The sequence below is a fragment of the Patagioenas fasciata genome, chromosome 5 (assembly GCF_037038585.1).
Source record: "Patagioenas fasciata isolate bPatFas1 chromosome 5, bPatFas1.hap1, whole genome shotgun sequence".
In the NCBI taxonomy this organism is placed as follows: Eukaryota; Metazoa; Chordata; class Aves; order Columbiformes; family Columbidae; genus Patagioenas; species Patagioenas fasciata.
Window position 1 is genome coordinate 866,279 of NC_092524.1, and position 61,488 is coordinate 927,766.

The 61,488-nt window shown below is 56.1% G+C and overlaps 2 protein-coding genes across 2 annotated transcripts; both read right to left on the minus strand.

Moving 5' to 3' along the window:
• Nucleotides 1-4,454: 4,454 nt before the first annotated feature.
• On the minus strand, nucleotides 4,455-7,087 carry CHST14 (carbohydrate sulfotransferase 14). The gene has a single exon (XM_065838982.2). The coding sequence runs from the start codon at nucleotides 7,070-7,072 to the stop codon at nucleotides 5,438-5,440; it is 1,635 nt and encodes a 544-aa protein (XP_065695054.2). The 5' UTR covers nucleotides 7,073-7,087; the 3' UTR covers nucleotides 4,455-5,437.
• Nucleotides 7,088-18,250: 11,163 nt separating this feature from the next.
• Nucleotides 18,251-50,151, minus strand: BAHD1 (bromo adjacent homology domain containing 1). The gene is made up of 7 exons (XM_065838935.2): nucleotides 49,831-50,151; nucleotides 28,205-29,857; nucleotides 24,783-25,144; nucleotides 23,568-23,727; nucleotides 22,843-22,919; nucleotides 20,524-20,615; nucleotides 18,251-19,257 (listed from the first exon to the last, which is right to left on the minus strand). The coding sequence occupies exons 2-7, from the start codon at nucleotides 29,838-29,840 to the stop codon at nucleotides 19,068-19,070; spliced, it is 2,517 nt and encodes an 838-aa protein (XP_065695007.1). The 5' UTR covers nucleotides 29,841-29,857; nucleotides 49,831-50,151; the 3' UTR covers nucleotides 18,251-19,067.
• Nucleotides 50,152-61,488: the final 11,337 nt, after the last annotated feature.

A 61,488-nucleotide genomic window follows, 5' to 3' on the forward strand; every position in this document is an offset into this window, starting at 1 on the left:
ACGCCTTGCACGTCCATCAGAACAGCAGCAAAGCTGGGTTTACGCCTTGCACGTCCATCAGAGCAGCAGCAAAGCTGGGTTTACGCCTTGCACGTCCATCAGAACAGCAGCAAAGCTGGGTTTACGCCTTGCACGTCCATCAGAGCAGCAGCAAAGCTGGGTTTACGCCTTGCACGTCCATCAGAGCAGCAGCAAGGCTGGGATTACGCCTTGCACGTCCACCAGAGCAGCCGAGCGCGGTGCCGCGGTGCCCGGGAAGCTCGGCTCCGCCAGCGCTGGGCCGTGGCGAGCAGCCAGCGGGGCCGCTGCCAGCGCTCATGCAGCTACTGCAGCGGCGGGGCCTGCCAGGGAAGGCGGTTCTTTCTGCAGAAGCAGTGGGAAAAAGCCCACAGGAAAGAGGAAAAGCCTGACACTCGTGCTGGAGCTCGGCCTGGGGACCGGAGGGGTCGGGACTGCAATAAAAGGCTTTTCTCTGTGCGAGGGGCCGACGGCGCTGAGCCTGGGTCAGGAATGCAGACACCGGTCACAGGCGCCCAGTTCCAGCTCGGCGGGCGCTGCTCGTCGCCAGAGCGGGTTCTGCGGCCGGGAGCTGCCGGCATCTCCCACATCATCCCAGTTAAACCCATTTCTTGTGCGTCTGTGGAACCACTGAGCCTCAACACCCATTCCCAGCACTGCAAACACCCACCTCCCTGGGTTCCAGATATGCTGAATGGAGGCTTTTCAGGCAAAATAACACTGGAGTTGGTAAACAAGGCGACACGGTAAATGAGCTCTTTGAAATACCAAGCGATGGTGACCTGTGCGAAGGGGAATACCAAACCGGCAGCTCTGAATGCCAAAACCAGAGCGGTTCTTCTCCTCTCCCCTGTTACAGACCAAGCACGATGCTGAGAGTGCTGAACACGCTGCCTGCAATCAGTTCATTTCACTTCACGGCAGGATCACCTTCGCCAGACCTTCCCACCAGCAAGGAAACTGATCACAAGTACAACAGATGAGCCACGAGAAACCACCCCGGAAACAAACTGAAAAAAACAAGTTCAACAGGTTGCAATTGGCTAATTTTAGTTCTCTGTGCAGGGCAAGAATACCCTTTTGTTTGTTTGTATGTAGATAAACCATCTTGATCAAATAAAGCTTCTAGAAGCAGAGAGACATCACAGAAATGAGCACAGCATAAATGCATGCTTGTGTAAATAAGGAATTCGTTGCCATTTCATCCTGAAACAGTGAGTTACAACAATGTAGGGAGCTGGTAACTGGCTGCGGAAGATGCTGCTGGGACCTTCTCCTTTTGGCAAAGTGAGATGTGGGGGGACAGGAGGGACAGGGGGACGAGGCGCCGCACAGCGATGGACGGTCACTGGTGCTGGGTCATTACAGCCCCGAGGGAAAGGATTTAATGCCCCTGTCCTCTCTCCAGCACAAACCCACGCATTGTTAGGCAGATGTGCCGCTCATAATCCGTGACACAACACAATAAACCACAGCGATGCGTTCCTGCCCGTCGGCAGCAGCCGGGACGGACCCTGCGCAGCTCTCACCTGCAGATCAGCCACATCACCCGGCCTTTGCCAGCACTAAATCGGGGAACTTGAGCCCACCAGAGACTTTGCACCGCCAGATTCATCACACCTTGCCTTCCTAAACAAGAGATTAAAGCATCTGTATAACACCTTGGAGGTTTCCTCGCAATTAGCAGCTGATTAGCGGCTCTGGGTGTCTTGGCGCTGATTGACAGACAGAGGAGCCGTCAGTCCCAGCTCGTTGCCGTCAGTCCCAGCTCGTTGCCGTCAGTCCCAGCTCGTTGCCGTCAGTCCCAGCTCGTTGCCAGCGCTCACAAAGCGCTGATTCCCCCCTGCAGCACCACGTTAAAGCCACGGAGCCGGAGCAATGGGAGGATGCGGGAAAAGAAAGGATCCTCTCAGCTTTGGTGGAAGGGATTGGCAGGTCCAGGAGTCACCGGGGACAAGGAATAACACCCCCCCCCCCCCCCCCAATTACAAAATTAATGAATATATAAAATGCTTCTTTTTGTTTGTTTTGAGGTAAGAAGACTAAGAAGGGACTAATGGCAAATTAAAATAAAATAACATTGTGGTAATTTAGAGGGAATCAGGAGTTGTCCACCTAACGAGGTGGAATTCGACTCCCCGCACCCTGTTGTGCTTCTGTAGGGATTTATCCACACCAAACCAGAAAAAACAAATGGAAGAAATGCAGTGACAAAACCTCACATTGGTTATTTGGGAGAGTTTGGAGCATTCAAGGGATAAAATGTAATAATTAAAAAGTTAAAAGATCACCTTTTTATCCTGCTGGGTGACTGGGACGGAGAGGCGGAGAAAGGAGCTGCCGAGCTGGAACAGACCAGAGAGCAGAAACGTGCAGCGGTTTGGTTAAACTGCACAGCTGAGAACTCCGTGTTTGCTCCCCGGTTTGTCCTCGGGCTGCCCCGACCCACGGGGACCCGCTGCCAGCCCCGAAATTCGCTCCCCATTTATCCCACGACAGAGAAACACCCGACGAAAGGAAGAGCCGACCCAGCTGCCGAGGGACGCGGCTCCCTTCCCTTCCCTTCCCTTCCCTTCCCTTCCCTTCCCTTCCCAGGAATCCTTTTTGGCCACGGCTGAAATGAAGAACCGCTAATGGAAACCTGATGGATTTTTTCCTATTTGCTGACATGTAGAGTCCTGCATCTGGGCAGGAACAACCCCAGGTTCCAGTATAGGTTGGGAAATTACATATTAGGGAGCAGTGTAGGGGAAAGGGACCTGGGGGTCCTGGTGGACAACAAGGTGACCATGAGCCAGCACTGTGCCCTTGTGGCCAGGAAGCTCAATGGCATCCTCGGGTGTATTACAAGGGGGGTGGTCAGTAGGTCAGAGAGGTTCTCCTTCCCCTCTACTCCGCCCTGGTGAGACCCCATCTGGAATATTGTGTCCAGTTCTGGGCCCCTCAGTTCCAGAAGGACAGGGAACTGCTGGAGAGGGTCCAGCGTAGGGCAACAAAGATGCTGAAGGGAGTGGAGCACCTCCCTTATGAAGAAAGGCTGAGGGAGCTGAGGCTCTTTAGTTTGGAGAAGAGGAGACTGAGGGGTGACCTTATTAATGTTTATAAATATATAAAGGGTGAGTGCCATGAGGATGGAGCCAGGCTCTTCTCAGTGGCAAACAATGATAGGACAAGGGGCAATGGGATCAAGCTGGAACACAAGAGGTTCCACTTAAATTTGAGAAAGAACTTCTTCTCAGTGAGGGTGTCAGAGCCTGGCCCAGGCTGCCCAGGGAGGTTGTGGAGTCTCCTTCCCTGGAAACATTCAAACCCGCCTGGACATGTTCCTGTGCGACCTCTCCTAGGCGTTCCTGCTCCAGCAGGGGGATTGCACTGGGTGAGCTTTCGAGGTCCCTTCCAATCCCAAACACACTGTGATACCGTGATGCAGCAATGAGAACCAAAGGCAGCCCGTAGCCTCGACACAAGGGTTAGAGGTACGAGACACAACGCCCCTCGTTTCAGCTTTTGGGGGGCTTTGCCACACTTGCACATTTTTGCCAAGTATGGGACAAACTTCTGCCCCAGCGAAAAGGTTTTGCAGGTTCTTCCTGCATTAAAGCCTCCTTACGGGAGGGTCTGAGCAGCTGGGAGGCTCTCTGCCTGTGTTTAAAGAGAAAAAGGTGATCCGCGCTATCCAGTAAAGGAGGAAGAGACAGCCAAAGAAAAGCAAAATCCTTCTGTGTGCAATAAACCGGGTTAAAGGGACTAGAGACAGAAGATTTAATAGAGAGAACAGAAGCTGCGGCAGATAAACAAGCGGCACAAACCTTTAAAACTACTGCGAAATAAACATGTAATTAAAAACCCAGCCACTAAACAAGCAGGAGCCGTTCCCTCAGCCTCGCAGCAGCAAAGGCAGGAGAACCGAACCAGCTACAGAGACCTGAAGGTCAGGATTAATTAAAGCTCAGCCCACCCACCATCGGCATCTGTTTTGCAGAATCAAATCAGATTCCCAGCTGGCGTCTGGTGCCTTTGCTGGGAGCAGCACCATCCCCAGCCCCTCCGGCGCCGGGCACCAACCGCTGCAGACAGACGGAACCCGGGCCGCTTTCAGACGGGGCGCGAGGACAGCAAAGCCACATCTGAACCCGTTTTGTGCAGCGCAGGTGGCCGCGGAGGTGAGGACACAGCCCGGAGCTGCCTTGTACCAATTCCCCAGGAATTCGGCACCTGTTTTGCTGCCAAATCCTATTGCCCGCGTTGCGTAATCGTCTGGAACACATTGTGTTCTCCATTTGCTACCGCTGCTCCAGCACCTAAATCACAAATGATCCGGGGCAGGAGCTGCCTGTTAGTCCCAGATTTATGGCAGGACTTGGCAGCAGGGCAGAAGGCCCGTCCGGGAACACAAACAGACACTAATAGCAAAGGAAGAGCACTAAGCAACAGACTCATTCCTATAAAAACTTTATTAGAAAAGAGGGCGCAGCCTCCCAGGAACGACATTATACATCATCTCCCCAGCTTCTGCCGTTGAACAGTCACAATTAAATACGAGCAGCTACAAAAACAGTGTGTACATCTATAAAAGGAGGAGTAATCCTCCCATGGCCGTGGTGTTTCCCACGGCGGTTTGTGGGGTCACCCCCAGGCTGTGAGCTTAGCTCTCTGCTTTCTGCCCTAGGGAGCTCAGCTCTCCATCTCAGCAGAACTCCGCGCTGCTTTAATGCAGAGAGACAGAAAAGAGCAAGTTGTTATGGCTTGATATTGCATCTGATACGTAATGCTGGTGCTTTCAAATCTTAACATCACACAGAAGTATTTTCGCTAGTGTTATTTCAATGGTAAATAATAATAATTCGTAATAATAGAATAATAAAAACCCAGAGGTACTAACACTGTCACAGAAAAGAGACCAGCCTCATCTAACTAGCACCTACAGATGAGAAAATAGAGGATAAATAGGGCCTAGGATATAAAAGCCTTTTCTCTACTCATACCTGAAAAACTACCCTGTCTAATCTAGGACCGGTTTTAACGGTGCTAATATTTAGCACCTCAGCCTCTACATGGAATCATAATTGCGATTCAGCCGCATACTGTGTAGTGCAAAACACACAAAAAAAGCAGGAAAAGTATTTAAAATATACCCACTTCTCAATTTCCTTACAGATGTTTTCCACACCGTGCCATAAAAAAGCATTTAAAGCAAAATAGATATACAAAAGCTCTTGTGCTGAAGTCAGCGGCGTATGTACACGTTAAAATCGGGACTACAAAAAGTATCCTAGTGGCTAAGGCAATATATAATACTTTTTTATATAAAGAGTGTTCGACGAGTATAAAATTCTGAGCTAACGCATAGCCGAGCGTGTCCCACGGGCCGGGCGGCAGCGACGGCCGCGCTGGCAAACCTGACCCCGGCACCAGCAGCTCACTGCCGGCAGAACTCGCTGGTGATGTTGGGGAGCGGGTAGGCGAAGAGGGAGAAATCCAGGATGTACTTGAGCAGCAGCTCCTTGATGAGGCGGCGCTGGGTGTTGCACAGGTAGTAGTGCAGCGTCTCGGCCGTCACCGGGTGGTACCAGGGCTGGCGCGCGGGGAAGCGGACGAAGGGCGGCGAGCGCACCCGCTCCAGGACGTAGTTGGCGTCGGCGTTGAGGCGCTCGTAGGAGCCGATGAAGTCGTAGCGGACGGCGCAGGGCTGGCACAGGTTGTAGATGGGCATCCAGTGCTCGTTCATCCTCTCCACCTCCTCGTCCAGCAGGTACCGCAGGAACTCGGAGAAGGTCACGTCGTCGCCGGCCGAATTGCCCCCGTTCTTGCGGTAGCGCCTGACGATCTCCACGCCGTACCTCTGCTGGTACTCCTTGATCTCCCCAAATTTATTCCTGTAGGCCGACAGCAGCCTCTCCATGGGGTTCCGCACGAAGATGAACTTGTAGTAGTTCTTCAGGCGGTAGCTGATCTCCTCCGGCTTCATGTCCCCCAGGAACACCAAGTCGCTCTTGTGGTCCATCTTCAGCTTGACGTCCACGCTCTCCAGCGCCCCGTCCAGCACCTTGAGGATGCGTTTCCAGTTGGAGCAGGCCACCTTGGGCACGTAGCAGTACAAGAAGCGGTGCTTGTCGCTCACCAGGAGGTGCCGCAGCACCGTGCGCCGCTGCCCGGCCGGCAGCTCCCAGACGCTGCGGGGCATGGCCGGCTGCCCGCACAGCCCCCGCAGCGTCCGGTTGCGGACGTCCCGCAGCACCTCGGCCTCCAGCTCCCCGGGGGGCTCCGCGCCCCCGCCCCGCCGCGCCGCCTCCCCCGCCGCGGGCTGCAGCGGCTTCACCTCGGCCAGGATGCCCTTCTCGATCATGAGCAGCAGCCCGCTGGAGGCCAGGATCACGGCGAACATCAGCATGGAGGGCAGCAGCGCCGCCCCGCCGCCCCGCGCCCGGGCCCGCCGGCGCCCACCGGCGGCCGCTCGGCGAGACTCGTCCCGCCGGGGCTCGGCGGGGAGCGGCGCCCGGGGGAACATGGCCGGGGGCGGCTCAGCCGCCGCGCCGCACGCCCCGGGGAGCTCGGCGGCTCCCGGCGCCGGGCGGCGGCCACGGAGGCGGAAGGGAGGCGGAGCGGCCGCCGGTAGTGACGGGAGCGGCGGCGGCACCGCCCCGCAGCCGGGTCCCTGCCGGGATGGGGCCGGTGGAGCTTCCCCCGCCCCGCAGCCGGGTCCCTGCCGGGATGGGGCCGGTGGAACCACCCCGCAGCCGGATCCCTGCCGGGATGGAGCCGGTGGAGCTTCCCCCGCCCCGCAGCCGGGTCCCTGCCGGGATGGAGCCGGTGGAGCTTCCCCCGCCCCGCAGCTGGGTCCCTGCCGGGATGGGGCCGGTGGAACCGTCCTACAGCCGGTTCCCTGCCGGGATGGAGCTGGTGGAGCTTCCCCCGCCCCACAGCCGGCTCCCTGCCGGGATGGGCCGGTGGAGCTTCCCTCGCCCCGCAGCTGGGTCCCTGCTGGGATGGGCCGGTGGAGCCGCCCCCGCCCCATCCCGCGCTGCGGTACCGGGGGTCGGTACCCGCCCGGCATCCCGCCCGTAACGGGGCCGAGTAACACAACGCGCTTCCCTTTCCCCGAAATACTTCTAAACTGTAAGTTAAAATCAAACCCTCCGGCGCTTACCCGGAGTCACAGCAGCACAGCTTGTAGCCCGGTGCTTCCCAGCTTGGCTTCAGCCCTTCGGTGGCTCTGTGTAGTAGCACAGCCTTTAATTAGGTGGCTGTAGCGGGTTTTGTAATATGAGGCCAAACTGGCCTTAATTAGCAGCTGTGCCACACTTAATTATTGCACTGCATAAAGGAGAAGGAGACGGGATTACCTGGTGAGCCCTGCATAGAGCCTGTGCCACCGCCTGACAGCCAAGGGACACGATTAACTAAAACTTTGTAGGTATTTCCCCCAATCTGACGCTCTCCTGACACTAGGGAGCCGCTTAACCCCAAGGCTTTGTCCAAAGCAGCACAAAGCTGTGACCAACAGCTCATCATCCAGGCAGCCTGGGAGCCAGAGCACCCAGCCAGCCCTAAGGATGCTGTTTGCACATCCAGCGCACTCCGCGGCACGAATCATTTCATACTGGCATTGCTCTGCATGTTTGCCTTCAGCGCGCTCTCAGAACACACCACAGGGCCTGTGTGTCTTAACTAGTCTTGCAGGGACTCTCTGTCAAAAGCTTGCTTAACATCAAGAGAAAAAACAGCTCCCACTTAGTTTTGTTTGATCAAAAGCCAAGAGCGTTTTGTCAGCCAAGGCAGACAAAGCATTTGTAGTGAAGTGCGAGAGCCTGGAGCTAGATTCTTTTACATTTTACCGGTTTATTTTGATGTAAATATAGCGTTAGCTCTAGGAAGAGGTGGTATGTTGTACCCTGGTCCAAGGATCTGCTCTTGATCTCAACACCAGCATAAACTGTGGCTGCACCAACGCAGGTTGTACCCGTGGCATGGAGAGGGGAATATATCGAATCATGGCCTGCACTTAAGCTGCACATTTCGTCCATAGGAGTCCTGAGGTCCCTATAAATGGTGCAGAAGAGACCCCCCCACCATTCACAACCCCAAATGACAATACATTGCAGCCGTGGGTGTCCACAGCTCCCGGGACAAGCCCTGTCCGTGGAGGTGCTTTCCACACCTCCATCTCCCTGGGCTGGAGCAGCCCCCTCCCCACAGTTCCTTCTCACAGGTATACATGGGGGATTTTGTAACTCGCAGCACTTTTAAAGACACTTTGAAACCCCAGCGTTTGCACTGAGAGCACCAGAGCAGCAGCAAACCTCCATCCCCAGGTAACCACCAGCTGGTGCCGAACGACCCTCCAGCCATTTTCCTCACTGCTAATTCGCACGAGCAGAAAAATGACATCAAAATGTGTAACTATTATATGCATTATAATATTATGTGCGTTACCTTGAGCTGGTCTCCCAGCATCATTTATGCAGGGCATACCTGGGTTTAAAGCAGGCTGCAGAATTCAGCCCTGGCTGTCAGAAATGGTGGCTTAATGGGGAAAGTGGGGCTGGAAAGCCAGAGGGACAGCCCTGTCCTTGCAGCTGGGAGCAAGGCTGGACGTCGATGGCCACCACAAGCACCGCCACGTGCCCTGCCAAGGCTCTGCCGGCCCTTCGGGTGGGATCAGATATTCATTCTGGTCTGAGAAACTGCAAAAACAGCTGAATGCGTGAGGCCCCTTGAAAAACTCAGTGAAAGAAAGGAGGTTTCTGAGAAGAACAACAGTTTGGGCTGACGCCAACTTCCAAACAAGCAGCACGGAGCGACAAGACTGTGACTCCTGCAGCGCAAACGAGCCCCTTGGAGGGGCCCGGGGGGCTCCAGATCCAACAGCAAAGCAAGCGAAGGAAGAAGAGACCTGATGTCAGGGCTGCGTGTCCAGAGATTGTCCAGGAGTTACTATAACGGCCTCTTAACCAAGGGAGTAAGCACAGGAGCCGTTTGGTGAAACCAAACTCACTATGTAAGTCAGACTTTCTTATATCTCATTAAAAAAGTCTATCAGAACAAGTCAAACGTGCTGAGTGAGTATGCTAAATAATTCAGAGATTGTCATGATAGGCTCAGTCTATCGCCCTCATAACAAAAATCGCTATTTTCAAGGAAAATGTGGTGCTGAAAGATCTGCTTATCTTACAAGTGCAAATTAACTGATACGCAGCTGGCTGAACTTGCAAAGACCTTACGCCGAGCTTAGTGCCGATTTTCCCCACTCCACTGCGCACAACTATGAAATCGCTTTTCTTCTGAGCCGCTTCGGGAGCTTCGGTTCCTCCGTGCAAGGAGAACGGCTACACCACCGTGGGTCAGCAGCAGCCGTACCAGCTCGTCCTGCCCCGGCCGAGGATGCTGGGGCGGGAGGAGAGGAGCCGGTTCATCCCCGAGGGCCGTGGGGCCGGCGGGTCCGTGGCAGAGCCGTGGGGCTGTACATCCCCGGGACACACCCTACAGGGGCCGGCGCTGCACGCTCAGACGCGCTGCAGCTGGCGGGGGTCAGAGACAGGGCAGAAATGCTGCGGGCGCTGGAGCTCGGGAAACCGTGTCCGTCGGCAGAGCCTCCCCGGTGCTGCACAGGCAGCTGCTCCGGCGCTCCCCAAGGAGAGCGGGCTAACGTGGTGAGCATGGCCCATTCCAAGAGCCAGCAACAGCCACCACTCCCGTTTTCCACCCGTTATCCCCCACAAGCCGCTGGCCAGTCTCTAATCCCCTTCGGATCAGGGCTGCCAGATTCACACACATCAAACATCTGTGCGGGCAGCCAGCTGTGGTTTTGCCATCGGTTTTCCATACGAGCACACATTAAATCCAACGCAGTATAGAAGCTGTGTTGCGAGAGAGTCCCCAAGTCTCTGCACTCATTCGAGGTGTAGCTGCTGCTCTTTACAACAAGCCTGAGGCTCTCGAACAGCTCTTGCTGGAGCTGTGATGGAGTTGCGAGTCCCGCGGGTCCTGTTCGGGGATCAGCACCAGCCTCGCCGTCCCCTCGCACGCTCACACGGCCAGAACGCGCGGGGCGGTGCGGGGATCGTGGCGGGGACGCTGCAGGGCCAGGACCCAGTGCGGAAATGGGAATTGCTGCAGGGTCGGTGCTCCCCCGAACCCTACGGGGTGAACTGGGCTGGGTTAGCGACTCAGTGTGAGCGTGCTGGGCGAGACGTTGTTTCCTGCAGGAGAACAATTTCAGAAGGGCCAACCATCTCCTGAAAAGACGTTGTTCTCACTGAGCCAAGCACGATAGACGCTTCGACATAACCCATTGTGAGCATTTCTCCTACACCTCAACGCAGAGGCAGAAATGTCTGTTACAGCCCCACGCGTGAGTGCAGGGCTGCTGTCCCCGGCCTCAAAGCATCTCCCGTGTTCCCAAGACAGGGACATCCCTGGGGAAATCGATTCCCACGGGGTGTCCCAGCTTTCATCTCATGGGGAGGCGAGAACAAAACCCGACCGTGCCCGTCTGCGTGCATGAAAACGGCTGATGCGGTAAAACAAATGGCACTAATATGCCATATAATTCCCTTTTTATAGGCTGTAATTATACAACGTGGCATTAATTCAACCTGACTCTTTCACTGCGCTGGGGCTGTGATCTGGAGGGAGCTGTGCTTGGTAATGGAGAAACAGCCCCCAGACACACATTGAATTGCCACATGAGCCTTGCTCTGGGCAGTTTGGAGTCCCCCGCCTTGAGCAATCAGTATCCTCGGCCCCGCGGGCGGCAGAGGACGCTGGGTCCCCTGCCTGGGGGGTCACACGGGCACATCCAAGGAAAAAGAGGACAAAAAAAGACCCTAAGAAAAGGCCAGGGGACACCGAGCTCTGCTTCCCAAATCAGGGTTCAGGGGCTGCCAAAAAGCTGTTTGGTGCTTCTCACAGAGGAGCCTCCACAGCCGGGTTTGTGCTGCTCCATCTCTACAGATTCAAAGCAGAACTAAACCCAGCGTGTTCGGGGGACAGAGAGCTTGCCCTGGTGGCCCCGCCGCGGCACTCAGGGAGAGGGAGAACTGCCCTTCTGGAGTCTGTCACCGCTCTTCCCAGAGCACACGGTGCTCCCGAAACCGCGACATTCCCAGCGTGTGGATCTGGGAAGAGGCACAAACCGGGAAACGCTGCTGACTTGCTGGAAATTCTCAGTTTCCGAGTGCCAAAGGCTGGCGGGGGCCATCAGCGCATCCCGCAGAGCCCATCGCCACATCCAGCAGAGCCCATCGCCGCATCCCGCAGAGCCCATCGCCGCATCCCGCAGAGCCCATCGCCGCATCCAGCAGAGCCCATCGCCGCATCCCGCAGAGCCCATCGCCGCATCCCGCAGAGCCCATCGCCACATCCCGCAGAGCCCATCGCCGCATCCCGCAGAGCCCATCGCCGCATCCCGCAGAGCCCATCGCCGCATCCCGCAGAGCCCATCGCCGCATCCCGCAGAGCCCATCGCCACATCCCGCAGAGCCCATCGCCGCATCCCGCAGAGCCCATCGCCGCATCCCGCAGAGCCCATCGCCGCATCCAGCAGAGCCCATCGCCGCATCCCGCAGAGCCCATCGCCTCATCCCGCAGAACCCATCGCCACATCCCGCAGAACCCATCGCCACATCCAGCAGAGCCCATCGCCTCATCCCGCAGAACCCATCGCCGCATCCCGCAGAGCCCATCGCCGCACCCCTTCTCCAACAGCGCCGCCACCACAACAGCTGCATTATTGATGAGCTGCTTGTGTTACAAACCGTATGATCTACCGGTGCAGAGAAAACTCTTGCCAACGGAGAAAACTCCTCCTAACGTCCTGGCCGGCGTTCGATGGGTGTTTGCACAGGGTGTCCTGTTTGCTCCACCAGCTCGGAGCGAAGGCTCCGCAGGACCGCGCAGCATCCCCTGTGCTGGGGGCTGTGACACGTACCTGACCTCCAGAAAACCACATTAATTTAACGGGAGAGTCGGCTGGAACGCGGATCACAGCTGCTCCACCGGTGTTCTCGGCTTGCTGACCCAGCACCGCTTCCCCTGCAGGGTAAACGTGAATCAGGATGCAAACCAAACCAAGAGCACGGAACGGTGCCTCCCGCCCCGCCGGGAAGGGTTTGGAGGGGAGCGTGCGCAGCTCTGTGCCTGAGCCCCGGCGGCTGTGGGGACGGGGAAGCCCTTTGGGGGTTTGCAGGGACTCGGGGCACAGCCGGGGTGCAAAGCATCAGCTCGTTTGCCGCCGCGCTTCGTAGCGAACCTCCGGAATCCTGCAGGAGGGAGGGCGCGGTTTGCGGGGCCGGAGGCAGCGGCGCCGCTGGAAGCGGGCACCCCCGCCCTGTTCTGCTCAGCTTTTGCTCGATATCCCTTCAAAACCACCTCTGCGTTGGACAGTCTGTCTGTTTGCTAACACGCGTATTCCAGCACTCCCGACGCCACGGGGAGCGGAAAAAACCTCCATCGAGACGCAGCCTTTTTTCAGCGTCGTTAAATTGATTCGCTTTTAAGAATTATTGGGTGGTCGAACCTGCTCCAACTGCATCTTGTTTCTGCAGAACACTCCGGAGAGGTTTATAGCGATATTAAAATTAAATACGAAGCCACAGAATAAATGGTGCTTCCATCCAGCGTATCTTGTAAATCCCATTTAAATTGTTTCCTTTATTAAATATCCTTTCCTCTTAAAAACGGATTAACTGCTCTCACTGGAGGCTCTGATGGAGAAGCCATCGCATCTCTATAGCAACAAGTGGCACAAACGCACCCCTGGCTTCCACACCGGTACTCGCCTCTGTGATCCGCCACATCGCCCCACTGCACACAACACCCTTACAGCATTTCCCGTTATTAATTACCTCCTGTTATTAATTATCTCCTGTTATTAATTACCTCCCTGAGGCCACGACTTTGCATCACACCGGAGGCTCCTTTGCAAAGCCGTGTGGGTCCCGTCCCATGTGGAACGTATGGATGGGGATGTACACATTTCCCAGCGAGGCAGGGAACACCAACCTCGTTTCTCCTGCGTTCCCATGATTTTGGGCTCTTTGCTTCCCTTTTTCCCAACAACCATCCTCGGTGTTCTGGCGCTGCCCTGGGCCGCTGAGCTGGACCTGGGCTGGGTTTAGAGCCCTGCAGAGCTCTTGACCAGGTTTCAGGCCGGTGTTTGAAGAGTTTCCCTGCAGCCCTGTGGATACCCACCCTCATGGCCTCACAGAAAGGGCTGATTCAGATCTGTTTCGGGAGTTTGCACGGTCCTGGTCCCCCCCGCACCAGCTCCAGCACAGCCTGTTCCGGGCCAGATGGGAATTACCTTTCTGCTGAAGCTTTTATTGCCTCTGGGAACACCTATCTGGACATTTCTGGGCAAACGGTGCCACACAGGGTGACCTGCGCTGGGCAGGGTGACCCGCGGCAAAGCAGGGTGACCCATGGCAGGGCAGGGTGACCCACAGGGCAGGGTGACCCGCGGCAAAGCAGGGTGACCCATGGCAGAGCAGGGTGACCCACAGGACAGGGTGACCCACGGCAAAGCAGGGTGACCCATGGCAGGGCAGGGTGACCCGCAGCAGGGCAGGGTGACCCACGGCAAAGCAGGGTGACCCGTGGCAGAGCAGGGTGACCCACAGGGCAGGGTGACCCACGGCAGTGCAGGGTGACCCGCGGCAGGGCAGGGTGACCCACGGCAGGACAGGGTGACCCACAGGACAGGGTGACCCGCGGCAGGGCAGGGTGACCCGCGGCAGGGGCAGGGTGACCCGCGGCAGGGCAGGGTGATGCACAGGGCAGGGCAGGGTGACCCACAGGGCAGGGCAGGGTGACCCGCGGCAGGGCAGGGTGACCCGCGGCAGGGGCAGGGTGACCCGCGGCAGGGCAGGGTGACCCGCGGCAGGGCAGGGTGACCCGCGGCAGGGGCAGGGTGACCCACGGCAGGGGCAGGGTGACCCACGGCAGGGGGAGGGTGACCCACGGCAGGGCAGGGTCCAGCCCGGTCCCGCAGCGCAGACACGGGGATGCAGTGGCCGGCAGAAGGCGCAGCTCGCGGTGCACGTTAAGAGCTTCACCTCGTTTTTATTCAGCTTCCGATGAAACAGCCGGTGCGGGAGCAACGCAAAAGGGGCTCTGGGAGGCTGTGGGTGCTTCCCCATCAGACAGCGCCTGCTCCGAGAGGCCGGTGCCTCGTTTTGCTGCAGGGACACAGCTGAAGCGGGGACACTCACCCTGTGGTGGCACAGCCACCATCACCGCGTGGGGACCAGGGAGTGTTTGCTCCATTATCGTGTCCCAGATGCCCCAGCTCGGCGGGCCGAGCCTTTTCCCTGCAGCCATGGGGTGAGAAGGGCAGAGTAAAGCTGGGGAATCCCTAGGCGGCAGGTCCCTGGGACAGCAGGTGGCTGTGGGGACGTGTGTCCCCTCCCGGGTGGCACCAGCTCTGCCAGGGGCTGACCCACCCCGCTGTGACAAACCTCTCACGCTGTTCCTCCGGCACAGCCCATTTATCAGCGGCCGCTTTAACGCGACCGAGCGCTCCGTCACGTTAACACGACAGCCCAAATCGCTCCCCTCTCTCGGCTGGGATGAATTCTGGCGTAATTACAGTCAATCATAATTAGCGGCATTAAAGCAGCAGTTAAATGTAAACAGGAGCTTGCGGCTTTTGCTCCGGGTGGGAGGACATTTCGGCAGGCGGGGCGAGTCCCGGATGCCGCTGCGGTTCGCCTGGCCGGGAGCCGCGGGCGAGGGGCGCGGTGGGACCGCCCCGGCTGAGGGGCTGCTCCGAAACGGGGCGTGAGCCACGGACAGAGCAGCCGCGCCAGCACCCCCGGCCCCGCGGGAAACGGCAGCGGTAACACGGCAAACCAGCCCCTGCTTCCCGAGCGCCGGAGTCCCAAAGCTCAGGAGGAGCTGTCGAACATCTCCCACCCATCCCGTGTGCCCGACCCCGCACCTCGTCCCAAAGGCCCTGCAGCCCCCCTGCCCCTGCCCAGCACCCCGAGTGCCACCTTCACCCGCATCTCCTGCAAGGCTGGCGATGCTGTCACCTCCGGGTGTTGTGTGCAGAACGAGGAGCTCCACCAGTGACCGTGATCACCGCCAGGTCACTGAAACCAGCCGTGGAGCCACCACGAGACCCTCAGCTGGCCCAAGCGGTGGGGTTTGGGTGACAACTCACCTCTCTGTGTCACAGCCGGGTGAGGTCACCTCTGTCCCCCCCAGGCCAGCAGGACCCCGGTGTGGCAGCAGAAAGTCCCCGGCAGCACCAGACGTGGCCCGAGAGCTGGAGTCCGTCAAACGTGGGACGCGGGAGAGCCGGATCCAGCTCAGCGCGGCTCCCGCGGGGAGCAGATTTCAGCAGCAAATCCAATTTTGTTTGACGTTAATCCCAACTTCTCAGTCCGCCACGGATGATCCTTTTGAGGAGGGCTCGGCGCGCGGGAGGAGCTGCGGCACAAAAGCTTTCTCTGGGGTTTGGTTTGAATTAAACCCCTAAGCCAGGCTGGCCCGGCCTGGCGTGGCGCTGGAGCTGGCGCTGGAGCTGGCCGGGCCGTGGGTACGCACGGGCGCAGGTTTCTGCTCCACTCCTGGTACCCACGTCACCGATGCCTTGGGGCAGCTGAGTTTGCCTTAAATACAACTGGAAGTTTTCAAATTGGCTCCTCAGCAAAAACCCAAAGCTTGGGGGTCAGGAGTATCATGCCCGCTGACCCCACACCAGCTCGCACATTCAAACGTCACACGACGAGCTCCTCGCTCCCTGTGGGACGATAATTCAGTTTCATACACTTCGTTATCCAGGGGGTTTCCGTTCTCAGCCTGGATTCTCTCATTTTTATCCACTTCTCCAGGTCCATGCCTGACCCACCCGCAGTTTGGGCTGCGCTCAGCAAGGCCCCTCGGGACTGCGATGGGCGCAGGAAGCGACAGGCGGGGAACCACCAAAAACCCCAGTTCCACCCATGAGTCCAGCCAGGAATGTCCTGAGGTCCCCAATGCCCCAGCGAGGTCCCCAATGCCCCAGCGCGGTCCCCATGGCCCCAGCGCGGTCCCCGCGGTGAACTCTGAGCGGAACGGGCAGGCAGGGGGAGGAGAACACCACAGCACCCGCTTGTTTTCTAAATCAATACGATTTTGCAAATTTATTTTTTAAGAATTACTTCTAATATATCTTTCTCACAGAAGGAGGGTATAGGGAATGTTCTCATTCCATCTGTAAACACTGAAATACAGATCTGGGAAACCAGAGAAGAGACACAAAAAAAGTGCATTTTACAAAATTATCAACTAAAATATATTTTACATGTATTACGTTTCAATTTAAATTCTACCGGCTGCATTTTCAGTTTCAAAAAATATTTCCATATCTAATAGATTAAAAAAGCATGAAATATTTGTCATTATGGATAAGACATTTCAATTCATTTACATGCTGTTCGCACAACAGCATCAGCAACCACGGGAATCTCCAACAACGTTCTTGGCCTGAAGCGGATTCTAACGCGAGAGGATTGGGGATTTGTCCCCTCCCGACGCGGAGCGGAGCCCCTTGGGGACCAGGGAAGGACAACTGCTCTTCTGCCTGGACAAAGGCGGGAGCGGGGTGGCAGGAGGAGTCTGGGTGAGCCGCTGTGGTTTCCAAGGCTGGCTGTGGGTCTGGAACCCTCCCTGACGGGGATGCTCGGGGTCCTGCGGCTGGTGGCACTTGGGGCAGGTCTGGTGGCCGCGGGCAGCTCACCGCTCAGGCTGGGGTCGGAGGGGTCCCTGCACGGGCCACGTGGGCATTTAGGGCTCCCCAGCCCCTTCTGCGGCCCCGGGGAGCTGCTCTGCTCCCCCAGCGTCCGCCCGTGTCCCCTCGGGCTGCCACTCCGCTGCCACCTCCCTGCCCTTTCGCCCCAAAGCGCCCCCGACTGCCACCCCGACACGGCCCCACCGCATCAGCAGCCCGACCGCCCTGTGCCAGGAGACCACCAGTGCCCAAGCTCATCATTAAGGAGAAATCTGAGCAATTCCTTTGACAGTAACAGTATCTTGAGGTATAAATGAGATAAGATGCTTCACCCGCAAATCCTTGCTTGCGTAGCGAGGACTGAACCTGCCGGAGCTGGGGGTACCCAGGCAAGAATCAACGGGGCTTTGCCAGCCTCCTCTGCACGGCTGAGCAGGAACCACCCACCAACACCAGGGACACGCGTGCCCTGTGCCCAGATCTCGTCATCTCCTCTCAAGTCATCTTCCAGACACGCTCCCCTCTTTGGTATGTAGAGCAAGTCTCCGGAGAACTCCCGCATTAACAAGCTGTTTCCAGGAGCGGGGCTGACGCTGTGCAGTTTCCCGGCCGGGCCAGGCAGGCGCGCACGCAGCCGGCAGAGCGGCCACCGAGCCCCCCGGCCCACCGCCAGAGCAGGATGAACACCGCCACCGGTTGGCACGGGCTCAGAAGCCCCAAAAGACGGGAAAAACACAGATCCCTAGTTTCGCTGAGCGGCTCCAGCCAGCAGGAACAGGGCCGAGACGGCGCCGATTCTCCCTCTCTACGTTAGTGCAATCTAGAAACGGACTCCCAGCTTGGCGTGAGCGACTCGACGGACTGTTACGCTGTCCTTTGGTTTGCTTTAGAATTAATTCAAACAGTTGGCGTTAAGATAAACGAACGTCTATCTAGGATCTATACACGTAAGGCAAGAGGCAACAATATCTGTGGGGCTCGGGTCGCATGTGTCGACACGAACCTTTCCCAATGCTCAGTTCCTTTCAGGAGGAGAAAGCCACTTTGGTGAGCTTGCTCGGGCCGGGCTGGGAGAGGTGAGGCTGCGAGGCAGCACGGCCGGGGTCGGGACACATCGGGGGAGGGTGGTTACATTTTCAAAAGCCAAGAACACTCAAGGGTTTGCCATTTCACCCTCCAGCCTCTAGCTTCTTCACACTGAAGACGTATGGGGTTCAACGGGAGCTGTAAACGACATCAAAGGAAAACAAGCCGGGAAGAAAGAGTAAACTCGCTTCTATCGCGAGGGCCCCCCAAGCTGTTGGGGAAGAGCGATCCTTGGACGAGCACACACAGATCTGACCCAGGGAGCCCGCTCTGTGCGCTCCCAGCTCCGGAGCGGCACGGCTGCCGGCAGCGCTGCAGGGCCGTGCCGGGCACACACGGCTCTCCATGCTGTGGCGCACACAGCTCTTCGCACCGCGGCACCGCGACACAGCTCTCCGCACCACAGCACAGCTCTCCGCACCACAGCACAGCTCTCCGCACCACAGCACAGCTCTCCGCACCACTGCACCGCTGCAGGGCTGCGCTGTGGCACACACAGCTCCCCGTGCCGTGGCACCGCGACGCTGAGCCCGCGGTCCTGCCGGTCCCTCCCTGCTCCGCGCTGGAGCCCGTTCCCCAGCCCTAGTGCAGGTGGCAATGGGCAGAACAGCAAGGGGAGGGGAAGAGAAAGAGGAGGGGAAAATCAGCGCCGCTTCTTCCCCCGCTGGAGCGAAAGCTGCTCAAGCACAAGCCAAGGCCACTCTGCACCCAGGTGGCTCCCAAAGGAACGGTTGTGTTCTGCAGAAGCTCTCGCCCGCCGGGAATCCTCCCAGGCTGTCCCACGGGACACGGGAGCCTCCTGCGCTCTGCCCGGGGCAGGGTCTGGGGCTGCGCACTGCACCCCGGGGCACGAAAAGCACCGAGCCGGCACAGCGCCCCAGCATCCCCCTGCACCCTTCCGCCTCTCCACCCAGCGATGGCTCTGCATTCAGCTTACTGGCTTTTATCCCCTTGTGAACCCCTCCTAGTATTTGCATCTCTAGATACATATATAGATATAGATTTACATATGCAAGTACCTATATCTATATACATATATTTATTTTATATGTATATATTTTCATTTATGCTTTTCATGAAGTGCTGTGCTTTCAACCGCTGCCTTCATCCGCAGGGCTCTGCTCCCGCGCACGCTTTTCAGTCCGAGGAAAGAGCGCTGGGCACCCTGGTCCGCGAGCGGCACCGGGAGCTCGTCGAGAGCGCAGAGATGAGCCGCCCGTCCTCGCCGCCGTCCCACCGCACAACGCCGCTACTGCGGGTTCTTCAAGATGCGCCCGTGCCTGAAGTCGTAGACGTGACGACAGAGGAAAACCAGCTCGGGGTCCGTGTCCTCGGGCACCTTGCGGTGCAGCGGGGTGGAGTACTCCTCCGAGGGAGGAACCATGATGGTTTTCCTGCCTGGGATCCCTTCGACTCGACGCTTTGCCAAGGCACAAAATCTGCAAGGCAATGACATGAGCAGTTAGCGTGGGCTCGGTTCACCTTCCGCATCAGAAGCCTGGCTGTGGGGCGGCAGGGCAAGGAGAATTAAGCTTTGCTCAAGAGGAGGACGCGAAGTAGCGATCGCTTTTGATCCCAGCCTGAGCTGCAGGAAGCAGCACGACGGTTTCTATTTGCATACTGGTGGATGCCACACAGTACAAAAGGTGTCTGCAATTAAACCAACTTGCTTTTAGGACTGCAGCCTCATTTTTGTTAATTAGCCCCAGAAAAGGCTTATGCATCAGGCTGTTGTTTAAGCAAGTGAAGAACTCAGGATGCCTTCAGCGAACCTCTCTCCCAGGTGACCTTACCCACGGCAGCACAGGAAACACTCCTGCCAGCAGCTGCTCCGGAGGGCTGGGCTGTCAGCAAGGACATGAGCTGTTCGGAGCCAAAGCTTAGGGCTTGGGTTTTGGTTTGCTGTTTCGTTCGTTTGGTTGTTTTTTAGTTTTCAGAACAACAAACAAGATTCAGCTTACGAAGAGCTTGTAAAACAATTTGTCTTTAGAAGTTCTAACAGCAGAGCACTGGGCCAGGAGCAGGAGGACCAAGAGTGCACGAGCGCCTAAACATCCCCGCTGCGCTGAGACTGCACAGTCAACAACCTGCACCAAGCACAGCCAAAGGGATTTCAAGCACTATTTTGCATTATGGATGTGTGTCCATTCAGCCCCCAATTCCATTCCACCCTGCACACCCACCCAAAGGACGGCAGCCTTGAGTGGGGTTGCTCGGAAGTTCTTAGTGACAAAGTTTCGATTGGATCAGCAAGAGCTGAACGGTAAGAGCCTGAGTGGCTGCTCCCAGTGATGCTGCTGCCAAAGCACCCGGATCCGTGGGCACAGACACTCGTGTCTCGTAGCCACACTGACAGGAGTGACAAACGGGCTGCGTGGGGAGCTCTGGCACCCCATGTCCCATAGGGGATGGATGTACAGGATCATCTCCTGCTTTCCTTCGGTTTGAGATCCAAGTGATGGGTTCTCCTGCACTGAAGACCTCAAGCTGTAGTACCGAGGTCATACAAGTGCAAGCACCTGTGAGCCTCTTACAGCCCCTATATTACACAAAACAGACCCGTAAGGAATCTCACGTGGAAGAAGCACTCACAGGCGGCCGGACCAAACCGGTACGTGGTGAGCAAAGTCTGGAGGGCTGGCACAGTTCTGCTTGGAACGGCAAGAGTGCCGGGGGCCCAGCAGCAGGTGAAGAGCACCACCTACCTGCAGTACTCTGCAAAGGTCAGCACGTAGCACTTCTCCTCGATGCAGGCAACGCTGTTTTCGTCCTGATGCCGAGATGCAAAGATCTCATTCTGCAAGAGAAGGAAGGAGGAGGTCACCCAGCTGGCCAGGAGCCGCGGGGAGGTGGGACCAGCTCCACACCCTCCCCCAGCGCCTTCAAGGGTGTCTATCAAAGCCTGCTCATTGCAGATACTCTTTACAGGTAACATTTCACATAATCCAGGCGCCTCCCAGGTGTTTTGTGACCTATTTGTAGTGCGCACCAGATAAATCTCCCATCATTTGGCACTGCCCGGCACACTGTGAGGCCAAGTGTCCAAGTCCCACATGTGCAGCCGGTGTTCCAAAAGCAGTGGCGCGGCTCCAGCGCCCAGCCTCCCTCCTCCGCGGTGACAGCCGGCTCGCGGCACCGCTCACAGGCCTCCCGGGAGACGAGCTTCGCAACGCTGCGCTGCGAGAAATAAACGCAGCGTTCTGAAAGGCGTGGTGGTGCCTGCGGATGGCAGGGACAGAGGCGAGAGGAGGAAGGCTGAGTCCATCAGGGGCTCTGCAGGGGCTCACAAAGAAAAGCCCCTGCAGGAGGCACCAGCGGCTGCCACCGCTGACGGTGCAGACCCAGCCAGCAAACCCCAGGAGCCCGAGCGCTGCCGGCCCCGCAGGGATGTTCTGCAGCCCGGTCCCCCTTCCTGGGCTGCAAATTCAGCTGTACAGCTGGGAGCTGACACGGAGGTTGAAAAGCACTGTGCTGCCTTTACTGTGACACACGACCAGTCTTTCTAATCCATCTCTACAGCAACGCCAGAGGAATCCCTCCTTTTCCAACCCGCTCCTCATCCCAACTCAATTAGAAAGGGAAGCAGCAACAGCCTTTTTCCCCCCAGGTAACTGATGAAACTTGGCTGTGCAGCAGGCAGGACAGGTGAGATATGGGGCAACCCAGAGCCATCTGAAAGAATTTCGGGTGTGGTTAGATCGGCAAAGACGATCTCTGGGAACACGGATGCGCTGCACAAGGCTGGAAGCAATCCCTGCGGGTTTGTCTCTGCTCGCAGCCCTGAGGAAGCGGGCTGGACGGAAAGGCACCGAAAAGGGTCAGCGTTTGGGGACGTGCTGCATCAGAGAACCCAAAACGCCACACCTTGCTCCTGCACCTTGAGCTTTTGGTCGACTCCTTAAATCAAAACTATCTGAGTCACCTCTGGCAAGCCCGTCCCAGCTACTCAGCCCAAACAGCACACTCTCGTTTGAAGTCTTGTGCAATTAAGCAGGTGTGCAAAAAACTGGCTTAATGCCTCCTGGCCAGATTACTGGTACGCTCTCTACAGTCAAATGCAACTGGATACAGTCACGCTTCACTTACGGACTGGAGAACGATAAAAGTACCACATGCCAGGTTAGGAAGTCACCTGTGCCCTGCACATCAGGCAGGTACAAGTCTCCATCACCCCCAGTCCTGCTCTCGCCCCTTCCCACCCCTTTGGTTTAAAAATGTCAGGGGGAAAAACAGGAAAAAGGCACCAAGCATTTAGGTGGGTTGAAAAGAGCACTAAATTCTCCATTCCCAGTTTAAAACCAGCTTATTCTGTCACCCAACACAAGCCCATGCAAAGCAGAGCAAGGCACGAAGTCGTAACGATTCACACATTTTTCCTTTTAAAAAGCGAACTCTATTACACTGGCACAATGCCCCAAGTCAAGCTCTAATTCTGGTCATAGAGCTATCCAGGGGGAGGATGACGGATCCACATTTCCTCACAAATTTCTGGAGTTTCGGCAGCAAATAAAGGGATGTAGGAGGAGACGGCAGCACAGGACAGAGGTCCCCGACGCCCTGCACAACCGCAGCAGGCTTTGCACGAGCGGCGCGTTGCTGGGTGAATCAGAAGGCCCTTTTTGGAAAAGCGCCCGACCTCCGGTCAGTCTAAACTCGCTCCTCCTCCCTCCTGAGGCAGCAGCCGAAACAACTTCTCACTTCGTGTGCAGGATTTTTTCAGATTAAAGGGCGAAACACTAAAACTTAACAGAAGTGGCCACGTAAAGAATGCAGCAGCTTCTGTTACAGCCCCGAGTTTCTCCACATGACAGTAAACTGGGGAAAAGCCCATCTGTAGGACACCACCACATCTGGCAACAGCTGCAGCACAGCCCAGAGACAGCTCTGTTAGACTCAAAACGTGCTCAGCCCCCAGAGCCTGAGGCCGCCCAGGAACGTGGGGAGACGCTCAGGTGAATCCCCCCTCCTGCGGAAACAGCGAGGCGCCAGGACGCCCCCGGCCCCGCTCCACGCCACGGCTTTACCTGGTGCATGCTGGGGTTGCGGCCGCCCTGAGTGTGCTCGGGTCTGTAGTACCACAGCAGGCTCATCATCAGCTCCCCTGCAGGAACGGTTGGTAAAATACGTCAAGCCTGTTTTCTTGTGCTTTCCCCCCAGCATCCAGCCTCATCCCTCCCGCTCCCACAGCGCTCGCGCACGGGCAGCTGTGCTGTGATCAATATTTCATGCTGAACTAGGTGTCCTTTTGTTACAGCAAGAAGCTGTATGAAGTCAGTCACGCTGCTATTCTATTACACCCTCACCCCCTTCTACTTGTGTTACACTACCACAAAGAGGCCACTTAGGCGCAAAAAACAACAAAAAAAACCCCAAATCAAACATTTCCATCTGAAAAAAATATCCATCCAAACCACAAGCTGAAAAAGATGCTCATCCAAGCTTGGTACCCACAGCATTAATGCCCAGGTCAATGCCAGAACGGCTGTTGCAGGATGACGTGGTCAAGATGGGCCTCACCACAGGTTGACCACTCCTTTTACACACAGCTGGCTTTTGTTGTTTGGTTTTTCCCCCTCCTCAGTCTGCCAGCAGCCGAACGCCCCGACGGAGCCGCAGCCGAACGCCCCGACGGAGCCGCAGCCGAACGCCCCGACGGAGCCGCAGCTCCCCCAGACCCACCACCTCCTGGCTCCCAGCTCACCCTCACCTGCTTAAGCAGAAAGAAGAACATTCTCTTTTGGCACGGTACCTGTTTTGGGGTCTTCCCACAGCGCCGATATCTTGGCAACATACGGCATCGATTTCTTGCGGGGTCCCGATTTCAAGAGGACGGTGTCTCGTACCCGGATAATCTCTCCATCTCTCTCCACAGCCTGATAGCTCTTGCGAACGGCCGGCTCCGGTTCGTTCTATAGCATTGAACACACACATACAAATACAGCAGCCTGAGCGTAAAGGCAAAGAGCGAGTTTATTGCTTGCTGCCCCAACTTGAGGCTCCTTTGGTCTTGCTGCGTGTTTAAAACCTGCCCGAGCCTTCTCAGAGCTCCGTGCTTCCACGGCCAGAGCTCTCCGAGGGACACCAAACAGCGTGAGACCACTTGCGGCGTTCCTACCGCCACCAGGCTGGTTTATAACCGCAAAGATCGGGTCAAATGAATTAACTTTTCTATGGGTGGGGTGTTCATAGGTGAACAAAGTTCACTGAGGAGCAGCATCCAAGTGCTCGCAGGTCACACGTGGCTGTGACATTCAAATCAAGCAGAATACAACTATCTCAGCTGTGCCTCCCATTCGCAGAAGCCAGTCTCTGCCCCCAAACACACCAAATCGAAAGCACAGACGAGAAATCCCTGAAGGAGTGAGTGGCCGTGCTACCCTCTAAGTGCCAAGGAGGAGGATATTGGGTGCTAGAAGAATTCCAGGATGCTGTCTCAGTCCTCTGTGCTCTCTGGGAGATCCCTGTTGATGAACCACCTTAGGAGAGCTGCCTTAGGGACAGCCGCTCCTTAGAAGGAGGCTAAAACACCCCTCATTTTCTCCAACAGGTTTCCCTAACCCCGGAGGAAGGAGCCAGGAGTTCTCTCCGTAGGATGGGCTCACACGTGGAGCAGGTGCCACCTCTGCAAATGCCGGAGCCGGGAGGATCCGTCAGCACGGCATTTCAGCTGACGCTAGCAGGGGAGCGGCAGGTCCTCCTTCCTTTCCAAACAGCCTCTGCAACATCACAGCAGAGCGCAGGAGTAAAACCAGCCACCAGCAGCTCGGCCCCCAAGCCCAGCCAAAGGCACTGCTTGCCGCTTCGATTCACAACGTGCCCAAGGGCTTCTAGAGGGCACCTAGTGGTCATCTCCACCTCGAAGCGAGACCCAAAACGCTCTCAAGCCTTCACGATCTCAGTCCCCTGAAGATGCATCAATGGCTACAGCCGCACACACCCCAAAGCCGGTTCCGCAGACACCTACCACAACGTAGACGGCCTTCTCGCAGGCCGTGCCCACGGGCATCCAGCCGTTGGTCGCCCTCCTCCTGCTGATGCGCTGCTGCTTGGGGTGGGCATGGCCCCCGGCCGCTTTGCTGTCGGAGGCGTGCAGGCAGCCCGTGGTGTTGCGGAGCCCGGACTTGGAGCCGCTGGGAGGCTTGGAGCTCTGGGGACACTCGCGGGCCATGGTCTGAGGGTCAGAGTTGGGCGTCTGCAGGTGCGGGACGGGCTCGGCAGCCGGCGGCACGCTGGGCACGGGGCATCCTGAGAGCGGGTGGGCAGGGGACGCGGGGTGTCCTGCCACGGGGAGCGTGAGGTTCAGCTGCTCCAGGGACTTGCAGCCTTCTGACGGAAAGGGAGAGAAGAGACATGTATCTCATCCGAAATACAACTCCACGGTCGAGACCGCCCCAAACTACCACCGCTTTCCCCTGAAATTCCCTTTCTTACATTACGGCAGTAAAGACTCGTCACGCTGTAATTCCGTTTTGCACTGTCACTGGAGTCTAAAAGCAGAGCTATTTCTACGCCTGCGATGCTCCAATGTGCTGCTGCCGCCGACTCCACACCACAACAAACCCGCCTGAAATCCCCAAGTAACGCCAGCCAGTACCACACAGAAGGCTGGCCAGTGTCCAAAGCAGTTCCAGCCTGTCAATGCGCATAAAAGAAATCAAAGGCTTATCGAAGCGATGGGAAGGATTAAACCACGCTAGCAGAAGCGGCCAGCTTCCTTCGAAAAGCCGAATTCTACTCATCAGGGAAAACTGAGAAGATTCTCCAAATTAACTGCAGCAACATGAAACAACACGGAACAGAACTCTGTAAGATGATGCACGCTGCTGCCTTCAGCAAAACCCTGTCCCCACAGCAACACCTTAACCACAACAGGTTAGGAAATGGGCTGACGCTGCCTCCAAAAGCATCCCCGAACAGCTCCGGGAGTCACAAAACAAGCCCTCAGCCCCGCCGATGTGTCCGGCAGAGCAGGTCGGGTTTGAACCGCCCCCGTCAGCAGGAACGAGCTCCCTCAGCCACGCACAAGGCAGCGCAAAGCGCGAGTTGGGGTGAGCGCAGGGGCAGCTCCGGGCAGCCTCCCGAGCGTGTGCTGGCACATCTGCAGAGCTGCTAAAAACAAACCTACAAGTGAAAAAACACCAGAATAACTGCCGCGATCCCCTCGCCGTAACAGGAACTTTTGCCTCCTGGCTCCCACTTGACCCTCCCTAAGAGACGCGGCAAAGCTGCTGCTGAGCTGCAAGCGCGAGGGCTGGGACGGACCATCGCCACCTTGACCTTGAGCAGCCGGGCCGCCCGGACGCAGCTCAGGGATCCTGCCCGGCCTCGGCAGGCACGGGACCCGTGGAGCAGTGAATCGCCTCTGCAGCATCTCGCCTGCAGAAGCAGTTTTGAGGTCCGAGTGGAGGGGATGAAGCTGCACGCAGAGCCGTGCTGCAGGCTGGGCGGCGGGGCAGAGCTGGCCCTGCTGGGACCCTCCCGCGGTGGCCTCCGCTGCCATAAATCATCCCCGCAGCGCTCCCGTCTCACCCCGCCACCCGCTCCCGCTCCGCAAACACCGCGGGACGGGGAAGCAAAGCCCCGCTCCCGAGAGCAGCACACCCGGCTGTTCGGGACAGCCTCGCCCTGCTTGTACCCGACACCCACAGCTCCACATGGACGACTCAAATAACACAGGGCAGGCGACATGCCGAGCGGGATGCCCTCGCACCCCTGCGCTCAGATGGGAGCCTGCTGCTTCCAGCCAAAGCTCTCCTTTAGTCCACTAAAACAACCCACCCATGCGAAGGATGAGGGTTCAGAGGCACACATATATATTAAAAAAAAATAAATCAACTCCTAAGCATAAGTCTCCGTTAATATTCTAGGAGACCTCCTCATACACTTCAATCCACACTACAAAGTCTAAATGATTCCAACGTTGTAGGCTTTTAAAGCCAAGCTGCCCAGAGGAGGGAAATCAGGATCAGCGAAACGTTTACAGAATGCACCACATCCAAAAAACGTGCTAGAGAAAGAAATGATCTTGCCACTTGCAGACCCACACTGAGAAGGATCTTGGCAGCGGGGTGCCACATCGCCAGTAAAGACGCGTCCCTGGGAGCAAACCTGCCCGGCCAGCACCCGAGAATCGCTGCGACAAACGCTGTCTGCGCCGCCCGCGCCACGGCGGCGGCACCGGCACCTCAGAGAGCCCGACGCGGGCTGGGGGCAGCAGGCGGAGCACTGCCGGGCAGGAGCGTGGCTGTCCCGCCAGCAGCCGGCACACGCCGCCGAGTCGCTGCCGCAGGAACAGTGGGGATATTCAGCAAAAACGGAAATTATACTTCAACCAAACGCTCCCGAGTTTCAGCAGCCTCCCACAGCGGGAGAGGCCGAAGCCTCGCTCAGACGGAGTGCCGAACCGCAGCGTACCCACCAGCCGAAGCTCTGTTTGAAGCGGGTAAGTGCTGCCTCCTTTCGAGTGGGACGCGTGGTTAACGGGAAGCCCGATATTTACACTAACAACAGCTGAAGCAGCGGCCTCCTGTTTGCTCTTGTACCAAGTACTGGGGTCTGATAACCCCCACACAACCGGTTTAAATAGTTCAAAAGATATTTTTGAATAGCAAAGGCTATTCCAAGATAAAGCACATTGGAGGGAGAGTCTGAACAACTGACAGAAGAGAGCCAGGCAAATAACTACATCACTTACACCATCATCTGGTCCCGTTTCAACACGTCGTTTTCAGACACCGTTTAAGAGCAAAGACGGGAACACTACCCACCAAACTAACAGTGCACCCTGGACGCCGATCACTGCAGGGAAATCGAAGCATCGGCCCCAAAAGCATACGCAAACTGAATTGCTACGCAGCCCTGCCAGGTCAGATCTAGCAAACTCATAAAAGTTTGCATCCCCCATGCAGCTCGCACGGGTGAGGGTCCGGTAACCGCGGCGCTGCGCTCGGCAAGGGCGCTCAGCGCCACGAGGAGCCCTGGGGAAGGGGTAACGCGGCCCAGCGCGCTCAGACACCGCGGCGCAGCGGGAGCGCGCACAGCACTGGGGAACTAAAAGCCACTGGTTTCACGCAGCTCAAAGCTAAGCCGTCAGCTCCAGCATGACGAGTCCTGAGTCACCTCCTCACTGCCCAAATCCTCTCACCCATTCTATGCTTTCCACACCAGTAAGACCTTGCAGTGGGAAAAGCCCTCAGGGCTAAAAATGGGGGAAGGGGAGGCGAAACATGGATTCTTTCTGATGTGCATTTCGGCTGCCGAGCCAGACGAGCCCGGCACGAGGGAGTTTGCCTCCTGGCAACGAGACACCTTCGCTGGCCACTGCGCCGAACCAGCCCTCTTCTCCTAGGAACGCCCAGCGAGGTTCGCTCGCACTTTGCACCTTACCTGCTGCAAAAGGCATTTTGTAGGGGTAGCTGTTCCGCCCGGCGTGCACGCTGCTCAGCCGGCCCTCCGGCACGTGCACGACGCCGCAGACGCTGTAGCTGTTGACGGCGGCTCCTTCTCCACAGCAGTACGGGGAGTTACACCAGTGGAGCGGCTGGAAATGGGCACCCGACGGCAAGGACCCGGGCGAGACCAGGAGCCCCTCGCAGGCAGCGGATTGCGAAAGCTCGTCCTTGGGGTAAACGGAGCAGTGAGAGTAGCCACTGTATCCACTTTGGCCATAATAAACGTAAAACCCGTTCAAGGGAGTCAGATCCGAGGACTCATAGAGACACCCGCAATCCGCGTGGTTCCCAGGCACGGGCAGGGGCGGGAACTGCTGCACGGGGAAGGAAGGCTGATGGAACTCCTGCTTGGGGGTCGGGGACTTCTCTCCAGGCCTTCCATACTCCGGCTTCATGGAAGCTTGGCCGCCCATGAGCAAAGGCAGTCTGTGGTAGAACCCCTCCGTGCTGGCGTAGGAGCTCGACAGCGACTCGTACGGGACGGGCTCCGCCGTCCCATAGAGCCTGGCCGAGTCCCGCTGCTCTCCTTTCCCAAAAGCACCCAGAGCAAGTCCTCGCCAGCCGGGCTGAGCCTCCATTTTTAAGCCAGCCAGCTCCTTCTTGGATTTGACGCAGTTCTTCCGGCCGGCTTTGGCCCATTTGAGCGTAGCTTTTGAGCAGTGGTTCTCGGACATGCCCTCTCCGTCCGACTTGCTCCTCTGCTTGAGGGGCTGCTCTTTCTCGTGGGTCAGCTTCAGGAAGGCCACGGCGTTCAGGCTGGCCAGTCTCTTTGGGGTGGGGTGATAGGGGACGGCACCGTCCTCCCTCTTCGTCCCATCATCAAACACCTCGTCCAGTGAATGGTCACAGCTATTGCATTTCTGACTGGGCTGATGCCGGGTTTTGCCTTTGCCTGTTTTCACAGCTGTTTTTTCCAGCGCGGGCCAGTTGTCCCCGGCTTTGCAGTGCAAGCCCTTAACGGTACAGTCCCCAGCGGCTTTCACAGAGTCCCTCCGGAAACGCCTGCCCGATAACAAGCCATCGTCCCGTTCGAAGAGCAGGTTGTTGACCGCCTCGGCGTTCAGCGAGGCCAGCCTGCGTTTCCTGGGCTCGGAAGGAGCAGCATCAAGGTCTTGCTCTGTCCCCGGGTAATTTATTGTGCACTTTTCCCCAGATGAATCACTCTTTCCTGCTCCCACAGGCTGAACTTGTTCGGAGAACAAAGCAGGTCCCAAGTTCTCCATCCAGCTGGGAAGGTCCTTTTTGTTACAGCTCTGGCTCTGTTTCGACAGAGACCCAGCCACATCCTCCAGCCTGGTGAGGAGCACTTTGCAGGTCTTTTTGTTGACGGCGGGGAGCAGGCGCCTCCGCAGCGGGTACGTCTTGCGCACCTCGCGCAAGCTCTTGCTCTTGCTCGTCCCCACGCCGCCGCTCGGCCAGCTCGGAGCCCCGGCGGCACCCCCGTCCCCCTGCTCCCCGCGCTCGGCCTCGCTCCTGTCCATCCTCCCGCTGCCCGCGGCTGCCGGAGCTTGGCCAGCAGAACCGGCTGGATGTTTCAGAAGGAAAAGCTGTTTCTTCCGGGCATGCGTCATAGGATCAATGTCCAGTCCTGAGAAGGAAGAGAAGCAAACACCTATTAATATCGCCGAGAGGGACCCATCTCCTCACAGAGCACCAGCCGCCAATTAGGAAACATTTGGGGAAGCCTGTTTCTATACAGAGCAGAGTCTTTTTGGGTGACGGCCAGTTAAGCCAATTAAGAGCCGGGATGCAATGAGATGTGGTTCAATATTAAGCCATAGAACAGCACAGTAATTAGAAGCCGGGCGGTGGCGGCGCGCGCCACAGCAGCTGGGGTAGGGGGTAGGGGCAGCAAGCAGCCCCAGTCCGGCCCCTGCCACACCAGCGCTGTCTGCTGCAAATTCTCATCCAATCTACCCAAGCTGATCCAGGCTGGTCCGGGGCGCACAGCAGAAACAAAGCCCAGGTACTGAGCTGCTGCGTGTCGATACAGGCAGGCTGCTTCGTTGTCCTTTTCTGAAATAATTAGACAAAGGAAAACAACAAGTCCACCTACTCATGTGAAAAGTAAACTTGGGCTATTAAGCAGAGATCTGCCAACATGAATAAATTAAATGCATGCAAATCTCTCTGCAGGTTAGAACCTGGCTGCTCGTTGCTGTTGTCATTCCCTACAGCTGCATTTTGGAAATGCTGTGGCCATCGAAGAGCCGCATCAGCAGGCTGGCAGGGGCCCGCGGAACTGGGCAGTCCCGCAGTCCGAAGCAGCACACGCTCACCGCAGGCTGCAGGGCCAGCGCCAAGAAGGGACACGGGTGGGTGATACCCACCCACGAACACGACAACATCAGGCTAATTGAGCGACAGCGGAATGGATTTCATTCACTCTGTATCTGGGCATCAGAAACAGCAAAAAAGGACAACTGCTCTCATAAATAACAAGAAATGCAATAGTCGGTGCTTTATTGGCACCAAAGAGTTGGTCTCCGCGTCACCATCACCCTCGGAGCGGTTTGGTCGTCCCTGCAATCAGGTATTGGGCTGGAACCCCCTCAGTCGACACCATCGACGCTGCTCTGACACTTTGAGGCTTTTAATTAAAGCTCCTACTGCTTTGCAGTGATCAGAACAAAGCTACTGAATTACAAGAACTGTTCATTTGATATGGTTTAATCAAGCTGATAATTAGATTATCTATTTGAAATAAGCCCAATGTGCTTTAATTGACTTGCTTACATATGCATTAACTAAAAGAAACTTTGGAACGGGAAGCCAGTGTGGTTTGCACATTGCTTTTCTAAATGTCAGACTCTTCCTGACACATTTTGGGTAAGCGACCCCTCACACCCCATTACACACGGGGTCCAAACGAGGGGCTCTGTGAGGAGCAAACCTTTATATATATCCGTGCTTTTCTGATCAGAAAACCAGGTTCTGGAGATGAGGATGATGCGCATGGAGTCAGACAGACCGTTTCCTCCAGAGCTGGAACTCTTGCACGGGAGGCCAAGCTGACCGCACGCAGCTCTGCAGTCTGCTAGAGGACTTAAATCCCTTAAGTACCAGCAAGGACGCCACTGGTACCGTCCAGCACAGGACTGTCAACGCCCGGAAACCCAGCTTCACGGCGCAAACACAGGACAACACGCAAACACAGCCCAAGTAACTAAAGCAAACACACAAGTCAGCATTACTCTCCAAACCTCTACAACAGACTCCTTGGCTCAACAAACAACCAAACCCCAAACCAAAGCAACGAGCAGCCGTCTCTCCCAACCCCTCGTTTCGGAGATTGAGACACGGCCGTCCTTCCGGATCACGCCCCACCGAAAACCTCCAGTCCAAAGCCAGGTGAATTCTGTTCATTTTCAAATGCACAACTGAGTCCTGCCCGCTCTGTGCTGGCTCCATATTATCAGTAGATTATCTATAGAAATAAACCAGTTCCGAGTGGAACGGTTACAAAGCGTGGCTAAAAAGGTTCAGTTTGGAGACAGGGAACTTGCCTGTGCTATCACCACGATAAACCACCACCATGACCCACAGAGCACTGATTAACATCCCAAGTCCCTTTTCTGACACAACACTCTAATGGAGGTGGGAACAACCAGGTTCAGCATCCGTAATTAATCCTGTAATCTCAGAGCCGTATGCCACATGAATTTATTACAAATTATTGTGGAAGATGAAGGGGAAAGATGCCGCAGTTGGCTCCATATCACACAGAATCTGATCGCAGCGTTTTAGATCGGCTCCTGGACGTCTCTTTGGGAGAAGCTCCCTCCCCTCTCCCCACGAGTCGCGTCTGCCCGGAACCGCCGTGCACTCCCGGTTCCCGGTGATTGGGCGCACACGGCGCAGGAGGAGCCGGGGAGGACGCGCTGTGCGGCTGCTGGAGCAACGGCAGTGCCGGCTTTGGGAGGTATTGGATGGGCATGAGGAAAACAACCTGCGGAACCGCACCGCAAGCACACACTGAGCACACACTGCACACCTTACGCTACGGCTCTGCTGAACACAAGGCAGCTCCGGCACTGCCGCCAGGTCTCCCCGTGCCTCCACCACCACCCGTACCGCGGGCTGCTCCTGCTCATCCACGTCTCAGCACCCAGCGCAGCTCAGGCTGACTCCCTGCCATCCAGCAATCCCCTTTCCGGCACGCAGCAGCAGAGCTGTTGGGGGCTGCTCAGCACCAAACCCTCTGACAGCCAAGCGCATCACGCCGCAAAATCAGAGTCACGGCGGGTTTACTCACAGCAAGTATTGTACAGCCAGGACGGGAGGGTGTCAGGGCTCCCCATCCTCCTTCCACCTTCACATTGCTCCACAGAGCAAAGAAGAAAAACCAGCTGTGCCCAGAAGCCTCCGAGAAATCACGAGAGAATCTGAAGAACCGAAAGCAAAGCTACTTGAGCCAGAACAACCCATGTCCCACCTGCAGCGGAGGAACCGGACTAACAGTGAGAAGACACTGAAGTGTAACTCTACCAGAAATGAAACGAGTCCAAGAAGCAGCTCGGTCCACCCAGCTGCGTCCGGAGCCCCCCGAGCACTTTAAAGCTTGTTGGAATTGCTGCCTCCTTCCCCAGACCTGACTAGTTCTGAAAAACCCTCTTGACAGCTGGTGAACCCAAATCAGATCAGAATAAAGAAAAACAGTAAAAACCAGCACTGGTCCAATTTTCTGCTAGGAAAAAACCACTACCCAAACAGCAAAATCAGAGGAGAGTTGATGGCTCATTAGTAGGAAAATAAGCAAGTGTGTTAACAGCTGCATTTTCTGTAATCACGCAGCTGCAGCATCTGTCTCTCCATCTCTCGCACTCCACCGCAAGTGAAATCAGAAGGAACTAGTCTGGGACTATCCATTCAAGCACCGTTTCCCTTCCACAGCTTCGCTACGGAGCTGCATTCATTCCGAGGAGGTGATGCCCAAAGCACAGAAACGTAAAGCTTTTAAAGCTCCTAATCCATGTGCCACTTCAGCAATATACAGAGAGTCACGACAACACGAATCTTCCTGTCTGTGCAAGGCGTCGTTTTGTTGACTTTCAGCCCTTGTCTACGTGAAGAAGTTATATCCATTTAAACTGGCACAGCTTACACTATGACAACAGCCCCGCAACTGTGAGTGTCTGGAGGATTGGCTCCCTCCTCCCTGCTACTTTTACAGGAGCACAATTCTCATGTAAGGAATGTGTTGCAGGAAGGAAACCTCCCAGGAGCTCTCGGAAATCCGGATAAATCACAGGAGCATCAGGCACCCCGGCCTGAACGACCCAAATGCTGCGCGACTCCCAGAAGCGGAAGCATCGTTTCGATCTCAACATTTAGAAAGACGGTAATTGTTCCTGGCTGCTATTTGTCTTCCCGGGTCCAGCCCGATTTTTCTCCGGAGGCCCATGGAAAGCTCCATCACCCACACGCTCCACAGAAAACTGTTTACAGCAAGCTCATTAGGCTGCAGAAAAGGCTCATTTCTCTCTCTAACCACTCGCCAGCACCGCCCGAAAGCCACGCGAATATCATACCGGAGGACGTGGCCCATGTCTCCAGAGCTTCCCAAAGGTTTGCAAAAAGGGATCGAGAGGCTCTCTGGGAGCTGCCTGGGACTCTGCCCCACTCCCTGGCCCAACACCATAATTAGAGCTCCGTTGCGAAAGCCTGCGCTCCAGCCGCATCGCTGGGAGTGTTGCAGAACATGCTCCAACAACTGCAATTATATCTGATGCTTTAAAAACAAGAGCGCTGCACCTGTGTGCTGGCAATGGCGAGGAGCAGGAACGGCGCTGGGCTCCCAGGGCTGAGCGCCCGCACAGCCGCGGGCTGGACCCGCTCGCCCCCGGCACCGGCTCCCCGGGCCTCGCCTGCACTACCTGCGTTCAGATCTCGCCCTCCGCCTGTGCTCTGGAGGCTCTGCAGGGAAGCCAGAATTACGGTTCTCCGCTGCTCTCACGCTCTCCACAGCCCCAGGGAGCAGCCCCAGTGCCCACGCTGAAGCAACGTGGGAAGCGCGGAGGCGCACATGGGCAGGGGAGGCGTTTGGTGTCCGCCGTGGCCAGCGGTGGTGCCCGAGCCCCGCTCCGGCAGCCGCGCTGCACAGCGATGCCCACAGGCAGGTTTGGGTTCAGGCTCTGACACCTCTCCAAAGGCCGGCACACGCTTCGAGAGAAGAGGTCGGATCCAGAACCGTTCAACTAACTTCACTCGCTGGATAAGTTATTTCCGCTAGGAGTAAACTGCCTAACCCAGCTCATGTCTAGTGGAGAAAAGCAGCACTTTTGATATCCATGGGAGAGAGGGATGCACGAGTCTAGGGCAGAGTGGAAAGATGACAAGGGGAGCTGTTTGGGGGACAAATGCAACACCTGGAAAAAGCACATCGCTTTTTGGAAGGGCGCCAGCCTTCCTTTCCCCATCACTGCTACTGAAATCCATATTACTGTGTTCAGTTTTTCAGTAAATGCTACAGTAAAAGATAAATGTGGGAAGAAATGTGTGACCTCAGCAACTCAAAGAGCAGCCACCAAAACCAGATCAAGCTTTGTACTCGCGGTCTGCTTACATATTTGCATTAAAGTAAATGCAAAGCTTCTGAAGGCAAAGGTGGGACGTGTTTATTTTGCCTTTCAACAAGGGGGATGCAGCAGGATGAGAACGGAACTCGGGGTGAACAGACGTGTTAAGGGTGCCGGAGCGCGCGGCGATTCCCGAGCCGCGCTCTGATCCCGCGCTCATCCCTCGCGCTGCCCACGGGAGAGCAGCAGGAACACACGGCCAGGAGCCGCTAGGCTCGGATGTTGTTCTCTGAACCGTTTGTGTACCAAGCAGCTCAAGGGCTCTAGGGAAAAATAATAAGCAACCGTGTCATTAAAGACACCAAGCAGCACAGAGCCGGAAAGCCAAGCCCCTCCCCGAGCACAAACCGCTGCTCTGCCAGCGCAAACAGCACCGATCCCGCAGCGCTGAGCCCACCGTCGGCTTCTCGCCTCTCAAAACCCATCTGAAAAACTGATACGCTAACCGTGGATAAGCGGAGCCCGCCAAGCTGCGGCAGCCACGTACGGCAGAGGAAAACCCCGGCATCTGCTGCACGAGGAGGTGGGGGGGAAATCAGACCCAAGTTGAGCCGAGGCTGACAACTTTAAACCAAAGCTCTCAGGCTTAAGAGACGCTCTGACACGTGGCCTTCGCTGTATCACTGCCCAGGGAATCAGTCATTACGGTTTCCTCTTAACGAAGACGGGCAGATTACGGAGACGAGGGGCGAGCGCTGGAGAGGACGGGAGGTGCGTGCGGGAGCACCTGCGGAACGGGAAGGTTAAAGCACACACGGACTGCGCAATTCCCCTCAAATCTCCCAGAGAACAGCAGCAGCAGCTACTACTACACAGAAATACCAGAGGTATTAAATAGCGCATGTTTACAAAGAATTGCCTATGAGAACTTTAAATAGGCTCCACAAAAAGCTGCCTCCATGACAGCTATACTAATGATGCCCTGTGAGATGCCTATAAGCAGTTTGAAATAACAAGTCAGAAATATTTCAAGGCATCTTTGACAGTTGTGTTTTCAGGAGGAGCACAAGCTTTGCCAATCAAGTTAATCATGGTTTAAAAAGAATTAAAAAAGAAGCCCTGCTCATCTGATTTTCCATACATGCAAAACGCAAACTGAATCCTTCAAGGCAGAAGGCCGAGTCTGGTAAAATATCAATCATATGTCAGTGTGCTCAGATAGCTCTGGCACCACTCCTGGCGCAGACAAAACGGAACAACAAAGTATTTCCAAGACTTTATCTTGCAGAACAAGGCGCAAGATTTTTCTGCAGTAGATACTAAAGATACAATCACACTGTTCCACAACCTCCGAGCTGCTGGGTTTCAATAACTGAAGACGCGCTGTGACCGGTGCAGCAGCGGCGCAGGAGCGGAGCAGGAGCGGCGCGGGAGCAGGATGCAGGGCAGGAACAGCGCAGGAGCGGAGCAGCAGCAGAGCAGGAGCGGAGCAGGAGTGGAGCAGCAGTGGAGCAGTAGCGGCGCAGCCGTGGGACGCGGGGCAGGAGCGAGATGCGGGGCAGGAGCGGAGCAGCAGCGGAGCAGCCATGGGATGTGGGGCAGGAGCGGCGCAGGAGTGGAGCAGCCGTGGGATACGGGGCAGGAGCGGCGCCGGAGCGGAGCAGGAGCGGAGCAGCCGTGGGACGCGGGGCAGGAGCGGAGCAGGAGTGGCGCAGGAGCGGAGCAGCCGTGGGATGCGGGGCAGGAGCGGCGCAGGAGCGGTGCAGGAGCGGCGCAGAAGCGGAGCAGGAGCGGCGCAGCAGCGGAGCAGGAGCGGCGCAGCCGTGGGATGCGGGGCAGGAGCGGCGCAGCCGTGGGACAGCCGTGGGATGCGGGGCAGGAGTGGCGCAGCCGTGGGATGCGGGGCAGGAGCGGCGCAGCCGTGGGACAGCCGTGGGATGCGGGGCAGGAGCGGCGCAGCCGTGGGATGCGGGGCAGGAGCGGCGCAGCCGTGGGACAGCCGTGGGATGCGGGGCAGGAGCGGCGCAGCCGTGGGATGCGGGGCAGGAGCGGCGCAGCCGTGGGACAGCCGTGGGATGCGGGGCAGGAGCGGCGCAGCCGTGGGACAGCCGTGGGATGCGGGGCAGGAGCGGCGCAGCCGTGGGATGCGGGGCAGGAGCGGCGCAGCTGTGGGATGCGGGGCAGGTGCTCCCTGCGGCCGCTCAGCCCGCCCCACGGCCCCGTGCCCTCCACAAAGCCGCCCATTCACCACCGCTGCCCTTTCAGCTGCAAACTTGACATCCAAAGACAACACGTTACTGCTCGGCAAGCTCCGAACTTGCTTTAGGGGAGAAAAAAAAGCAACGCAGGAAATTCAGGAAGGGCAAGGCATTCCTTCAATGGAACATTTAATTAATCGTCCTAAAATCTGACCCGAAATGCAATTTTGAGAACATTTTGTTCTTCCTTTAAATAATCATGTTATTTTGCTCGGAGCATCCCTCAGAACGGTGACAACGCGGTGCCCGTTTCAGCGCCCGAAGCCCCTGCGGTGCGGCTCCAGGCCCCGACCACCGTTGACCACGGCCCACAGGACCGCAGAAGAGAAACTGCGTTTTAAAATGTAAGACGCGCACGTTTATAATCTCCACTCGAATTTACAGAAGCCTTAAACCCAGGCAGGCAAACAGGCTATGTTAAATAACAAGTTCATGCAATATTTTTGAGGATTCCTATGTTCTGACTCATCCCCAGCTGAAATACATTGACCAGAACTACTTCTTCAGACTAAAACTGCAATCTGAATGCATTTTCATTTCTAGATTAAGCATTTAAGACGGTATCATCTTTCATTTGGAAATACCTATTATTTCTATGCAGTTTCAAAAGAAGCATCACATCACTTCAGCTTGGTCTGTACCAGTTGTCCATGCAGCAGAACAGCTTCCTGGGATTTCAGCTTTCCTCTGTCTCCATTTGGATCCCTCTTTGCATTCAAAGTGCAACACACGCTTCCAAAGAACACAGACTTTACACTTCCTTATCCTCACTTTCCTACCACCACGGGAAACACCAGCACCCTCCGTTCGCTCCCCCGGCCGAGGACACAGGTGACAGGTGACAACCTGTGCTGAGCAGCTTTCCACTCCAGAGCTTCAGTCCCCCCAGAATTCAAGTGAAAGACTTCACAAAACTCTCGTATTCCCACTAGAATCCCTGTAACCCAACACTCTCCTTCCCCCGACGTCTTAGAAACCACCGTGCTGCACTGAACACCAAGCAGAGTTTAAACCTGAAGCTGACTTGGCCGCACTTGACTTTAGGGAATAAAAGTTCAGTATATTCTCATTAACTTGGGCAGAGCTTCTGCAGGTACAGAACCCTAGAGTTTCATGCAGGGAAGAGTAAAGTTATAGCGCATCCACTACCTAAAAACTATCAGGTGGAGAAGCCAACCCAGCTGAACAGACAAGGTACGTTTTCCTTCACAGAAGGCAGTGTCAGCAGCACCCAGGTGCTCGTCCGCACAGCTTCCCGCAGCACAGCTTCCCGCAGCGCAGCTTCCCGCGGCGCAGCTTCCCGCGGCGCAGCTTCCCGCGGCGCAGCTTCCCGCAGCACAGCTTCCCGCAGCACAGCTTCCCGCAGCGCAGCTTCCCGCAGCACAGCTTGCCGTAGCGCAGCTTCCCGCAGCGCAGCTTCCCGCAGCACAGCTTCCCGCAGCACAGCTTCCCGCAGCACAGCTTCCCGCAGCGCAGCTACGGCCCAGCTCACACTGCCAAGCACAACTGAGCTCACCCTAAAACCTTTCCTCCCTCTTCTTAATGCGAGAGCACAGGACTTACAAATGAGTACGAGCTAAGTGCAAAAGTTCCTCTTAAAATTTCACAACTCAACTGGTCTAATGTATTAGGTCAGTTGAGAAAAATTTAGCCCAACTGAACGGTGCTGCAACACCTCCTGACTTCTCAAAGGAGAATAAGTTTCTTAATTCCTAAGGTGGTGTTAACACACACACCTGTACCACTGAGTTCAGACAAGGCTTTTTTTTGTTGCTTTGTTTTTTTAACGAGCAGATCATTAATAGGTCGTCCATTAAGGGAATTAGCACACGGGAACACAGGCTCTGGTAAGGTGGAAGAGTTATGGACTCGGGGAGTCAAGGTGCGGGGTCCCATGGCACCAATGCTCGCAGAGGGAGCAGATGAGATTTTAGGCTGGAACCTGCCGTTATTAATATCTTCATCAGACCAGCCTGAACCTCCACCAGCCACTAAGTGCTTGAAGTTAATTGCTTGGCAATTAGACTTTTCATTACTAAGCAATTAGCACTTCAAGGTTTCAAGCGCCCAGCTCCGGCTCCTTCCAGAACGATCAGAGGTGCGGGTTGGGGGAACTCAAACCCCGCGCGTGGCCCGTCCCCCACAGCAAACCCACGGCTGCCACAGGCACAGGGACCCCGGGCCCTGCCCACACTGCACCGTGGTTACCTGAGCCCAGGAAGGCAGGGGACGCGGCGGCCGCGCTGCCCGAGCTCGCAGGCAGGGCCACAAGAGCCTTTCCAGCAGCCGGCACGACGCTGGCTTCAGAAATCTGCTGAGAGCAAACTCCCCAGCGAGACAGCGGGACCTTGGTTTATGTCTGCACACCAGAACTGCAAAGTGGTGGTAACATATCAGAAACCACCAGCCAGACATAGGCAATTCAGCCACTTTCAACAACTAGAAGCCCAGTCACTGCAACACTGCTTCCACAGAGCCCATTTAACTCCCATTAGAAGCCGGCCCAGCTCCTTCATCCTTTACCCATATCGGTAGAGGTGTATTTAAATACACACATTTGCTTGCACCCCAGGTTTGATCAGTCATGGCAACAGATATCACCTTTAAACAGACTGGACAGCATTTGCAGGTCTGTGCTGGGAGTGATTTGTTTTATATCCACTCATTAACTGGCATTTATCTACCTACACATGCGTGACACTGCTTGGCCATTCCGAACGGGAGCGATTAAACAGAGTTAGCTCTCAAAGCCATGCCATGGTAAGAGGTTTGCAGGAAGGTGAGCCGGCTTTCGCTCCTCAGGGATTCTCAGGCTGCTCCTGGGAGCCAGCGAGGGATACACGGCCCGAGGAAAAGCACCGCCAGCAGACCGACACGGCCTTTCCCAAACCGAACGGTTCCGCGCTGGAACACTCCACGGCACACGGCAGGACCCCCAGGCACGCCTGACACCAGTCAATGTTTTATTAGCAAGTCACACGGTATTTTATCACTAAGGCACAGGCTCTGCAGGTGGTAGCTGGAGAGACAGCGAGCGAGTCAGAAGACAAGCTACGGGTTCATGTATGATCTACGTGGACCAGAGAAGCATTAAAAAAAGAAGAGTCCATCAACAGGGAAGAAATACGCAATTTATACACCGCATAGACAGGAATCACCAGCCAGCAAGGCGACACTGCAGAAAGCCACCGAGGTTTATTGAGCAGCACAAATCAGACTGAGTCAACATCCCACTGCCGTGAAATAGAAATAAACCCGCATCATGCTGGGGTGATGCCCAGGAACGCCGTGTGTCGGACACACCACGCGCAGCACGCACCGAGCCCACAGGAGCGGGGTCCAGCTGGCCACATTCTGCTGTGCTCTGAGTAACATGGACCAGCACGGGAGCAGGGAAGGGCTTGGAGGCGACCAGCGGGGAGAGGGCGTACAGGCTTACGCCAGGGCATTAAAAACAGGGTGGAGAGAACAGTTCGTAATGTGTACGATGCTGACGTGGTATTCTCTGGGGAATGAGAGGGGAAGGAAAGCCCTTAAAACACACTTAGGGAAACTCAGAACTCTCTTCCTACATCTTTCCTTCTGCCGGGCAAGAAAAAGCGTGAGATTGCCCGAAGAAGCCGAGGTTAGAAGAGCGCCTGGCAGCAAGGCTTTGGTACAGGTCATCCCCTGCCCCACCGCCCCGGCTCCTTCTCTGTTTTCCGTACAGGTACACAAACAGGGCCACGCAGCCAGCAAAGGCGCTTTAAAGCCTGATGGGGATTTTCCCCACTGATTTTTAAGCGCGTGCAGGTTCAGTATTGCATCTCTCCCCAGGTCCCACAGCATGGTCGTTTCAGCCTAGCAGCACTAAAACCAGAGCCGCTGAACCCCACAAGTGTGCAGTAACTCTATATACGCTGCCAGACCTCGTGCCACGCGTCGCAAGAGGCCACCAGAGGCGGGCCAGCTCGGGGACAGCACAGGCACCTCACGGGGCGCATCAGCCCCTGAGCATCAGCAGCTACAATCTGCTTGGAGACCAAGACAGCTTCACCATACAGCTTCCCTGCATATCTCACCTACAGCTACTCTAACTTCATTCATACCTGGACATTTCACACGTAAATTTGTGGCTACAAGACATGTGCTCTGCAGGCAGAGGCATTGCCTCATCTCAAGGGGAACCCAGCGACATCCAGACCTGGAAGACTTCACGTCCATCAGTGCAGGTCACCGTGAAGCCAGCGTGAACTGCAGAGGATAAACCACCAGATCTCTGGCAAAGCAGAGTAATTACAGCTTCTTCTTGGGAACCACAAAGCTTTTAAACAGTTCAGCCTAGTTTTATGGAAATATCACGGGTGCCTCCAACTGAATTTTCAGGAAGGTCCCTCGAAGTCAGGCTGTGGCTTCTAAACATTGAAGTGTGTTGAGTGCTGGGGACAAGAGTCCTAACAGTGCTCCACAAGCTGCTCTTCACAAGTGAGTGCTCTGCTACTTGGAGGGCACCCTGTGCTTCCCCCAGCTCCAAGGAGAACACAGTTGTGATAAGGAGAGGGAACTTTTGAGGGACTCGTAGCACCAACGAGCGGAGAAACAAAAATAATCAGTATTAACCCTTGATTTCCAGCTACAGGATTTGAGAGTGTTGATTTAACACTGAGATGTTCAACACACAGGGCAGAGGGATGGGGAAGAGAAAAACACCCTCGTGCACCCAAGTGACCGGCACAAGAGCACTAGGGTAGAGATGCAGTTCAGAGCTCAAGGGTTCAATGGGCTGGGGTACAAGCAGACCAAACGCGAAGCTGGCCCATGGCAAACGTGCCCGCGGGCAGGGGGAGCGCGGGGGCGAGGGCATGGGGACGCCTGCAGCTGCAGGAGCTGCCGGCTGAAGCGGAACCACAGCGGCAGCGGGAGACGCTCGCAGCTACCGGGCAAACCACACAAGAACCGGTGCAAAGTTTCCAGGAGCTGCTGGAGGAGCCGAGGAAGCTGCATGGAGCTGGGCTTTCCCACAGCGCCGAGGGTAAACAGCTGATAAGGGGGGACATGCCGCCAAGGTCCCGCTGCGGCCACAGCAAGCGGCTGCCGTGCAGCCCCAGGGACCATGCCCAGCGCCCACCTTCCCACAGCCGGGCCTGCCGCTGGCAATCCCGGTCCCCAGAGAGCGGAGCCAAAGAGGATGTGATGGTGGACAACAGCTGCAAAGAGCTGGGAGCTGAGGAGTTGCTGCCTCACACTGCAGCCACAACGCACACGGATACAATATACCCACGCGGGACATCCCCAGACGCCAGATTTCAGCTTCAGCTATTTGTCACAGTAAAACATTTTAAGCCCAAGTGTGCTAGCAACATTCTTTAAACTAAAATAACAGATAATATCCTGGTTTAGAGCTCCAAAGCGAGAGCCTCACTACTCATTTCAATAACCAAGACAAACATTTTCTTTAATGACTGTATTAACAGGCAGAAATACACTTCTCTTCAGAAAGCAAGGCAGACTTACAACTCCGGCTTGTGCAGAATTTAAACTCTCAATTAAAGAAAATATAATTTAAATGGAGGGGGAAAAAATAAACCAAACCAAACCAAACCCAACTCGCTCCTTTTTGGTAGCACCAAGAGGGTTTGTTGCTCTTTTCACATGACCAGGATGCTGATTTCTAATTTACCTAAACACTTGGTATTTCGGAGGGGGTCTGACTCTCAGATAAACGCCTGCCCGGCTCGCTTTGTCCAGCCGAGGAGCCGCACAGGTTCACATGCGCCTGCACGAGCTTTCCAGCCTGCTACAAAGGGAAGAAAGAGAGGAGCACACTACACAAACCCATAATCTATATGGGAAAGCGTAAAGCTCCGAGAGCTGGAATGAGACCTCAGGGGCAGCGCCTGAAGCCACTTTTCCCTTTAATTTTTAAATGGACATTTTCATTGCCACACAACACAGCCTCCTTCAAGAGAACGGCTGAGCGGACGGTGCTCCAACCACTGCCCTACGCAGGGCTATCGCAGCTAACTAGGTTTTAATGACATTTAAGCACCGAAAAGTAAAACTGCCACTGTTGTGCTGGTTTCCGGCCCCTCCGTGGTCCATTTCTCACCATCGCCGCTGACGGTTTCCGTGGAAACATACACAAGCTGGAGTGGGATTGACGTTCACTTAGTGGACAGATGGAGTTTGGAACAGCCCAGCGCCTGGAATTCCAGGCCAGGTCTTGGGTTAAGTCATGTTATCACTACAAAAATCACTTCCCCGAGCTCCCCAAGCCCCCAAACTTCATGGAAAGGTTAAGGATCACCCAATTATCCAGTAATGAGCTTCGGGGTGGCATCTCCAGCAAGGTCAGCGATCGCCCATTGTGCCTGGGTGAAAGCGGCGGGCTGAGCACGCGACGGCATTTTTGTTTGGAGGGAAGGGTTTAATTTTTGTTAGGCACAGAGAAAACAGACGGGTCCTTAAGCTCGTTAGTGGCTTCAGGCAGGACAACTGATGCCAACCGCAGGGACGCGGAGTGTAGGCGAGAGCCTCTCGCAGGCAGCCACGCACCGTCCGCTCCGCAGTTACGCTGCCTGCATCCAACACTCGGGTGCGGGGGTGAAGTTATTCCTCACGAGCGATGCTGACCCACAGCACCAAAGGGACGGGGTTTTATCACATATCACACCATTAGAGCCCCAGAGGCCCCAGGACTGCAATTTCAGCAAAGCTGGTAATTTATTCTGAAGTGGGAATTATTGCCTCACGCTGCTTCTACTATATGGAAAGAAATGGAAATGGCAAGAAATGAAAATGGCTTTTTTTTTTTGCTTTCCCTATCACACTGTCCGTGCTCTCTAACAGGATTTGAAAGGATTCAGCTCTTTGCAACCACAATGCAAGCAAGGACAGTAGGAATCCCAAACAACCGCATTTCCAGGGATCTTTTGTGAAATCCAACTGCAGAACGTGCGAAGGGGAGAGCTGGGACGGGGCCGTGGGGAGGGCACAGCACCCGTCACACGCTCCGCACGTGCTCGGTAACGGCAGCTGCCACCTCCAGCTAATTGGGGCTGAGCGAGAGAGTTGGGGTCACCAAGTGATGGTTTAGGGCACAAATCCCCCAAAACCCGGTTCTCTCCCACTGCTCATGCAATTTGGTGAAACCCAAGGAATTCCCAGTTTGGGACTGACCTGTCCAAGCCGTCAGATTCCCATACCCACCCTGTCACCTGGCCTGTAGCCAGCATTTTAAGGAAAAAAATCTCCTCTTCTGCGTGTCCGTGTGATTAGAGCTGCCAAATCCTTTTCCTGCGCTGCCCTGCGCACCTGGAGAGATCGGCTGCGCCCCGCGCCCCGCCACCTCCAGCCCTGAACCCATCTGCACCGAGCCAGGCAAACAAAGAGACACAACTAAACATGCCTCTTGCATCCCTTTCGTTGCTCATTTTTAAACCCCAAAAAATCCTGCTGCCCACTAGTTTCCTCCACAAGCCTGCGCTCTCCTCCTCCTTCCGAAACTTCCACGCTTATCAATATGTGATTATTTAGTTTATTCCTCACTGCCCGCGTTCCCCCCGCAGAGGGAGATGCCTCAATACCCCTCTCCCCCCCCAACCCTTTTCACGCTATTCCCAAGCCTAAACCAGCCAGAACGCGCTCAATCTGCCAACTGCCCAACACAGCCGACAGCGCTGAGCTCTTGCGGAGCCGACCCCCCTGCATTTCAGGGTCTCGTTAGGAGACTTTAATTGCAGGACTGGGCGAGAGGTGCTGCCCGGTCAGGCAGCGCCTGCCCGCAGCCCCTTCTCCCCTCCCAGCCCGCAAAACTCAGCTCAATCAGCCTTTTTCCTCACGCGCCTCCAACTCCACGTTTCTGTTCCCTGGCTGCCGATCGCAGCCCGTTCCAGGTATTCTGCCGGCGCCGAGACAATGAGGGCGGGCGGCAGAGGATGCTGCTGCACGGCTAACGCTGCTCCCACAGCTTCCCACAGGCCACGGCCAGGAACAATAGAAGGCCATGCCTGGCGCACGGATGAAGCGGCACAGTTCGGCGATGCCCACAGATCTCGATGCTTCTCTAGCACCGCAATTTTATTGAAAGGATGATCATTCAGACACAAAAATAAGGTGCCGGCGAGGCAGTTTTATTCAGATCAATGCTAGGAAAACGCCTCCTTTCTATTCCTAAGAGCATCGTAAATAATTTGAAATATTGATACACATGCAGTTACTAGAAGCCAAGATCTTTTATTAACAAAATAAAAAAAAATAAAAATCAAGCGAGCTGTATAAGCTGAATGGTTTCAAAGCTGAGCACGAGAAAGCCCTTCAGAAAACTGCTTGAAGAACAATGGGTGCCAGCAAGCGCTCCTGTGATGTGGGGAGAAAAACCAACGTAATTTTCTTGTTTAGTCACACCTTTGTTCAAGAGAACTGGGGCACCAGGAATACAGAACCGGAACATCGTCTTATTCCTGAATGCGCCACATTTCACTGACATCCCGGGCTCTCCAGCGCCGAACGCGCTCCATCCAGCCACGGCGCACAGCCGCCCCACGGCGCACAGCCGCCCCACGGCGCACAGCCGCCGCGCTCAAAGCCCCCACACCCAGGAAACCCCTCCTTTCTGCCCCACACCACTCCCCAGCGCCAGGGGACACTCAGCCCGTGTCACAGACTCGGTGACAGCCAACACCTCTGCAGAGCATGTGAACGGCCCAGGGAGACGCAGGACAGGACGGACTGAGGGCAGCCCTGGGCAAGGAGTGGACCCAGCATCCTAGTGAACGTGCACCTAGAACCCACGTGGGATCTTTCCAAAAGGTGACAAAACCAGCGCTCCCGGCTGTGCCACGTGTGAAATGTGCGGACGCGGGGCCCTGAACACACGGGGTTATCCTCATTTTCAGGTACGCGCTGAACTGCTGTCCCTGCTTGAGGGGCTTCCACTACAATGTCACTAAATGTTCTCGCTGCGGTGCTGGTCGTTCAGAGAACTAAGAGACAAGTTCAGGTGCTCACTTGACTCCGCTGACAACACTTTTTACATCCCAGCAGCTCTCCATACCCTCTCCTATTCCATATGGGTTTTCACCCACACCGGAGGAGAAGAAATAACATGGAACAGATTCATTCAATTCCAATGCCATAAATATTGATGGGGACAGAGAACAGGTGCAAAATGAATTAGTTTAAAAGCAGATTTACATGTATTCTTCCTGATGACATCCTTTGGTTTAACTTTTTAATGATAACATCAGTTCCTGATTGCGAGGTGAAGGTAAAGATTGCCACAGTCCTGTTCCGCCAATGGGAGATGATTGTTTTATTCTATAACATCAAGTATTCCTGTGGCTCTACTTTATTTTACCTTTTTTTTTTTAATAATAATAAAGCTTCACGCTAGAACACCAAGTCTGGACAGTAACTGGATAAAGGCCCATTGCATTGTCCCATACAATCACATTCCTTTCTGTCTTAAGAAATGAAACCAGTAGCTTTACATTGAAGTGCATTTTCCCCACTTAAAGGGGTTGCAAGAGCGCAAGCTTGGAGGGTTAAATCACAGCGGCCTTGTTACAGAGAACTCATTCGCTCAGGCAGCAATCTGGCTATGAATTTGTGTATTTCTTTGCCATTAAAAGCACACCTTTGGTCCAAGCCAGAAAGGCAACTGCGGACAGCTATGAGCATTTCTGGAGCCCCCTGCCCCAAACCCATCTCCCCTTTTTTCCCTTAAGTGCAGTTTGCATCCTGAAGCTCCAAACATCCCCAGCTCAGAGGAAATATCTGAGGGGACACAAACGTGCGCCGCACAGAAAACCAGTTACTAGCAGCTCACCCACAGCCTGCGAGGGCAGAAACCCCCCCGGACGGGGAGGAAAAGCCCCCGGGACTCCCCGCAGCTTGTGCTCAAAGCTATTCTTAGCTTTATGACTTCTTCGGAGTGTTTATTTTTTGGCTTTTGTGTTTCCTGGTTATCTGAACTGCTGTTTCATATATTATTAACAATATGATAGTTGTGACTTAATTAGTTCGGCTGGTTGGGCACAACGCGGGAGCTGTTCTGTCGTTACTGCCACGGGATGTATTGCCATGGTTAACCCGGTATCCGATGGGGCAAAAAAAGCCCCGCGCAGCTCCTTTTGGACGCAATATCTGCACATCCGAGCACACCTTCCTATTTTTGCAGCACCAGATACAATCGTTCATTCATTCTCTCATGATCAGAACTTAATGCCAAACAGTGAGCACGCCTTTGCCTACGATTTCTAATTATTTTTCAGTTGTTTACTTTGGATAGATTTGCTGCTAAGGGCTTATTTTCAGTGCTGCAGGACTATTAGAAAAGCATTTGCTGAAGGGTGTATTTCCCCAAAATAATCACCAAGCGCTATCTAAATCAGATATCCCCAGACTGCAGCAGCACACGTGTCCCCTGCACAGCCCCTGAGACACTCAGCAGGAATTAACACCACCAGAGCAAACACACTCAGCTCACCTACTCTGCTCGGAGGGGTTAAAACAACAAATAAATTATAAGGCTGTCAGATCAGAGACAGAAAGGTGACGCAGATGACTGGCAAAAAGGACAGCGTACCAACACCAGACTGATTGATACAGCCGCACGAGAAAACCTCGGCAGGTTCTGAAACACCAATTCTGCCACAGGACCAAGGCTGGGACTGTTTTTCCCCTAACGCTACATTTCTCAGCAGCGTTAGATTGTTCCGTGGAATTGTCACCATCAACAGGCAAAGAGAGCGCCCAGAAAGGATCCACTCTTACAAAGTTACGGGAATTAATTCCACCCATAGGTCTGGGGTTTTCCAGCTGATTTTACACCTCTAAGCAACGCTACACTTCACCGGGGGAGCAATTCTGCTCTGCTCAAGAACAGCGGTTGGAAAGCCTGTGCTGCTGCTCCACTTAAAATGCTGCACTGAATTCATCAGGAAAACAAACAGAAATCAATGTTTTAATCCAAAATGCCCTGTTAAATCAGACTAACACACAGTTGCCTATCGCAAGCAAATATTTAGATAGTTGCAGCTGAATCTCGAGAAGGATTCAGGTAGCCAGGACATGACACACGTGAAGGATGGCTCGGGATGAATATGTTAGCAGGATATTTCTGTTAAAGCCATCAGCAGCTTGCTGGTATTTAAATCACATTAAGATTTCAAAAGCATCGGTCTATCATACAGTTCATGTCACAACCGTAAGGACTGGAAACGTTAAAATAAAAGCCCGAGACCCCAGAACGCAGCCCTGCAACCGCAGCCCCAGAGATCACACAGAGCCCGCCAGGCTGGAGCGAGGGCTAATTGTGGCACACTGATGGACAGATCAATTAACCAGGCTAGCAAAAGCCCAGAAAAGCCTTTCGCTTTGAGGTCCGCCTGCTCCTGACAATGATGACTTCAGATGGAAAGCGAGCACGAGGGGCAGCTGTATTCTTTAAAACAAAACAAAACCAGAACCTCTTTCAGATAAGCACTCGTGGATAAAGGGGAGGGGGGGGAAGACAAGGCAAACAGAATACATCCCAAACGCTCGTATTTTTCAAGTTTTCGCTGTTGCTCTTTTGAAAGAGAGGGAGTGCCCGCGAGTCCCCGTGCTGGGGTGCGAGCATCCCCGTGTCGGCAGCTGTCTGTCTGTCTGTCAAGCACTAGCCCGGAGAGCACTTGCCAGCCTGCCGAGATCTGCCCAGTCACATGTGCTGGCTCCTGCGCCTTGTAGAAGCAGCTGGAAAAGAGGGAGCCAGCGAAGCTGCCTCCATTAGGAGCCACCGCTACACAAAAGGAGAAGAGGAAACAAGCTCTGAGCCACCGGCGCTGCCGGCAGGAAAGCAGAGATGTCCAGGGCCACGGGAGACACGGGGGGGGTTGAACCATCACAGAAATTAGAACTCCGCCGCCATCCCCGCAAAGAGGCTGATGGCACCTGCGCTCACACGGACCCGCCGCTCCCAGGCAGCGGCACCGCCGACCCCGCACCGCCAACCGGAGAAAAGTCAACCAACTTGCTGCGTTAATTAACGGCCGTCCAGGCGAGGGGTTTATTCCCACACTCAGGCGTGAGGGGCTCCCCAAACCCCAACCCACCGCCCTGAGCAAACTTCTGGCTGGGCAGAGCCGGCTGGGCTCTCGGCTGCCGCCCCAAAACCCCCTCTGTGCCCCGGGAGGGGCCGGCACGGCGGGACCGGGGCGAGCGGCCCCGCCAACCCACGCTCTGCCCGGTTTGCCCCGGGAATGGCCTCACACCCGGCGATGTCCGGGCGAGCCCTCACCCTCCCGCAGGGCAAGCCCTGAGCGACGAGCCCGCACCGGCTCCCGCGAGCTCCCCGGCCCGGAGGCCCGGGCCCCCGGGCCCCCCGCCCCTGTCAGCCAGCCCCGCCGCCTTTGTCCTGCGGAGCCGCCGGGGCCGGCCGGGCTGTCCCCGGAGGCGGACCCGCAGGGCCGGGGCTGGGGGTGCCGGTGGGTTGGGGCTCGGGCTCGCCCCGCCGGGACTCGGCAAGTTAACGGCCGCCGCGCGCCCAGCGGCCGCCCGCACCTGAGGGGCCCGGCCCGGCCCACCTGCCGCCGAGGCCGCTTCCCCCGGGGCGCCGAGCTCGGCCGCCCGCGATGCCCTCCCGGGGCTCCTGCCGCCGCAGCCGCCCGCCCCCGGCGGCGCGGAAAGTTCCCGGTGACCCGCGCGCTCCCCCGCCCCGGGGCGGCGGCACCTGCTCCCGGCCCGCCGGAGTCACCGGGGGCGGAGGGGACGAGGCGGCGCCGCCAGCTCCTCCGGGCGCTCGACACGGCCGCGTGGGGACTCACCGGGGCGCGCTCCCGCGCCGCGGGGCGGCCGCAGGCCCCGGCCGGGGCGAGATCCAGCGACGGGAGTCCTCCCGGGGCACCCGAGTCCCGGGCTCCACGCTGCTGCGTCAGCGCCGCCTCCTCGGCAGCCGCCCGGCTGCGGGATGGGGATGAGGTGCCCCCGCCGCTGCCGCCCGCCCTCGCCGCAGGGCGTCGCGATCCGGCGCGGCCCGTGCGGGCGGTGCGCAGAGGCCTGGAGCGGGCGGGGCGGGTGCCGGGGCCGCGGGGAGGAGCGGGAGGCACCGCCGCTCGCCGCCGCCGCGAACTCCCCGCAAGCCGCGAGCCCCTCCGTCCTCCTTCCTACTTCCTCGTCCGCAGCCAATCGCCGGCCGCCGCTCCGCCGCTCGCTCCGCCGCGCCGGCCAATCGCGGGCGCTCCTGCCCGCCGCCACCGGCCAATCACCGCGCCCGCCCCCGCCCCTCGCCCCCTCCCCCCTCCGCCCCGGTGCCCCCCGCGCCCCCGGCCCGGCCCCCCCGGGAGCCCCTCACGGCCCCGGCCCGCCCGGGCCCGGCCCCCCGCGGCCGGGAGCCACCGGGACAGCGCTCCGTGGGACCGGGGGGCCGCCCCCACACCCCTGGGGGCCGCACAGCCGAGCTGGGGGCACCAGGGCACCCCCAAGCCCGGAGGGTCCCTCACAGGCCGGGGGAGGCGCGGCCCGCGCTCTCCTGTCAGCACCGCCCGGCCGGGGAGCGGCGGCCACCGGCGGGTCCCGGAGCCCGCTCCCCGCGCCCCTTCATCCCGCAGCGCCTCCCCCGCGGCCTGCGCGGCCGGGCCCCTCGGCCCCGAACCGGCCAGGCCGGGGGTGACCCCCCGCCCCTCAGCCGGGGCTTCGCATCCCAACTCCGGCAAAGTTGGGAGCCGCGGGGGTCCGGCCGGCACCGGGTGAGCAGCGGGGGGCCGGCGGCGGGAGCCGCGCTGGAAGCGGCCACCGAGGAGGGGAGCGAAGGTTTGGGGGTCCGGGTGCCCATCGCTGCCTCCACCACATCGCGGGACCCCAAGGACGGCCAAGGAGCCTCCGCGGGGGTTCGTGTGCCCCCCAACAGCCCTGTAAGCAGGCAGGTGGAACACCCCGCTCGTTTGAGCGGGAAAAGGCCACCGGGGAATTCTCAGGTGTCCCAGAGCCTCCCTGCGTAGCCTGGGACACCGGGACGTGTGTCCTCGCCAGGATGTCACCTACACGGGCTGCACCAACAGGCCTGAGACACGGCAGCGGCTGCTGCTTCCCAGCCAGGACAGCGTCTGTGACCGTCCATCTTCTCCTGAAAATCGCGTTTAAAAACCAGCGAGCCTTGGCAGTTCTTCAATCCGTGATGTTGTGGTGTCTTTGGCAGGACCATGGTCTCCTACCGCTGAAGTCCTTCCATCAGTTGCAGAATGGGCTTTTTTCTTCATCCTGTTTAATTCTAAGAAACTTCTGAGAAGCCAGCAACTAGCACAGGAGAGAAAAATACGCACATGATGAGTTAAACCCCACACGAGCCCCAAGGGTCTGCATGAAATACAATGCCACAGCAAACCCAGGAGGTTAGAACACTTTCTCTGCCTTGTTCCTGTGGTCCTTGGTCCACAAGGACCTCGTGAGCAAGAGGAAGATCAGCCGATGCCATGAGGCATGCAGGACTCAGGTGCTACACAGAATATCGAAGGAAAATTCAGCTATTTGGAGACGTTGACTCCAAAAATGCTTGGTTTCCTTTATAAGCTGAAGTTTCTCTTCTTTCCTCTGTGTACGAGGTGAGCGATAAACCCAGCTGCTCTCCACAATCAGGATTCGCGAGCTCTGAGCACCGTGGACGACACAGCCTCAGCAGCACCGACCTCAAGCGGTGTGACAGCCGTAGGAAAAGGGATCAGCGCTTTTTCCTTGCCCAGTTGAACCGTACCCGATGGGATATCAGTGAATGTGAGCTGGGCGGATAAATTGTGCTCAGCATCACGTTTCTGGAGTGCACAGGGAGGCCTCTCTGGAAGGGCCAGAGCTCAGCACGGGGACCCCAGCAGTGAGCACAACATCTGAGCGTGACACACAAATAAACCAGAAACCCGCCTGAAACAAATACCAAGAATTGGTGATGGCGCAGAAAAGAACCAAGCTAAAACATCCTGAGCAGCACCAGCCCTGGCAACCAGCAAGGACATCGTGCAGCAGCATCTGCACCTTCCCAGAGCAGCAGATCCCCTGGTTCAGCGTACGCGGAATATAATCCTGTGAGCTCGCTGAGGACTGAACAATAAGCTTTCCTGGCACTCAAATGGGAAACTGCTCATGCAAGGCAGTGTTTATGAGACCACCACCAGCTCATTATCAAACGAGAAGTTAGCGAACACATTACCTACCCAGCAGAACACGAGAGCTGGAAAAATAGGGATGCTCCCCAGATTTCACTAAAGAGACTGTCCCAGGGGGCTGGGACCACGTTTTACCTTGCAGATACAGCATTTGGTCACTCACCAAAGCCTGCACGTGATGGGCTAAAAGAGACAGGACTGGACTGTTTCCTTGTTTAAAAAAGTAAGTGTGTTTGTGTCCAAAAGCACATGACAGCGGGCTCAGTGCTGCACACTCGCTCTCACTTGCCTTAGGGGTTTGCCAATGTCCTTAAAGAGAGCGGAGGTACCACCAAAACTCTCTTATATTAGCCCATTTCACTGCTTTCCTTAGGGGCTGCAATGTAGAAATGCCGCCTTTGGACGGGACTTTCATTCTGTTAAACAGATTTATCACCAGGAGCCTCTCCAGAAGCACAACACATCGCCTCTCTCCTTGGAGCAGAGCTGCACTGTGCTGCTCCCCGCCTGAAACGCAAAGGCAGCTCCTGCTGCTGCCAAAGTGCTGCCTAAAAATGACTTTTTTACTCGAGTCCTCCCCTCTGCTGTGAGGCGCAGCGAACAGAGGGTGACTACAGCACTGCTGAGCACCAGAGCGAGTTAAGTTGTAGTGTAACGCAGAGCACACGCCGGTCCTTAGATGTGTTCCAGTGACTTCAGAAACCCACTGCCTTGGATTTGCCGAGCTAAACAGGACCAGGAAAATGAAGAGACTGGCAATTATAAAGTTTCAGGAACGACATTGCTGCTGTGCTGCTCGCTGTGTGGATGCAATAATTTAGCATGGACGCTTGGGGCTGGTTTGGCATGGAAAGAGGCCCAGAGCCCCTTGGAGTGCTGCGACGGTCCGCTGCCAAAACCCTGCTCCGGCGTGGAGCTGCCCGTAGTGAGGCTGCAACGAAAACCGCGTGCGATTGAAACGGGCTGTTTGGGGAGGAAGCATTCACCTGGGGTAGAGGTTTTTCCCCCAAAAGAGGAGAGTTGTCCAGGAGGCTGAGTTCGGGGCAGAACTCCATCCTGGCCAACAGCTGCTGGATGCTAAAGCAGTTTCTAAAATCCTTCTTGCTCAGTGACCTGTTTTGTAGGGTAACAATAAAGGTGTAAAACACCTCCCTCACATACACATCGAACTCTTGCACTTCCTGAAGAAGCAGAGCACATGGATAAACCCTACTCTCTAATTAGTGGTTCTTCATTAGCCCCCAACCCATTCCTGCAGCGCTACCTGGCCCAGGTTAGACGTAGTCGAAGCCTCACTGAGACTCCAGCAAACCAGCAATAAACTGCAGCAAACCAGCAATAAACTGCAGTTTCACAGCACTCAGGAGGGAAATACTTGGACAAAATGAATGCTGAAGTTTAATGATAAATATCAGACATTTAACAGCTGCTTTTTGGTGAACGTGGGGGTGAGGCTGCCTCCCCTCTTCCAGGTGTTTGTAACAGGAGAACATCTGGAGCACGGACAGGTTGAGGATGGAGGACTGCGTGCTCCAGAGCTGTACAAGAGCAGAAAGCACGACAAAGCCATCTGCAGAGCTCCCTTCCTTTTGAGAAACTAATTTATTCTCAAGTGGGGCCTTTCCTTCTCCCTTTCTCGAAGGGATGAGGGGAAAAAAAAATATAAAGCTAATTGCTGATTACAGAACAATATGGCTGCGTGTCTGCTGTTCTTCAGCCTGTCAGCATCGAGGCACTGACCAGACATGGGCTTGGGTTTTTTCTTCCCTCATTAACTGGGAAGAACAAAGCACCAAAGCCCCAACACGAGATCTTCCTACCCTGACTTTTGGCCTGTTTTTTTTGGGAAAGAGGTGACATCCAGGGCTGTTGTGCCACCCACAGAGGTGCACACAGCTGAACCAGCGCTAGAAGGTAGCAGGAGGGAAAAAGAGGATTTCACCACTAAACACAGCGGTACTGGGGGAAAAGGGTCTTTGCATTTCTTGACTCTTAGTGGCAGGAGCATAACAGCGGAGAGAGTGGGGACAAGCCCCAGTGTCACCCTGCGTGCTGTGGATCAGCCACCCAGGCTGGAGAAGGGGCGTTTGCACTGTGCACCCCCGGAGCGGTGCTTGGAGCTCTTTCGACCTCCACAAACAACTCTGGCAAGTTTTTAAAAGTCACAGAAAAAACTAAGAGGACCCCCACCCAGCAATGTGTGAGGACAGAGAAATGAAGCCTGGAGCTCCGGTGTCCATGCTGGCAGGAGGCTGTTGGCTGCTTGTTTTTAGCACAGGTGGGGAGGCAGCGCAGCCTTGGAAACGCAGCACCGAGAGTTTCCCACGTGCTGGAGCGCTCCCATCACACCGGCACCTTGCAAACACGCACAGGAGCTCAAGCAACCGCCTTAAACCCAGTTCGCTTACCCACTGAAAGCACCAAGGTGCAGCAGTCTGGAGGATCGTGCACCGACTGGTTCCTCCGTCAGGCCTCGGGGAAGGACTGGGCTGCAGGGAAGAGCGCGGTGAGTCTGCAAGGGGCAGGATCACCAATCTCCACCTTCCCAAGCAGCCTCCGTGGCCACAGACAGGGCTTAAACCTGGCTCATCTGCTCAGGATCCCTGCGGTCAGGTCTTTATGTGCTCCTGTCTGACGGCAGGGACAGGGCTGGGTTAACAAGTCGATTTTCCTTCAGTGTGGGGCAGCTGCGTCCCCCAGGGTTCCCACCTTTCCCAGGCATCTCCTCCAATGGGCAGGCACCAAAAAAATCCCCAAATCAGCTGAGTTACCCCATCCTGCCCAATGCCACAGCATGAAAAGTAGTTGTAGCGGCAAGAAAGATGGTTTTTAGTGGTCTCCTCCTTTCCTTCCCCACTCTGGGCTAACCCAGTAAATACAAAAGGCCGAGTGAGTCCCTGGTGCAGCTCTGTTGACTGACTCGGCGTTACATTACACCAAAAAGGCAAATTGGCTGTCAGTATTTGGGTCCGCAGGATACCAGCTGTGGTTACACAGGCAGCTTCCTTTGAGATTTCTGTTCAAACATCAACTTTTGCTCATTCTTAGTTGGGTGAAATATTTCCCTTTTTCCATCCAAAGAAGTCAGGAGGAAAAGAGGGTTCTGCCAGCACAGAGCTGTCACGCGTCTTCTCACTACCTACCCGGAAAAATGGCAAATAAAAAGTACTCTATTTGTGTCTCAGGGAATCAGCTGCAGGTTTTTAGGTTTGTTATTGCTATGAAGGTTTAATTTATATTTTGTTTTAGTAAAGCTGATGCTGCTTGTTGATGCTATTTTCTACCAAGCACCAGTGCCAGGGAAGTTCAGCCCATGTGCACTGCAAACGGAAGGGGATTGCTGTATTGTATTTCTTGTTTCACCTCTCATCTTAAGACTTTAAAGTGCTTTAGTAAGGAATATATAAGCACCACTAGCCAAAATTGTTGATGGAGAGAAAAAACAGAGGGACAATGAATTTTGCTTCAGATGAGCTCGGTGGGGACCAGGAAATGAGACCTGGATTAAATGAAAGCAGAAAATCACAGGAGTAAGAATTAAAACCATACCTAGGTGTTGTCGCGGACAGAGGTGAATGTACGTGTGCGCTTAAGTGTGTTGCAAAATACGGATTAAAACTGAGGACTCTGCTTTATGAGCTGGATCGTGGCAGTGCTAGCAAAAAATTCATATGCAGGGGAAGGATAACAAGTTATGCCTCCCATTCCCTGGGTAGCCATTATTTTATGAAGTGTGATTCACAAAAACAGGGAGGCTGGAGAAATCCGAACGCAAAACACATGTCCCAAAAAAGACATGATGGGAAAGCAAACAGTAATTATGTGACCATCTGTGAACGGCGATGCTGAGGGATGGGGCTGCGGTGGGCTGCGAGCGCCAGGCAGCTGCCGCCCATGGCTGCGGAGAGCGGGGCTGCTCCTGCACCCCACAGCCGGTCCTGCACCCCACGGCTGGTCCTGAGCCCCACGGCCAGTATTGCAACCCACAGCCGATCCTGCACCCCACGGCAGGTTTGCTGAACCCCACGGCCGGTCCTGCACCCAACGGCTGGTCCTGCACCCCACGGCCAGTCCTGCACCCCACGGCTGGTCCTGCACCCCACGGCTGGTCCTGCACCCTGAGCCCCACGGCAGGTTTGCTGGGCTCAGGGCAGCGCATTCCCTCGGACAAGCCAGCGGGAACCAAACCATTGCGGTGTTTACAGCTCCAAACGTTGCCTTTTTTCCTTGCACAGAACTAATACAGGAAACCCAATAAGAAATCCCGAAGGCAGCAGCTTGGCTGATCTGCATTTCCATAGGAAACAGCTGCATCACCAGTAAAACCTTCAGCTCCTTCTCCCTGTGTCCCTCAGGACGAGCTCGTGCCAGCACACAGACGTGACAGGGACATTCCTCGGCCTCACTGCCTGTGGCACAGGGGACGTGTCTGCTCCTCCACGCTCCTGGGTGGTTGCATTAAGCCAACCTGTTTGGCTGGCTGGGGGGTGATGTCTTGGGGGAAAAGCAGGAGGAAAAGGGACGGCAGCTTTTTGACTCCCTGCAGCTGGCTCCTCTGCGCCCTGGCTGCCACGGCTCCTGCTCCTCGGGTGTAAAACGGGGAAAATCAGATTGTTCTGCTTACTCGAGGCGCTGCACAAATGGCTGGATATCCACAACGCCACCGCCCTGGCCAGAGGCTGAACGGGGAAGGAAAGCCGCTGCCGCTGCTCCGCGCCAGCCCCAGCACCGACATCCCCAGCGCTCTGATGTCCCTGGCAAAGGTGAAATCGTGGGTTCAGGAGTGAGGGGAAAGCAGCGTGGCAGCGAGGAGCACCCCTGCCCTCCCCACGGACACTCTGTGAGCACCGAGGAACACTTTGCCTTCAGCCCCCGGCCCAGATACTTAATTTAATAACCCAGTGCTTTGACCTGTGAAGGCAAATCACCCCTTGGTTCTTTCTGCTCCAGCTTGCACCAGTATCAAACTGGGCTACGTTCTCCAACCTGACACTAGCGCCATCACCGTCAAGACTTGTACCCACAAAAGCCATCTCAGCTATTATGAGCTGGCTGGGAACTGTGTGACCTCTGCAGAAAAAGCCCCTCTGCTTTCCTGATTTTCAGGTTTGTTGAAAGATGCTGTTGTGCAGAACCTCATTAGTTTGCGGTGAATCCAGCTGCAAACGTCTGGAGCTGGGAATTAGCACCTCAGTGCAGAAAACACAGGAAAAAAGGGAGATAATGTTTCTCAAAATGGACTTTGCTCATTTATTTTATCATTTGTAGCTTCGTTTGAATTATTGATGATAACAGTTCATAGTGGCGCCTGTAGCAAATGTTGTGAAAATAATGAAATCCAGTTCCCATGGGACTTCACTCTGTTCGGTCTCTGCAGAAAGGTGAGGGGAGCTGCCAGGTCTTGCACTCTTGGGGTGCAGGACGAGGGGAGGTGGGGGGTTCCCTGGGAGTTAGAACCGGTTTCTAGTTTTCAGCCCACTCTGAGGATGCGCGGGGGGCCGGGGCAGGGGTCCCTGGAATGCTGGGGGACACGAGTGGGGGTCCTGGGATGCTGGGGGACACAGGATGGGGATCCCAAGGATGCCGGGGGACATGGAGGGGGGTCCCGGGGATGCTCAGGGACAAGAATGGGGATCCTGGGAATGCTGGGGGATACGGGTGGGGATCCCAGGGATGCTGGGGGATACGGGTGGGGGCCCGGGGATGCTCAGGGATAAGGATGGGGATCCCAGGCATGCTGGGGGCCACGGGCGGGGGTCCCGCGGTGCCGGTGCGGGCGCCGGGAAGGTGCCGGGCCCGGGGCGGGGAGAGCCGGGACAAAGAGGGGAAGGGGCGGAACCGGATCCGGCGGGAGCGATCGGCGGCGGCCCCGGGAGCGGCGGCCGCGGGGGGCGGTGGCTGCGGGGCCTCCCGGGGAGCGGGGGGGCTGCTGGAACCCCAGCACAATAGATGAAAACCGGCTCTTTTCTAAAAACCTTGCCCCTTCTTTCGAGAGTGGCGATGGCCCGGGTGCATCTTTGCGCCGGGTCTAGGGAAAATGAGCCAGGACTGAAGTGCAGCCGCCTCCGGTAGACGAGCCCAGGCTTGGCTTGGAGGGGGAACCGCCAAATCCGCGGGGTTTTCCATTTCTGTGCCCGTCAGCACCCAGCAGCTTCGGGTGGGTTTTCCCAGCTGTTGTCACACAGTCCAGCTTGTTTTCCTGATGCTCGTCAGGATGGTGTTGGATCAGGGCAGTGTTGGATCAGGATAGTGTTGGATCAGGATGGCGTCGGATCAGGATGGTGTCAGATTAGGATGGTGTCAGATCAGGGCAGTGTTGGATCAGGATAGTGTTGGATCAGGGCAGTGCTGGATCAGGGCAATGTTGGATCAGGGCAGTGTTGGATCAGGGCAGTGCTGGATCAGGGCAGTGCTGGATCATGGCCAAAAGCATCTGAAAGCATGCGCCCCATGTGCTGGGGTCTGGAGTGAAGTTGGACACCCACCGCAGACTTGTTGAAAACCCCGCAGCGCCCATCAAGTCTCCAGATCTGAAAGGTTTGGTTTGGAGTTGAAACCATTTGTTAATTGAGTTCTTTTTCCTCACTATGAAAAACTGTCGTTGCTGGATGCTTTATTCTTGTGCTGAAGCTCCCAAAGGTGCCCAGCACTGTGAGGTCCACCCAGCGTCCCGCTCGGGGATGTTTTCAGCCCTGAGGGTGGTTTTTCACTCCTCGTTTTCAGTAGCATGAGGTCAGAGCAGCGCAAGGAAGGAGCAACACCTCCACTGCGGGTGGAGAAATAGGGAAAGCCCCCAAAGCCTCATTAAAACAGTAATGGCTTCTCTGTGGTGGGGGAAAATACACGCATGCACATCATCTATTAACCTCTGCTCAACCTCATGGGTTGCAGGGGTGGGTTGGGGATCAGCACCCACATTTAGAAGCTCATATGGGTGCCAGGGGGCATCCGCACCTCCGTCCTTTGGTGACCGTGCGTCAGGTACCTGGCGAGCAGCAGAAGAGTTAAGGGACCAACGGGGTAGTAAGTTTTACGGGAAGGCTTGGAGTTTAGCTGTACAAATCCTATTAGCGTTAGCATCGGCTGTGTGGCTAAATCCTTGCATTCTGCTCAGAAATGGAATCCCTGAGGGGTGGCTTAGATCACCGAATCCTTGGAAAGGGAGGGTTGGGAGCGGAGGGAGGTTTGTCTGGGGATGGTGGTTCCAGCGGGATGTAACCCAGGCAGCGCCCGGGGATCTGCGGCTGCCGTGGTGCCATGGAGAGCGATCTCGGTTGGTGTTAGCGGTGGATCCGGAGCGCGAGCAATTACCTGGGGCAAACGATGTGACCCAGACGGGTGGCTGCCCCGCAGCCCAGGCGCGAGTTGTCCCCAGCAGGGACAGGCTGCAGGGAGCGCCGCGGCTGGCCGAGGCAGCGCTGGGTGCTCCCGGGAGCATCGGAGCAAACCTGGGGCTGCAGAAGGGAAGTGGAAAACACAGCATCTCGCTGAAGATCCACAAACACGGCGTTCCAGCGGGGTTCTTTTTGGATGCGACGCGCAGAGCTGGTTATCCTGGGTCGGAGCTGGAGGCAGCGGCGCAGCACACGGGATTTCCAGTTCTGTTCCATTTCTGTCCTTTCTCTTGGTTTAAACTGGGGGGTGAGCACCCGGCCTGTCCTTCAGGAAGGCACCGGCTTTCCCTTTAGCTCCCCTTCCCACATCTTTCCTTGTCGCTGTTTTAATACAATGAGAGAGAAAAGGGAAAGAAAAAATAAGCAGGGGGCAATCCACCATTTCCTCCAAGGCTTTGAAACACGTGTCAGCATCATGACCAGCGTTGATCCTGTGGGAAAACAAAAACCAAACCCATTGCAGCTTTCCTGCCTGGGAACGAGGCGTCTGCAACAGGCGGCGGAGCCTGAACACCAGGTCTCATCTCCCCCAGCCCCAGGCTGATGGCCGTGAGCACTTTCACACCGTGGCTCTGATCCCTGGGCACCTTTTTGCCTTTTCTTTGCTTTTTTCAACCCGGGTTTGTCCCCTGATGGCGCTGAGCAGCAGACGTCACTCTAACTTGGCAGGGTCAGCAAGTTGTAAACAGCGGAGCCGAGGAGCCTGCTCATCCACCGGGCTCCTTTTCCTCGGGAAGCGCGTTGGGCTTTGAAGAAACCCCAGGCAGCACTCGGCTCCCCGCAAACAACCCCAGGAAACGCAACAGAAAGGCCGGAGGAGCCGTCGTGAGAGCTGCGTGAGATGCTCACGTGGCACAGCGGTGCAAAAGGGGCTTTTCTGGGGGGATAATGGCAAGTTGGGGGAAAACAGAGCTGGTTTGCTCCACGATCCAGGCAGGGAAGAAGCAAGAGGGATGAGCAGAGCGGGTTTTCTCACCTCGCTACAAGCGCGTGACATTTTGCAGGGAAGCGTTGGCTGCAGTGTCACAGAGGTGTTACCCGATGGCAACGCGAGGGACATGGCTGCGCAGGGCTGGCAGGGACGGGGCTGCTGAGATAACACTCGCACCACGGAGCGAGCACGAGAAATCCCAGCCTGGAGACATCACGGCAGGGGGAAGAGCAGTTTCTCAAAGAACTGGGAAACCAGCAGAGCTGCTACAGCCAGCGGTGCTCAGGTCCCTTCCGCACGGCCGATGGCAGCACCTGCCCGCGGGACGGGGAGGGGGATGATGGGGAGTGCGGGATGACGGGGGATGCGGGATGATGGGGGGCATGGGATGGATGGTGGGGGTCAGGAGGATGTGGGTCCTTCTGCAGGTGCTGCCCCACAGCTGCAGATCCCCATGGCCAGAGGCTTAACCCAGCGTCCTGGCTGCTGTAGCCCTTGCAAAAGTGGCTATTAACCCCGATATCCTCATTAGACCCTCATGTGAGGGCTTTTACTCCACCGGTCAAAACTGTTCCCACAGGGTGAAGCTTTCTGCTTTTCTGAGATATGAATGTACCCGGAGTAATGGGAACTTTAGTTCATTAAGGCGATTTTTTTGTTGAACTCTGGGCTGGCAAGTGGAGCTGCCTGTGTCTCAGACAGTGAACTGCAAGCTCTCAGCAGTCAGGGCAATTACTTACCAACAAAATTAACCTGAAGAGGGGGTTTACTCCCCCGGGTGAGAAAACTTGATACCAAGATGAGAGTGTTGAGTTGAGCCATGGGCTTAGTGCCAGAGTCTGGAGGAAAACATCTCGTCAGAGAGATGCTGGATGATAATGATCACTCTTGGCCTCAAATTTAGTGACCTTTTTATGCCTCTGGAGTAGCTGTGAAGTGTACCTGGTGGCACAGCTCTGCTGCCGTCCCAGCCTCCTGGCACGGGCTGGTTGGGTTTGGCCGTGG

What these genes read in the sequence shown, in the direction of transcription:
- BAHD1 (XM_065838935.2), bottom strand. Translation starts at nt 29,840, where the DNA reads ATGACGCATGCCCGGAAGAAACAGCTTTTCCTTCTGAAACATCCAGCC. An exon ending in CAAAATGCCTTTTGCAGCAG is followed by an intron (nt 25,145 to 28,204) that starts GTAAGGTGCAAA and finishes CCTTTCCGTCAG; the next exon opens with AAGGCTGCAAGTCCCTGGAG. An exon ending in AGAAGGCCGTCTACGTTGTG is followed by an intron (nt 23,728 to 24,782) that starts GTAGGTGTCTGC and finishes TCAATGCTATAG; the next exon opens with AACGAACCGGAGCCGGCCGT.
- CHST14 (XM_065838982.2), bottom strand. Translation starts at nt 7,072, where the DNA reads ATGCCGGGCGGGTACCGACCCCCGGTACCGCAGCGCGGGATGGGGCGG.